Source organism: Rattus rattus, chromosome 7, assembly GCF_011064425.1.
Source record: "Rattus rattus isolate New Zealand chromosome 7, Rrattus_CSIRO_v1, whole genome shotgun sequence".
NCBI classification, from domain to species: domain Eukaryota; kingdom Metazoa; phylum Chordata; class Mammalia; order Rodentia; family Muridae; genus Rattus; species Rattus rattus.
The window spans coordinates 5,174,149-5,245,791 of NC_046160.1; the positions used below are offsets into that span (position 1 = coordinate 5,174,149).

At 49.8% G+C, this 71,643-nt stretch overlaps 1 protein-coding gene across 1 annotated transcript; it reads left to right on the forward strand.

Annotated features, from left to right (window-relative positions):
• The first annotated feature begins 12,542 nt into the window (after nt 1–12,542).
• Nucleotides 12,543–60,192, forward strand: Kcnk12 (potassium two pore domain channel subfamily K member 12). The gene is made up of 2 exons (XM_032908712.1): nt 12,543–13,864; nt 59,174–60,192. Exons 1-2 carry the CDS (start codon nt 13,474–13,476, stop codon nt 60,073–60,075), a joined length of 1,293 nt encoding a protein of 430 aa, XP_032764603.1. The 5' UTR covers nt 12,543–13,473; the 3' UTR covers nt 60,076–60,192.
• Nucleotides 60,193–71,643: the final 11,451 nt, after the last annotated feature.

The following is a 71,643-nucleotide window of genomic DNA, read 5'->3' on the forward strand; positions in this document are numbered from 1 at the left end:
GTTTAGTGTTTACAACAGTAAAAAAGATGTTCTCAAAATGATTTCCCCTCCTAGTTCAGCTGATACTTCCCCAGCAGACACTTCCTGCCCCACCTTCCTCCTGATCCCCAGTCCCAAGGCTCAGTTCTGGAGCACTGACAGGAGCCACGAGTGTCAGCGTCCCTCTTGGTTCTCAAAGTTCAACCTGGCCTTCTGTGCTTCAAGCTGGCCTCTGCCACAGGTTTTACAGCCACAGCCTCCCAAACAAGTGCTTCCGTTTCCCCTGCACACTCTCCTGTGTTCCTTCTTCTCCCTCTCCCTGGGGCCTCCCCTCCTTGTTAAGAGCTTCCCAGCTCTCACCTCAATCCCAGCACTCACAGGATGGAGGCGGCTGGTCTCTGTGACTCCAAAGCCCGCCTGTTCTCCATAGCAAGTTCCAGGTCAGCCGGAACCACATAGTTAGACCCTATCTAAAATAGAAACAAACTTCCCAGCTAAAACCATCACCCAGTCTCCCTGGAAAGGTCGATCTGATATTCTCAGACTTGCGACTGATCCAGACTTCAGTGGCAGTGGCAGTGTGTGACTCAGAGCTCCCCTCTCTCGGCTTTTGTTCTGGGCTACCGGCTTCTCATCTCCCCCTCCTGCAGGAACATGGAGGAGTGGGTGTTACTGGGGTGGGGCAGAGCACAGGCCAGTCTACCATGAGGAGAACACTGGGTGCAAGAAGAGGAAGAGGGAGAAGAGGAAAACCGAGCTGAGAAAGAAAGCCTGACGCACAGGAGGGCGCTGGGTCTGAATCTTCACCTTAGACTCAGTCGAACAGGATTGTGGACACTTGCTGCAGTTAGTGAAGGAGGTTTTGTGCAACTGTGGCCAGACGGGTTTTGATAATCTTGTTCCCGTACGCTATGGCTTTGATGAACAAAGTCTCTACCTTCGTGTGGCAGCTGGAGGCCCGGCCTTCATGCCCACATTCTAGGAAGCACCACTGAGAAAAAGAAATGGTGAAAAGCAAAATCTTCCCCGGCCAGTGGGATTTTACCAACGTTTCTGGAACTGCCCACAGTATTTTGCTAGAATTTAAAGTACGCTCTCCTCTAGGGGCTGACGGTGTAGCTCAGTGTTCGATCGTGAGCTTACCATGCACAAGGCCCTGCACTCAGTCTGCCACAATAAATAAACAGAGTCACAGCTAAGTATGAGGGAGACTGAAATACAGCATTTTTTTATTATTTGAAACAGGGTCTCCCTCGGTAGCCCTGGATGATCTGGAATGCTCTATGTAGACCACGTTAATCTGGAACCCATAGAGCTCTACTGCCTCCCGAGTGCTGGGATTGAAGGTGCACTGCTGTGCTCAGCAAAAATATGAAATTTTAGTTAGTGTGTGTGTGTGTGTGTGTGTGTGTGTGTGTGTGTCTGCATCTGTATCTGTGTGTGTGTGTCTGCATCTGTATCTGTGTGTGTGTGTGGTGTGTGTGTGTGTGTGTGTGTGTGTGTGAGTGAGTGTGGTTATATGAAGGCAGAGGTCAAAGGTCATCTTTTGGGAGTTAGTTCTATGCACTGTGGGGTTTGGTAATCAGACTAAAGTTATCAGGTGTGTGCAGCATGGGTTTTTATGGGCCAAGCCACTTCATTGGCTCCAAATAGGGCATTTTAACTGGGCCCATTGACCCTCTTACTGAGAAAGCATGAGTTCGAATGGCAATTAGCATCTAATTAAGGAGGGCATGGCAGGGGGCTCAGCCAGACAGGAACCTGACAACCTGAGTCAGCCTCCCCGTGTGGCCTGAGTGTGCTTGCATGGCATATACATACGACAGTAACTGTCATTTTTTAAAAAGACAAACCCAAATATTTACTTCTGTTTTAACAGAGAAGGAAAGAGGTGAAAGGGCAGAGGGAAGGGGAGAGCCAAGAATCTCACAGGATCCGCAAGGGGACTCAGCTGAAACGGCTGGAGGACACTGGGCACAGGAGTCACACAACTTCAGATAAACAGCCAGAACGTGAGAGAAAGAAGCCCACTGTGTAAGCCCGTGCCCACTGACCAGCTCCAGACATAGTGATCCATGCTCAACAATGAGTGGGAGTACTCAACAAATACATCGAAGTGTATTTTAACTGCCTATATTAGACAAAAATATATAAAATATATTTAAATATAAAATATTTAAAAATATATAAAATATGGATAAATTTTCTCAAATGAGATTCATGTGTATGCGGACAGACGTGAGTGATGGCTGAATTAGTCATTGTTCTTGTTGCTTTGACAAGACACAACCACACTACTTAAATAGGGGTAAGGTCTATTTTTAACCCATAGTTTCCAAGGCTTTGACCTCGTGCACACTTAGACAATGTGGTGCTGGGAACACATGGCCATGGGGGCTCTTCCGACTTCTTAAGAAGAGTAGTAGCAGCCAGGAGCCAAGTGTTAGGGTGTGAGTAAGCCTATGCGCACGTCTCATATTCTAGAATAACAATGATGAAAGACAGATGGCAGATAGACGACAGAGCAAGCCAGCAGAGACAAAGGAATAATTAATTAAGATGACAGAAAGCAGTCACTCTCTCCGAACAATCGCATAGAATCTGGAGTAATTTGTATTCTCCTGTTTTTGCTTTTCTGAGCTTTACAATTATTTAAAGTTAACGATTTATTAAAGGTATTACTAATATAATCTAAAAACGATAGGGTTTCACTCTGTGGTCCATGGTGGCCTGGAATTTATGATGGAGCCTAAACCTCCCTCAAACTCTTCTTGCTTCAGCCTCCATATTCTGTAATTAGAGGTTCGAGTGACTGTAGCTAGGTGATTATATTAGCTGTTCCTCCTCCTCCTCCTCCTCCTCCTCCTCCTCCTCCTCCTCCCCTCCTCCTCCTCCCTCCTCCTCCTCCTCCTCCTCCTCCTCCTCCTTCTTTCTTCTTCCTCCTTTAAACCCTGGGGATTAAATCCAGGGCCTTGTACATGTCAAGCAAGTGTCAAACAACTGAGCTATACATCCAACCTGTACAGTCTTAAAAGTAATGTCAAATCCATTTAAGACAAAGTCAATATATGGCTTATGTCCTTACTGACAAAACAAAACCATTGATGAGATTTTAAATAAGAAAGCATTGAAGCAAGCGTTAAAACATTTCTCAATGGAAATTGTGGGTCCTTTGGACTTGTCCAGATCTACAAGGATCCCTCAACTTTCTGGATTGAAGATTGAGATAAAGTAGTCCTTAGTGGCCTTTAAGGCTCTTCTCCACCCTAGAATTCTTGCCAGCAGGGAGTGTTTCCGGTCACATGCATTCGTCACACAGACAGATTTGGGACCCAAAGCTCTCAGCCAGGTTTTAGGGCCAGAGCCCCTGACTCTGCTCATCTGTCTTGCTCCCTGCAGATGTACCTGAAGCCTCACTCTGTGGCAATGCATGCAGAGACACTGGAAATCTGACCTAAATTAGCTTCATCAAGCCCAAGTCCACCAATATGAGGTGACTGATTCTCACGCTGGAAGAGAAAGAGAATCTCTCTGGATGTCACAGTGAGTCCCTGTGTGAACTAATGTCATCATGAGATCAGCCGATGAGGTCATCGCAGGGGCTCAGTCGCCGTGAGATCAGCCAATGAGGTCGCTACTGGGGCTCGTTATAAAAGGGACACTGTCCCTCAAGCACATCTGTCTTCTGCTCATTGATTTCCTCCTCCACACTCTGTGACATTGGCATGGAGAAGCATTTGCCAAATCACTGAAGAAAACAAACCCCCAGCTTCAAGACAAGGTAGGGAAGACAGTGGCTTCTCGTAAACAACAAGAAAGAAGCTCAGGCAGCCTTTCACGGGGTAGAGACCACCAACGTTTACCGGCTTTTAAAAACAAATTATATAATTTTAAAAAATGCCTTTCAAATAAAACATCACAAACCAAAACCAACCACAGTAAGTCTAGAAAACTTAGTGAACATAAATGTAGTTAACATCGGCCTCAAAACCAGAAGCTGCGAAACTTCTCATTAAATTTTACACTTCCACCACCAAATCAAAAACCTCCATGACAGGATTAGATCTAGAAAAACAGCCAGCCTTCTACCCTTCCCTAGGTGTGCCCTTCCTGCCACGGCAACTCCTCTAAACTTGTTCCACAAAATAGAAAATGGAGAAATGGATTCTATGGAGCCAGTATCATCTTAGTGCCAGACAACTACAAAACAAGTTGTTTGGTGAACATAGATACAATTAAAAAAAACCTAACGATGCATTTTTTAAAGATTTATTTCTTATGTATACCGCATCCTGTCTGTATGCATGCCTGCAGGCTGGAAGAGGACATCAGGTCCCATTACAGATGGTTCTGAGCCACCATGTGGTTGCTGGGAATTGAACTCAGGACCTCTGGAAGAGCAGTCAGTGCTCTTAACCACTGAGCCACCTCTCCAGCCCAGTACACAAATTTTTAACAAAATACTTACAGACCAAACTCATTAACACACTAAGTAAAGTATACATTATGGCCACGCGGGCTTCCCAGAAAGTCAAGGTTGGTTGACTTAAGTCAATAGGTGTAACACAGCAGATGGACAAACTCGAGGACGGAAACCTTGTAATTACTTCGGTTGACACTGAGAAAAGGATATGACAAAGTTCAACATGACTTTATGACAAAAGTCCTAGAGGTTTTTAGGAATGGGTGAAACATGGCTCAAAATAAGGAAGTCTCTATGCAACAAAACGACACCCAACAGTCTGGGTGTCAAGTGGGACAGACGGACAGCACTTCCTCCAGCACTTCCCTCTCTTACTCAGTTTAGTGCTCAAAATCTTAGCGACTGCAATTAGACAGAGAAAGCCGAAAGGAAGAGCAGAAAGGAATGGAGTCAAACTCACCTGCTTTCAGAAGCCAGGATTCTGTCCTTAAAAGACCCTGTGAGTCTACTAGAAAACTGGACCTAATAAACACAGGGAAGTTGTGGAAGAAAAGAAATCGATATTAAGGAGAAAAGGTAGCCTTCATTTATATTAATAGTTTACTCTCTGATAAAGAGATTAGAAATAATATTCCACCTAAAATAACTCCCCCAAAATGGAGTATTTAGGAATATATATAGCCAAAGAACTGGAAGGACTCTACAATGAAAAGATGTTAAAAAAGAAAACTACAGAAGATGTTAAAAGATGACAAATATTACCTGTTCCTGTATACACAGAATCAATACTGTGAAAGTGTGTATTAATTAATATGCAGAATTAGTACAATACTTGCCAAATCCTCAGGTCATAGTTTACAGGCCTGGGTGGGGGGGTGCTATTTACACAGAACCACAAATGACCACAAATGCTCAAAGCACTTCTAAGGAGCGAGAGCAAGGCAGGGGTTCCAATGCAGAGCCTGGATCACACTGTGGACGTGGAGACCCTCGGATCAGCATAGACACAGGAAGACTGATGTTAGAAAAGACTCAGAAGTACAACGGCAGACTATGTCTGGTTAATGTTTGACAAAGGAAGCAAAAGCATACTTAGGAAAAAGGTAGCTTTTTTCTTTGTTCAACAAATCATGCTGTCAAAGCTGCATTTCAATGCAGAACAATGGAATTAGGTTATTTTCCACCTTTCACAAAAATCAAATCAAAATGGAGCAAAACCTTAATTTAAAATCTGAAGCACAAAATTTTTAGACGAAAATACAGGGAATGCTCTTTATTTTATTTATTTACTTATTTTGGGTTTTTTTTGTTTTGTTTTGTTTTGTTTTGTTTTGTTTTTTGAGACAGGGTTTTACTGTGTAGCCCTGGGTGTCCTAGAACTTGTTCAGTAGACCAGGCTAGCCTTGAACTTAGAGTTCAGCCCCTCTGCCTCCTAAGTGCTGGGATTAAAGGTGTGCACCACCACTGCCTGGTTTAGGGAATGTCTTTTAAGATACTGAGTTAGGCAAGAACTCTGCAGTTGAACCCCAGTATTGACAGTCAGATACACAAATACAGCTGCAAAAGATGCAGCTGGTAGTTTACAGACAGTCCAACAGAACAGGAGAAGTCTTACCAGCTACACTTCAGAAGGCAAGGGGCTGGTGTCCAGAACTCACAAAGAACTGCAGAGGTTCACAAAGAGGATGAAGCTGCCAGTCAACAGACAGACACAGGAAGTGAAGAGACAGGGGTAGTGGGTTTGGTCTAATGCTGCTTGCATTATGTTAATGTGGTCCCCCAAATTGCATGAGAATCTGCAAGTTCACATGCAAGACACTGAGGGACTCTGCCCCTAGTTGGTTTTGATAGGTAAATAAAGTTACCAGCAGCCAATGGTTGGGCAGGGCAGACAAAGGCAAGACTTTTAGGATTCCCAGGCTTGGGCTGGAGAGATGGCTCAGCGGTTAAGAGCACTGACTGCTCTTCCAGAGGTCCTGAGTTCAATTCCCAGCAACCACATGGTGGCTCACAACCATCTGTAATGGGATCTGATGCACTCTTCTGGTGTGTCTGAGGACAGTTACAGTGTAATTATACATAAGAAATAAATCTTTATTTAAAAAAAAAAAAAGTATTCCCAGGCTAGGGACAGAAGGAGGAAGAAGGAGATCACCATGCTGGGAGAAGGTAGAGGAGAGGAGACACCATACCTTAAAAGGTGCAAAATGGAGAGCATAGCCACCACTTAGGAGCTAGGGAATAACTTGGGAATATCGGAGGGGGGTGGATCAGCCACACGGAGGTTAGGAAGTGGCTCAGCCATTGAGCTGTTTAAGGCATATCAAAATATAAAGGCTGTGTGTGTGTGTGTGTGTGTGTGTGTGTGTGTGTGTGTGTGAGAGAGAGAGAGAGAGAGAGAGAGAAAGAGAGAGAGAAAGAGAAAAAGAAAGAGAGAGGGTGTGTGTGTGTGTCTATATGGGTGAGTGTGTGAGTGTGTGTATGAGTGTGCATGTGAGTGTCTATGTGTGTGTCTGTATGTGTGAATGTGTATGTCTGTGTGTCTGTGTGTGTATCTGTGTGTCTGTGTGTGTATGAGTGTGTGAGTGTGTGTGTATAGTGTATGTGTGTGTGTGAGAGTGAGTGTGTGTGTCTGTGTGTGAGTATGTGTATGTGTGTGAGTGGTGTGTGTATGTGAGTATGTGTATGTGAGTGTGTGTGTCTGTGTATGTGTATGTATGTGTGTGTGTGTGTGTGTGTGTGTGTGTGTGTGTGTGTGTGTGTGTCTGTGTGTGTGTGTGTGTGTGAGTGTGTATGTCTGTGTGTGTCTGTGTGTGTCTGTGTGTGTCTGTGTGTCTGTGTGTGTATCTGTGTGTCTGTGTGTGTATGAGTGTGTGAGTGTGTGTGAGTGTAGTGTATGTCTCTGTGTGTCTGTGTGTGAGTGTGTGTCTGTGTATGTGAGTATGTGTATGTGAGTATGTGTATGTGTGTGAGTGTGTGTGCGTCTGTGTATGCCTGTGTCTGTGTGTATGTGTTTGTGTGTGAGTGTGTGTGCCTTTCATTTGGGAACCCAGAACATTGGGGCAGGTAGAGAGGAGCTCGCTGCCGCCACCAGGATCAATTTAACTATTTAACTGGGCACTGCTACAGACAGGAACACAACTGACCAATAATTATTCTAAAAGTGTTTGATATCACCAGCCACCAGGGAAATTCAAATTAAAACTGCTTTGAGATCCTGCCTGGCCCCAGTCAGAAGACTGGTGTCAGCAAGTGTGACGACAACATCGGAGAGGATCTGGAGATGAAGGAACCTTACTGCTGCTGGTGGAATAACTCAATATAGCCACATGGAAAACAGTTGGAGAGCTCTCAAAAAATAATGAACACACACACATATGCGTGCACACAAATTACTCAGTTCAAAGAAATAATGAAGTGAAAATTTTATAGGAAAATGGATGAATTTAGAATGTACACTAATAATTGAGATCACATAGTCTCGGAAAAACATAAACCACACGCTCTCTGCCATCTGTGGGGTCTAGCTAATAACGAATGCATGGGCGTAAACAGATGTACACGTGACTGTAGTATACTGTGAAGAGGGAGGAGGGTCTAAGAAAGGCTAGGCACAAAGGTGAGGACGAACTGAATGTAAGCAGTGGAGATGAGTTATGAAAAGGTCATAACCTCCAAATTTCACATTTAAAAAGCAGCTTGTGGGGCTGGGCATGGTGCTGCACATCTTTAATCCCAGCACTCAAGAAGCAGAGGCAGGTGAATCTTTGTGAGTTCCAGGCCAGCCTGTTCTACACAGGGGTTCCAGGCTAGCCACATCTGTACAGTGAGATGCTGTCTCAAAACTAAAAAGTGACTTGTATCTAAGCCACCGTGGTGCCCACCTGTAAGGACAGAGCTCAAAAAGTGGACACACAATGCTGAGCTCAAGGCCTGAGATCGATGGCAGTGCTTAGACACGCTAATTACTAATAACTAAAGCAGATAATAGTGTTTGCACAGTTCCAGGGAGAGCCAAGAGAGCTGGAGGCACCCAGCACATTTTAAATCTGCCATTTGGAGTGCAGGATTCTAATAAAACTTAACCAACACTAAAAGAAAGTATTTTCTAGAACAAATTACTTTCTTCAAACTAAATTTTATAATCATCTTTTTCTCCTTACCACAGTTAAACTGTCTCAAACTTCGCACTCTTTTGTTGTTTTTGAGAGAATGTTACTTGTAGTCCAAGCTGGCCATGAACTCACTGTGTATATTGAACATCTGGTCCTCCTGCCTCTACTCCCAAGTACTAGGCTTACAGACGTGAACTGTCAGGGTTTAATGCTGCTGTGGGTTGAACCCAGGATGTGCATGTCAGGCAAGCATCGACCAACTGAGCCACACCAGCCCCTCTACACTCTACTCTATTTTGTAATAAACTATGTGTCATCAGGCATGGGTGTGCACATCTTTAATTTCAGCACTCAGGAGGCAGAGACAGGCAGATCTTTGTGAGTCTCAGGCCATTTAAGGAAGGAAGGGAGGAAGGAAGGAAGGAAGGAAGGAAGGAAGGAAGGAAGGAAGGAAAGAAAGAAGGAGGAATTATTTCCCTCTGGGCAGGTATTTGTTGATGACATATTCTCACTATGCGGCCAACCTGGTCTGAAACTTGTTATGTAATCCAGGCATGTCTTAATCACGTCATCCTCCTGCGTCAACCTCCTCGGTGCTGTGATTACACCAGGCATAGAGCACCAGGTCTGGCTCTATTGCTAAGTAAAAACTTGCCAAATCAACTACACTTGTGCCTCTTAAACAGCTTTATGGAGTTTTAGCTCACATGCCACACAATTCCAGGACTTACAGAACACAACTGGATGCTTTTCAGTCACGTGAGAGAGTCATCCGATCATCATCATAATCAACTGCCCTGATAGGAAACTCACACGCATCCGCTGTCATTGTCATCCGCCCTTAACCCCTATGTGATCACTGAGCTGCAGTCTTTGTGGATTTACTCCTTACGGACCTTTCATAAAACTACAATTCACACTGTGTGGTCTCTGTGATCATTTTTCCTTTTTTGATTGTTATGTTATTGCCCAAGTCTGTACTCTGCTCCACTTACAGCTGAGCGTTTGTTTCATTGTACAGGGATACTGTGTTTTATTTTCTCACGTGTCAGCTGACCTAACTGCTGTTCCTGCTTGTTACTGCTATGGCCAGCAGTGTTTCTGTATGCTACAGACACACAATTCTGCATACATTAGCTGTAGTCCTAATGGAGATCCCAGGTGAGGTTAAATCTGAGCTTACCTACATTTCCTGGCTAACACACCAGCATTGCGCTTCCCTTCATAAAGAGAGAGAAAGGGAGGAAGAAAAGAGAAAGCAGAGGAAGGAGAGGGGGAAGGAAGAGAGGCTGTGTCTGCTTGTTTGTCCTGTCTGAAATTCCTGAGTGCATAAGACTTAAAATGCTGGTATCAAAGTCATCGCTTCAAGTTGTCCTACAAAGGAAGAGGTTTATGGAGAAAGAAAACTTGGGTGGCAAGGTGGCTCAGTGGGTAAGGAAGGGTATTCGGGGCCAAACCTGAGTTCACTCCTCAGAGCCTACATGATACAAGGAGAAAACCAACTCCCATAAGTTGTCTTCTGACCTGACACACATACAGTAGGGTATACTTGCACATGTGCACGAGTGTGCGTGTGCACACACACACACACACACACACACACACACACACGATCAAAGCAAAATTTAAGAAGATCTAAGTCGAGGGTGGGGATTTAGCTCAGTGGTAGAGGCCCTCGGTTCAGTCCCCAGCTCTGAAAAAAAAAGAGAAGAGGGAAAAAGAAGATCTAAGTCGACGCTGTGTTTGAAGAACTGAAGAAGAGAGACCCCCTGCATAAGCAGGGCCTGGTGACTGGGTTGGGGTATTTAAAGAGTTAAAGGTGGCAGGTAGAGCTACATGATACCCACAGACACCCCAACTCTGAGAATTGAATAATCAAAGGCATTGAACCCCAAACTCCAAGACTTAAACACCAATTTTGTATAGCATTGGGAAGCCTTTGTAAGTGAGGTTTAGAGGCATTGGTCACATGATGAGACTCTGAGCAGAGTGGCAGCAGTGACTGGCCGTTCGAATGCACCTATGTGAGGACATTTTGCCCCAGCAAGCCCTCTCCTTAGAAGGCTGTTGCGGCAATTCTGGGCCGAGGTAAAAGCACTGAGGATCGCCAGCTGGCACCGTGGCTAAGTGGGCAAAGGCCACATTCATCATGGGGCTGGTTCTCTAAAGGACCCACATCTAGGAGCGGGGAAGTCATCATTTCCCTATTACATAAATAGATTTGTCATTGGTGCTGAAAATGATGCCAAGGGTTTGCTGCTAATCAAGCTGGAATCACAAGTTGGAGGAGAGGGTGGGCCTTCTGCCAGCTGGGCCAAGAGCTGGACCCAGAGACACAGGACACCGAAGTCAAGCACCCCGTCCCTACTCTAGTGTTCCGGGCAAAACCCCCAAGAGGTCTGGCAGTGCCTTTCAGAGCCATCTCATGAAACCACACCTCTCAAGGTTTCTTTCAGAGCTGACCAACCAAGTGGAGCTCAGTCCCAGAGGTCCGTGGCTAGGCCATTCCCATTGCCTGCAGGGCTGACTGGACAAAACGGTCAGCTGGGTTGACACCTGCAGGCAGCTGAGTGCAGACAAAGGCCGGAGACACGGAACAGTTGACCATGACAGCGCTTTTCAGTGGTGATACTTGGCAATTAGATAAAGTCCCACTGTGTACCACACAGTGAATCAGAGCACTCAGGGCTCTCTCAGTGGACAAGCTATTTTCTTCCTTAAACCACAAGCAACCGCTTGCCACCCAAGCCGGGGGGGCCACGGAGGAATGGGTTTCATTCCATCTTCGCAAACCAAGAGGAGCACAGTCCCTTCCACCCATATCCTGGAGCAATGTCTCTAAGATGCGAACCTCCATTATTCTTGCCTAGTCAATATCTACATCCCAGTAGATATCTACAGCTTCCAGTGCCGGTCTGTGCCTCTCTACATGGGTGGGAGAATCGCCGGTTCAAAGCTGTGAAATGTTCAGTGCCTGGTCCACGGTGAGTACCACCACACTGCAAGCACCTCTCTGAGTAGGTCTTAGCTGAGCCTCTTCCTGCGGTGGAGGATAGCTTGGCCTTGGCCAGGGGAGGGAAGCAAGATGAGGCAGCTCTGCTTTTTGCCAGCGTGCTCTCAGCCACCTGGATTGTCGAAGAAACTGCTATCCTTGCCTGTCACCCCCCCCACACTCCGCCCCGTTATCATTAGCAGGATCCTCCTTGAGGCCAATAAAAGAGGGAAAGGGAAAACAAAAAGGAGGGGTGAGCTACTGGGAGATGGCAGGATTATCTGTTTATACCGAGGGTGTTCCTTACTACACAACTTTATGACCCCAGCCAAACTGGTTCCTTCCAGGCAGAGAAGGGCTGGGACTGCATGTATCATCCTCTGTCTTTCCTCTCCAGTAGGGTGGAGGACGCTCGCTTTCCTAGCATGTTCCAAAGCATGCTGTTCCTCCTACAAGCTTCTACCCTCCTCACTCTCCACCGCGCTCGGGGTGTATCCAGGCTGTATCCAGTCCCTAGGACTGGTGAGCTGGGGTAGCATAGAAGCCACAGCCCCCGGTGATCCTCCTGCTCTGGTGGCCCTGAGTCCCCCACCTGCGCGTGACTCCTCCTCCCGTCTCTATTCCGCAGCGTCCGCACCCTGGCGACACGCTGTTTTGGCGACCGCACCTGCGTCGGGGTGGGGTGGGGTGACACTCTGGAGGTAAAAAGGAAAGCGAGAAGGGTCTGAGAACACCGCGGTGCCCGGTAGGCAACCTCGCCCACGGTGCCCGGCCCCCGCAGCCTGGAGCCTCCCACCCTCAGGCTGCGGCACCGATGCGCTGTCCGCGGTGCTGACGCCGGCCGGTCGCTCGGTCGGGAGGGGGAGCAGACGCCCTGGTTCCCGCCGCGCCCGGAGCCCAGAGAGGCTGCCTGTTCTCGGTTCCCAAACCGTATCTCTTCCCCCAGATGATTCCGCCGGAGTCCTGGCGCTGCGGTTGGATCCAGGAACAAAAGGGTGAGCAAAGGGAACTTAAACTTCAGGCTAGAGCCCGAGAATCAAAAGTCGGGTTTGGCTCCCGATGCCCCCCAGCCCCTGAGACCTCAAAGCACCAAGTTGAACAAAGTTTCCCGGTGGCTTGAGAAAGGAAGACGTTCCGGAGACCAAGAGCAGGGAAGGGAGGACCGGTTTCCTAGCGAGCTGGCAGCCTGCACGGCAGTGGGACACCTGCTCCGGTGGGACGCACTGTTGCGGCCAGAACCACCCGGAGGCGTCGCAGCAGCCCAACTCTCCACCCATTCCTCCCTTCCTGATTCACCCCTCCCCAACACCCCGCCCCGGGCTCGGATGACTCCGCCTCTCCGTGCTGGGTAGCTCCTCAGCGGTAGCCGGGAAAGGAAGGGAGCCTTCCCCGGAGGACTCGGCTCGGCTCTGAGGCTCGGAAGCCGACGCCACCAGCTCATTTACAGGGGAGGAAGAGGACTGCCCGCGCTGCCCGAGCCTAGGCGCGACCGATCTCCAGCAGCCTCATGGGACGCCCCAGAGGACTCCCTCTGTGCCCTGCCACCGTGTTCCGATCCTAGGCGTCCGGACTCCACGGTTCACCCTGACCGCAGCCCGCGGCCTGTCCAGAGTGGAGTATGCGGCCCGGAGCCCCGTGGACTCCGGCCACCGGGCGGCGCTGGCCTAGCTTCGGAGCCCGGAGCCCGAGGGCAGCAAGTGAGGAGCCGCGAGAGGCAGTAAGGCGTCGGGGCGCGGAGAGAAGCGCTCCAGCCCGGGTGTCCACTGGGCCGGGTGACCGGTGCGTGGCCTGAACGCCGGGCAGGAGGCGGATCGCCCTGCCGTCCCGGTTCCGGGGAGACTGCAGAGGGGCTCCGCCGCAGCCCCTGTCCTCTGGCCACCATCCTCACGCTCCTGCTCCTGCGGCGGGGATGTCACGGCCCCGGCTCCGAGCGCCGTCCCAGCCCCGGGGCTGAGCTGCGGACCATGTCCTCCCGCAGCCCCCGGCCCCCGCCCCGCCGCTGCCGCCGCCGCCTGCCGCGCCCCTCCTGCTGCTGCTGCTGCTGCCGCCGCTCGCACCTCAACGAGGACACCGGACGCTTCGTGCTGCTGGCCGCGCTCATTGGCCTCTACCTGGTGGCGGGCGCCACCGTCTTCTCCGCGCTCGAGAGCCCGGGCGAGGCGGAGGCGCGGGCGCGCTGGGGCGCCACGCTGCGCAACTTCAGCGCTGCGCACGGCGTGGCGGAGCCGGAGCTGCGCGCCTTCCTCCGGCACTACGAGGCCGCGCTGGCCGCCGGGGTCCGCGCCGACGCGCTGCGCCCGCGCTGGGACTTCCCTGGAGCCTTCTACTTCGTGGGCACCGTGGTGTCGACCATAGGTGAGCGGCGCACCCGCGCGTCTTTCCTCTGAGCACCTGTCACTCGCTACCCTTTCCACGGATCGGAGACCCGGCCGGCGTCCCCGGGCTCCTCCACTTCTATTCTGATACCCTTTTCCTACTTTTGTCTCGCTCTCTGTCCTCTCTCATCCTCCTACTTTTCTTTCCTGCATTTGGAGCGCGGGGTGGACCGAACGGACCATGTCTCTTTCCTATCAGCTAACACTCGCCTGACTGTGTGTCAACCAGGAGCTGAGCACTTTGAAGGCTCCTTAGTATTGTCCTCTGTAAGAACGTGTGTGAGAATATATGTCAAGAGCTGCTATTTCCCACCCAACCCAGGCCTCACTGTCCTCAGGAATGATTACAAAAGCCATTTTTGCATCCGTTCCCCGCGTTTTAATTTCCTCCTCTCCTGTTGACACTGCCCCACCCCCTCAAAGAAAATCCGTTATTCAAAAGCCAGCCCTTCCGCTTAACTGTTTTACACCATTCGCCTTGGTTTTCCTCTTCACACGGCCCTAACTTCTCCAAATTCTTGACCTCTTGTCTTTGTTCCCCCTTTCCGACCAATAGTGGTGCCAAAGGACAGCCAGGACATAGTCGCCTTTACATTATACTTTGATATAAACAGTTCGCGTTTATAACATCCGGGGATAAATGTGCACACTCTTGAGAGACCCCCCCCCCATCTAGACTGGAGTGTCCTGGTGCTACTCCAGTCACCACTCTGTCCACCCACTCCTTTTCCCCGGAGTTTGGCATCGTGGAAGACAGTCACTTCTCCCCACTTATTGAGGCGTCCAGAGCGGAGAAGACATACCTTGACGAGACTTACCTGTGTCTCACCCACTCCTTTTCTGAGTCTCAGAATTGGAGAAGCACTTGCTGGTCACACTAGTCACCCCAAGAGATCCTCTTCTACCAATGCAAATTTGAAGAAAGGGACTGTACTTTCAGGGTTTCAAGGTGAGGAATTTTCTAAACACCATTTTCTTGTGCAAGTTCAGAGCGTGGGGCACAGACTACCCACCACCCACCTACTGCTGCCTGGAGGCTGGAGAGAGGCAGCAGGCTTGTTCCAGAAAGGCACAGAGGGAGATGTCCCGTGGCGCCTCTCTCTCTCTCTCTCTCTCTCTCTCTCTCTCTCTCTCTCTCTCTCTCTCTCTTTCTCTCTGTGTGTAGTGTGTGTGTGTAGTCTGTGTATGTATGGTCTGTGTATATATAGTCTGTGTATGTATGTATGCATGTATGTGTATGTATGTATGCATGTATGCATGTAAGTATGTATGTATGTATGTTCTGTTAAAGTGCCTCCTTGCTGCCAATCATTTTTCTACCATGTCATGTTTGATCTGATTGTTTTAAATAGAAAAGGCAAATATGGACTGAGTCTGAAGTCTATACAAATTAGATAAAAATACCCTTTAAAAATATATCATGTTGTTATGGTGATTGAAGATATAAAATGACCCCCTCAAAAATCCCCTTTTAAGAGCTGCATCGAGTTGCTATAGCAACTAGAGGGTTTTTTTTTTTTTAAGTGCTTTAAAAGTACTAAGGATGCTAAATCTTGGAGGATGACATCATGTGTTTATAGTTCAGTGTTAACATGCACTTTTTTTTGTAAACATCCCCTGTGGCCCTTCTACCGAGAGGTATACCTGTGAACATGCTTCATCACGGTGTCTCTCTCCCGGTGACATGGTCTAGCAGCTTCCTAATAGAACGGCAAGATAAGCAAAAGCTGTTGCCAGTGTTCTTTTCCCACACAGGCTGTGAATCCCACCCCCCCAAAGACCCTACTCTTGTGGCCTATGCTCACCTTGTGTCTCCTGTGAGCACTGTCCCTTCAGAAGCGGTGATTCTGAACCCAGGCTTCTCTCTCGCCTTCGTGGACAAAACCAAGTCAGCTTGTTTGAAAATCGTTCCATGTCTCAGTCAGGATTGGCTGTTCTCTAGTCAAGCGGAAATGAATTGTGTTCTCTCTTGATTTGTGGTTTTGGATGTATGTAGGAGGCAGTGTGGACAGGCTATACCAAGGCTCGTGGCTGTGGTATGAATGACCTAGCATGTGGCTTCCAAAATCTGCAGGGCGACATTAGTACCAGCCTGTGGATAGCTCGGGGCTGAGCTGGCCCTCTGCAGGGATATCAAAACGGCTATGTGAGTAGCCTCTGTCAACTGCTGTCCTGGTGCAATGCTTGGGGATAGTGGTTTAACCTGATCCTCTTACATCAGTCAAGTAAGTTCTGCTGAGTCGCCAACCACATGGTCATACTTCCCACCTTCTCGGTGGAAAGAGTATTTGGATAAGATCTCAGTGGAGACCTACGATGTCTGTTCCTTTTCTAGTTGTATATGTCCTTCTCTTTAAGTGTCCAGTTGCTATTGTTACTAACTCATTGATGCCTGCAACCATGCAGGAACCACAGCTCAGCCAGGGTTCGCTTGTCTGCTGTCTCATCCTCAGAAGAGAAAAACTATTATGCTCTGGGCTTTACTCGATCAGTGATCATCACAGGGTGTGTGTGTGGTTCGTGCATCAATGTGGAGTTCAGGGGTCTACTTCTGTATCCTGCCTAATGAAATAGAGAATTTCTCTTCTTGTCGTTTATCTGGTTTATAGTATAGACAACCCTTCATTCCACAGCTATGAAGTATTGTGTGTATCAAGCCCAGTGCTCTATTTTGAAAAATCAGTCTTTGTTCCACTTGCCAGGGGTTTTAAGCGTATTCCAACATAGGCAGTTGAGATGCAGCCATCTTCACTAAAGATGACCAGAACACAAAAGGAGACCTTTGGTCAAGTCTGTGTGGTGTAGTGTTAGGAGATCTACACAAGGTCATTCACCTCAATCCGGCGTTGGGCTTGTATGGTACATATTACACTAGTTTTACACATATAGCAGTGGGGAATAGTCTTGTGTGAAACTTAAATATTAATAATGTATATTTATCTATATGTGCTCTGCCCTGTTCCCACCCCTGTGTGTGTGTCTGTGTGTGTGTGTGTCTGTGTGTGTGTGTGCGTGTGCGTGCGCGTGTGCGAGTGTGCACGTATGGACGCATAAATCTGACACTAAGGCAGGGACTAGTTTGCTGGTCAGGCCAGCAACTGAGTAAGTTCAGAAAAACCTGAAGGATAACACCGATGTTACAGGCAGATGGGCTAGAAGCAGCTATGGGCCTGAAATGGCTGGATAAGCAAGAGCCGATACAAACTCAGAAAGTCAGAGACAAGAGGCAGCAATGTCCTGGTGAAGTCCGAAAGCTCTTGCTGTCAAGAGCAGGGATTCAGGGGAGGTAACAAAAACGACAGAATTGCCCTCCAATAGTAGGCACCACAGGAAGGTTCGATCTGTCCGTGTGTACTCAAGGTCAGATGGAACATCACAGTGAGAGGGAATGTTTGCCCTTGAAAGGGGCCCCATATCCTAAGCTGGGTGCTTTGCAACTGTGTAAACACACACGTGTTCGCGCAGCACAGACCCTATGGGGAAACGTGCCTACACTCGCTCAGCAGTAGCTGAGGCTGTATAAAAAAAAATCATCTATTTGAGTAGCTCAAGCAAGACATTTAAGAAGTCCACTTTGTGCTCTAAATTATCCACCCTGATTGCTCTCACAGATCTGAAGCCCTGGGTAATTGCTACTTCCCCCATGTACCCTCTGTGACATATTCCTTAGCGGGTTGGAATTGAGTGTATTTTAATGTGAACGTGCTTGTATCTGAATCCCGCCTTTCAACAAACACCCAAAGCAGCAGAACTCGTGGCAGACGCAAGCGTGGCCCTCGGGCATCGTTATCTGTGTCTTCTGGGATCGGCGTGCCGGCAATGAGGGTAGTGGCTCTCGCTCCCCGAGTGGCTGGTTTGCTGACTGTGTTCTTAACAGCAGCACTCTGGCTTGCAGAAATTCAGAACCATCCAAAGGGTATTAATCCATCACTTCACATCTTAAAGGATGCTTTATTGGTTTTCTTTGAAAAGATTAAAAGGAAGCTCTCCCCCAGGGCTTTAATTATGCATCTGCTGTCAGACTTACACATACAGAAGAACATATTTAAAAGTCTTTCTCAAATGGCAGCTTGATCGAAACAGAAATATTTTTGCTTCCTTCTATTAGGTTTCCTGGCAGAGCGTTTTAGCCGTGAAGCTAAAATCATGCCGGCAGAGATGGTATGGTGTAGGTACGGGGTTGTTGCTCTTGGCACTGCATAATTTAGCTTGCTGCTTGCAGAATTAGGCCCACTTAATTATTCGGCCACAAGATTAGTAACAAGTCCTAACTCCACCCTACCTCCCCCCCTTTAAAAAAAAAAAACCATGGGTTTTTAAAAATGGTTTTTGCTGCAGAGGCAACATTTTGGTCTCAAAATGTCACTACCATAATTCATTAGGGTTTCTTCTAACATGTATGTTATGTAGCTGGAGGTGGTTTTGACACCCGGAGTGACATACCTGTCCCAGAAGGGGAGTGTGGGGGAAAGCGCCTTCTCTCACTTCCTTCTCTCATTAAGTGGTTTTTGTTGGAAAGCGACGCCTTGACAGAGTTGAAGGATGTTGGGGAACGCATACGCATACGCTTGGATTTGAAGCTCAGTCCTACTCTCTCGTCTTCCCCCGTCCACACCCTATTGCTGACCCAGGTCACGGTGACTATTTAAGAGAGCCAGAGAACAGGTAACACTGCCCCCATGCTGCTCTTCTCACACCTGCAGGTCCTGACTGGTGTGGAATTGTATCATCAATGTCAAGTCCGAGTTTCCTCATGGCCTCACATGTGGCTTTGAAGAGGTGCATGCTGTTCTCTGTAGTCGATGCTTCCTTACTGCAGGCTAGCTGGGTGGTTCCCAGCCTGGGCTATTTTGAGCAATGCCACAATGAGCCTCTTTATGCGTGTGGCAGGCTCCTTCTGTAGAGCATCTCCTCAGGGAGTCTCCAGCAGGGAAATCGCTGAGTCAGCGGGTGCTACCGCTGCTGTCACAGCTCCTGGCCAGCCATCTTGGAGGGAGGAATCCTTGGCTCTTTCCCCCGAGGTGAGCTCGCTCCTGCTTCTACAAAGCCTCATGGCCATCCGCTAATTGCTCCATGGATGCTGGCCACCTATATACTGGGTTTCTCCAGGATCCTGCTGAACTAGGCATCTTCAGCCGCCATTGCTGCTTCCTGTGGGAAGCACGGGATGAGAATAGGACAAGGAGAAACAGATGGAGACAGCTGTTGCAGGTTGTCAAAGGCTAAGACAGGGGAACAGCTGGTTCTCCTCCTCCCTGTCTCTTAGGGAATGGTCTGTCATTGTTCCAAGTCTCAGCCGCTTGGGAGCCCAGTGTTGATGACTTTTCCCAAGGCCCAGTCTTGATGGCTCAGAGTTGCCCCGAATGGAGCAAAGCTATACCCTTCAGTTCTATAGCTGAAAGTACCATGAAGACATTCTAGAACGTTCCAGAACCATTTAGAAGAACATCCTGTCAAGGAAAGCCAGGCAGCAACCCATTATAGAAGAACAGACTGTGGCAGAGCCGTGCTGATTGGAGATCAAGGCAAGACCCCCCCAACCATGAGACCACCTCAGACGCCATCTGCTATCTGAACCCTCCCCCTCCTTAAGACACAGTCCTGCTATGAACTGTAGCCCAGGCTGGCTGCAACCTGTTATGTGGCCTTGGCGGCCTTAGAACTCATTTCCCAAGTGCTAGAATTGCAGGCATAAAATATCACACTTGACCCTTGAAGTCTCCGAGGAGCCCTAGAGCCCTTCCAAGACTGGTCTGGAAAGGACCAAATTAAATGTATTTCTCATCTCACACAAGGCCCAGTGGGGGCCACACATTGACTCCATAGCAAGTCCAAAGGGCATCGATAACTCAAGCTTTAGCAAAGCTTTGTCAGAATTGCTGAAGGTAGATGAATTTCCCACGCACAGAAAGGACAGGGATGGAGTGGGGGACAGTGTTCTTACACACTCTTGTACTCACTGCTCAAAGCAGGAAGTCAAAGACTGAATTAGGCTAAACTTCTTCCAAGTTGGAACCTAGGCTTCTAGAAGAATGAGCACTCGATTCTACGTGAGGGAGAAGGGGAAGAGGTTGTAAAACTTCCTCATCTGCAGGTGGTAGCCACAGACTTTAGTTTGGGCTTGGAGTCAAAGTCCCCACGTTCCCAGCTACAATAGGCCTAGCCTTGCTATGTAGGCTTCTCATATTAGGAGAAGCTAGGAGACGGCCAAAGACTATTGGTCTGTTCCTGGGGTTGTCCCAGCCCCAAGTCTTCCCTGAGTGCTTAGGCCCTCCCCTTACTTCGGTCCAGTACTGCTGACCCCATCAGTAGGAGGGCTATCAACCAACACAGCCAGATGTGTAAGGAGCCCCAGGAGTGCACCCTGGGAGGCTCAGCCTCAGAGCTCCACAGTAGCCAATCCCGCTGGGGCTGAGGTAGAAGGTGGAAGACCCTGAAGCTACAGCATCTCACTTTCTACAAAACTGAGAGAAGCTGAGCTGCAGTGCAGGGAGGCCCTTTAGAGGCAAAAAGGAGTGTGAAGGTCCTTGCCCCTCACCCGTGCTGGCACTTGGCTGCTTAGGGTTCTGATCCCGGGAAGTTCCTAACTGCTGCCATTCCATAGCCAACTACCAATTCTAGGCCACGGAAGCAGCTAGACCTCCTCTCATGGCAAGTGGCTGTATGAAGGAGGCTTCGGACCCTGTCTTGGCTGTCACTTCCTTGAGCTTGGACAAGCTATACTCCTGGCTCACCCATCAGCAAGTCACTAATGACTGAACGTACCTGTGCTTCCTGAGGAGGGGCTCTATTTGGTTCCCCTGGGTCTCAAAGGACCCATTCTGAGGTAACTGTGGTGGAAAACTCGGTGCCTTACTGTTTCAAGTTTTACACTCCCTTGTCTTCAGGATGACTACATAGACTAGAAAAACAAGGTCCCCATGTCTCTCGCACTGTACCATATGAAGGAATCTCCTAGTGAGTTCTTACCCTGCAGCCTCTATTTGTAGTCTAGGCTGGGACCTCAGGGTCTACATTTCACACAGTCCCTTTGCTATGTCTAGACCTCTGGGCTACAGACCACACTTTGGAGCCAGGGATCAGAGAGGCAGCACGATTAGGGGCAGTGGCTGTGCAGCTTTGGGCAGAGCACATCCCAGGAGTGGGGAGGTAGAGACAGGTGCTTGCTGGCCAGCCAGTGTAGCCTCCTTGGCAAGTTCCAGGTCTGCCAAAGATTTTCTTAAGGATTTTCGAAGATTATCTTAAGGAGAGGGGACAAGAGATTGGGACATAGAGACGACTCGGGAGTCAGGAACACTTGCCGCTCTTGCAGCAGAACACTTAGGTTTGGTGCCCAGCACCCACATGACAGCTCACTACATCCTACAACTTCAGTTCCAGAAGACCCAATGCCCTCTTCTAGCCTCTGCAGGTACCACACCCAAGTAGCACATGGGTATATACAGGCAAAACATTCATATGCACAATAAAAGTAAACAAACAAACATCTTTTTTTGAAATATATGTTGATGGCCTCAGGCCTCCATGAGCACGCACTTTACTATTGCTGTGCTAAAACACCATGACCTAGGCAAGTTGGCAAGTGCGGCTTGCTGGTTTGCTCCCATGGCTTGCTCAGCCTCCTTCCGTATAGAACTCAGGACCACCAGCCTAGGGCTGACACCACCCACAGTGGGCTGGGCCCTCCCCCATCGATCACTAGTTAAGGAAACACCCTGCAGCCTGATTTTATGATGGCTTTTCCTTCACCGAGGTTTCCTCCTCTGCCATGACTATCTTGTGTCACGTTGATATAGAACTAGGCAGCATGGCTGACCTTTTCTCAGCTTGACGCGCAAACACATCACTGTGAAGACAGAAATGTCTTTTCTGTTCATCCCCGACACCACACATTAGTAAAGATGTCACAATAGAAAGCATTTTCAAACTTACAGAGTCCTACAGCCTTTAAAAATTCAAACAATTAAAAATTAGGTCTCTTTAAGATGCTTCTTTTAAAAACCAAAGTCTTTAGAAATCTAATGTCTCTCAACTGCAGGCTCCTATAAAAATGAAAAATAAGCCAAATCCTTTCTTACTTTAAGGAGGGAAGAACCAGGCTCAGTCATGATCAAAGCAAAGCAAAACCAAGCTCCCACAGGGTGAATAACTCAGTGTCCAATGTCTGGGATCCTCGCCCATCTCCTAAGCTTCTCCAAAGGGCATGGGTCAAGTCTCTAGCTCTGTCCTCCATAGCACACAGACTGCTTTCTAGGCTCCAGTGGTAGCACTGCTACTGCTGTTTTTGGTGGTCACCCCATGGTACTGGCATCTCCAGAATGCTGGTGTCTTCTGTTGCAACTGGCTACACTTTCACCAATAGCCTCTCATAGGCTCTCTTCGTGATTCCAAGCCTCACTTTCTCTGCATGACCCTTTTTTTTTTTTTTTTTTTTTTTGGTTCTTTTTTCCGAGCTGGGGACCGAACCCAGGGCCTTGCGCTTCCCTAGGCAAGCACTCTACCACTGAGCTAAATCCCCAACCCTGCATGACCCTTTCAATATAGGGCCTTCAACTGCCACTGAGCCTGCACCCTCTCCTTCCCTGTTGCTGTAAAATTATAAAAACAAGCTGTCTTTTACCCCCACTAGGTCCGACACCGCAATGCCCCAAGATATCTGTTAGATATCTTAATTTCAGTCAGCAAAGTGTCTCACCTGCCTTTGCTCCATCTCCTATCACACTGCCGGTGGCTTCTCTCTGAGCCTGGAAACAATCTCTCCACCCATCTAGTTCCCAGACAGGCTGCCACCATGCCAGAAACACACATCCCAATTCTGTGGTGACCCAGTGTCTCTACCACCACATTCTCTCTTGAACTCAAATCGCCACATGAAAGAACACACAACACAATAACCTCTGATCCAATTGATAAGATATAATCGCACACCTAGACATACAAAGTCCAGTACACATCCATCCCTTAAGAACATTCATGACAACCTGTAAAGGTGTAGAGTGGAATCTTAACATCAGCCCCCATGTTCTCTCAGCAGCTTCTTCTCTTCCCATCAGTCACCTCCTCTTCCCGCCCATCCTTCCTTCTCCTCCAATGACAGGCCTCGTTCTATCTTGTGCCTGCCTTCACCCGTATGGCACCATCCTACACTTCCCCAGTGGCCTCTCCTGGCCTCTCAGTAGAAGACCTCAGCTGAGTGAGGAACAGCCTTGGACACCTCTGGAACAGCTTATGTGTGATGACTCTAAGGAAAACACTTCCCAGATTTCACCTCAGTGATGCTGGTCTCTTCTTAGTCATTGCTAATCTCTGGGCTCCAGCTGACCAATATCAATTATCCCAGTAACACAAAGGTTTTATATCAGTTGTTCTGGTCTCTTGTCAATTGTGGCTGACCCTTCAGGTCCAGTTGCCCAGAACTGAAGATTATTAATTCAAAGCATGCAATGACTCTGATAGAGTCTTTAAGGGACTCTCAAACTTCCCTCTGGAACTTCACAAGCCAGAGCTTTATCCTCCATTTCTCTTAACATTCTTACCTCCCATGATCAGACAGAGCAGCTCACCAAGGTTTGGTCTCTCAGTGGCTTTTCCAGTCCAAACTTTCCACAATCCTCCTCATGGTCAAACCTGTCACAGCAGTACCCTACTCCTGGTACCAATTTCTGTCTTAGGGCTACTATTGCTGTGATAGACCACCACGACAAAAGCAAGCTGGGAAGGAAAGGGTTTATTGGCCTCATACTTACACATCAAAGTACACGGTGGACGGAAGTCAAGACAAGAACTCAAGGGCAGCAGGAACCTAGAGGTGGGAGCTGATATAAAAGCCATGGAGGAGTAATGCTTATTGGCTGGCTCACCATGGCCTGCTCAGCCTGCTTTCCTATAGAGCCAGGATGGGTCCACCTACAATGTGCTGACCCTTCCGCCTCATTGGCTGGTTAGGAAATGCCCTACAGGCTTGTGTTGAGGTGTAAGTAATAATGTGCACTACCGGTTCCTGCAAGTTCCCACTCCGTGCAAGTCGTTGCGCTCCGTTTCTCTGTCAGCCACTTTCACACGCTGTCCCCTTGGTGGGTTGTTACCATGCCTGAGACTCAAAACATCTTGTTCACGGGCTGTGCTAGCGTGGCCCCACGCCACACTAGCCCCAAGCATTCTATAGCCTAGCACGGCTTCCTGTCACAGACTCTGCTCACAGTCCCAATAATCTAGTGAAAACATGACTCAACAGACTGTAACCCAACCAGGTGTATGTTAAATGCTCAGTGTACAACACATCCACACAATTAACTTGCAACCAATTGATAAGGATATAGACTGCCCACCTAGATAAGATAAATTTGCCTATAGAAATCCATCCCTTAAGAAATATTCACAACAACCTATATCTATGTAGAGATGCATGGCGAGGACCATTTACGTCTGCCTCCATGTTGCTTCTCTCCGAGCTCTCCTCCGAGCTCCAGTCTCCTCTCCTCTCTAAAACTTTTCTCCCACCCATCCTTCCTTCTCGTCCAATGGCAAGCCTCGTTCTATCCTGTACCTACCTTCACCTGCATAATGACATCAACCTGCAGGCTTGTCTGTAACATTTTTCTCAGTTGAGCCTCCCTCTACCCCAACACTCTAGTTTATGCCAAGTTGACACAAGACTAACTAGCCAACACACGTGCCAAAGACGAAACAAAGTAATTCTTGCTCCTGAGCTGCTGGAAAGGTTGAAGGGGCACATTCCGTGCTGTGTGCCTGATAAATCCAGTTGCAGCTTGCCAGCGTTGGCCTTGCTGAGCCTTGGGCTGCCTCACCACCCTGTGGGGGTCCCTCTGGGTCTCTGCCACATCTACACATCTGGTGCTTCTGTGTTAGCTTCCATGGCTGTGCTGAAGCAAAGGCTGCCTGCTCTCCACCCATCACCTAAAGGTAGACCCTGCCCCACTGTCGGGCAATGTAGAAACCAGTTGTCTGTTCTCCAGCCTTAACATCTGGCTGCCTTTCCTCGTTGTGCCTCCAACTCGTCCACCCACCCGCGCTTGCTCCAGACACTCAGCAATCTTCAGGACCATCGCTCATTCCCTTCCCTTCCCCTGGAAGACCTTCTCTTGCTCCCCATTTCCTACCCATTGAACTTACTCTTCAAGGTGCTTGGCATGAAACCCTCCTATAGCCATCAGCCTCGTGCTAATCACTGATGTCAGTGCCAGCCTCCCCAGCTCTAATATAAACTTGCATTGGGCAGACCAGAGTATGCCCAAAGCTGGCACATGGCCTAGCACATGTCTTGTTATTTGTCCATTCTTTTTCCAGGGTAGCAGCTTTCTCTAACTTGTGCTGGTCTCCACTACACTCAGTAAAGTGACCATGACCAGGTCAGCATCGACGTGTTCAGTGACCATGATGAAGGGGGTGCTTGGCACAAAGTACTCACCTAGCCAACCATGTTGAATGAATGGAATGAGTGAATGAGTGAATGAGTGAATGAGTGAGTGAGTGAGTGAATGATTGAATGGGTGAGTGAATGAATGAATGAGTGAATGAATGAGTGAATGAAAACTTTGAACCACTGGGAAACCTCAAGCTGTGCCCCTTATACCCACACTCCCAGATCCTCCTTCCTTAACCCCATCCCCGTGGCTGGTAGAACTGAACATGTTCCCGGTCCCTGTGCCTGGCCAGCGGCCTAATCTCACCGGAGCTGACAGGTGTGCTGCTGGAGAGCCAGCTCTGTCATCTGGGACTCCCCTGGCTGGCAGTGCAGTCTCTGGCTTTTGAGTCAGATGGATCCTGTCCTGGTCCTGATTAAGGACTTTTGGACGTAAAGGTGACTGGCCAAGCCAGAATTGCTGGAGTGAAAATAAACCAGGTAAAATGAACTCTTAGATCTGTCACACGCACGCACACAGTACTGTCCCCTCCCCCACTGGGCATGGTGGGAAAAGTTCGGTCCTGCATGAGATTCCCTGCTTGTGGCCCTGTTTCTCCCATTGCTTCAGAGCAGCCTTGCCCCAGTCTTAGCTGCGTCCCTTAGTCATGAGCGTCGCCTGGCCCCGGCATTGCCTGTGCCTTCACTAGCTCAGGACACCCCACACGGACAGACACTGGCTCACAAATTTGATGGAAGTTTTTATCCGTAAGAAAATATAATTCCACAAACCAAGAAAAGCCACACCCACCCACACAGCCCAGCACCTCCACGATGCCTCCAGAAATACCCAGGAAGCTTTTATTGGAATTGGGTGTCCCAGCTTTCTGGAAAGTTACAGTTGAGATCAACGCAAACCCTGATTCACAGCCCTCTCCCTTCTCCCTTCCAAATGGCCGAGATCTCCTTCCTTGCTGCCAAGTGCTCTGGATTCAGAGCACCTTCTGCAATCCTGATTGGCTGCTCACCCCAGACCCTGCTAGAAATTCCGCAGCAGGAAGCAGCACTCTGGAGGCCTGGGGAGTTTAGATCGCACGGTCGTCTTCTTCCTCAGAAAGCAGGGGTGATACGTTAGCCAGTCCTGGAACAGATGAAGCAGCCCCTACCCGTGCAGTGCAGATATAGACCGTCAAGCCCAGCCCAGCCAATATGCTCGGCACCCTCGCCGCACTTCCTGTTGGGTACGCACTCGCTCTGTGAGTAGCGGTATCTGTCTCCTTTTGGACAGGGTTCCTGGGAGGTGGAAACCCTATATCGCTGGCCCTTCTCCACCCCACCAAACATGGCCCATGGCTCTGCAACACTCTTGAAATGAAGGTAAATTAGAACAAATGGTTAACCTTTCCCAGTCTGCCTGTATTCTTGTTGAAGAAAAAGTAAAATGTGAGACCTCTACTCGCTAACCCAAGGACAAGCTGGACAGGAGAATCAGTTCAAGATCATCCTATGTGTCCCAATGAGTTATGGCTCACTCGAGCTACGCGAGAACCTCTGTCAGACAAAAACAAACAACCCTTAAAATAAGAGAGAGAGGGAAGGAAGATGTGGATGGTGGCAATGATGAGAAAACTCCAGGGTTTAAGAGACCCATGGTTATCCGAGCCACGTGTCCTAGCACGTTAAACGTGAACAGAGTTCGAAGCCGGCAGCTACGGAGTCCACTGATGCCTAGAGCAGCCTCCTCAGTCCTTCTGGTCAAATTCACAGGCAATAAATATTTAAGACTTGCTGGGCCATCGAGAAGCGTGGGTAACGGATTGGGCAGCTTGCAGGAGGCACTCAGGCCGTGGAGCTGTGCAGCAGAGACCGGACTGTGGGCCTGACAGGTAGAGCGGCTCTCACAAAACTCCTGGGTGAGCGCTGTGTGAATAACAGCGTCGCGTCTGTCATTAAAGATGAGCACTCCTGCGTCAGGAAACAGTCCACCCTGAGTCTATGCGCATATTGCTGGTGGGAGTGCTGAAGCCCCTGGGTGACCTAGCCATGACCTGGGCTCCTTGACATGTCCTCTAAAGCTTTCCTTCACTCCATTCCAACAAGTTCTACCCGCTCCCTTGCAATGACCGATAATTTGCACAGCAAGAAAAAAAAAGTGAGGTTTGTCAGGTGCACACCTGTAATCTCAGCACTTGGGGGATAGAGGCAGGAGGATTAGGAATTCAAGACCAGTTTGGTTGGCATAGCAAGTTCCAGGATAGCCAGGGCTGCAGCTAAGATTTGGTTTCAAAACAATAGCCATTCATTGTGGCTTTAGTTTTTAACCTTATTTTTAATGATGGTTCTTAAGCTCTTTAACCTCCCTTCTAGCCCACCACCCACCATAGTTATTGGGAAAGAAAGGATACAGGGCATGGAGGAGAGGGGTGGAAGGGACCTGTTTAGAAAGGTTTTTTGGAGTATCTCCTGTGTGTGTTGTTTGGAAATCTGACAGTTCAGTTCACAGGTTAGCAGCAGCAGCTCGATCCACTGGCAAACATTTCATGGATACCAGCAGTCTAGTTCACTAGAGTCAGTAAGCAAACACTAATCGGCAGCCGTGGTGCTACCTAGCAGAGACAGCCAAGCCTCAGCCTCTGCATGAGTCAGCAGGAGGGACCAGCAGGAATGTCAGGAGAAGTTCTAGGCTGTGCCTCTCTCAGGGAAGTGAAGATCGGCAAAGACATGAGACCCACAAATGTTGCACAGCTAGCTCTATAAGCAAGCCGAGCTCAGCCCTAATCACTGTCCATAAGAGTCCTTTCTATACTCCAAACATCGCGTGTCCTCCATGGGTCTTGCCTCAGCACATGAGTCTGACTTAGCAAAACTCTTCGTGAGTCTGACTCAACTGACATCACTCAGCCAGAGTCTGCGGAAACAAGAAACTGCAGCACACCACCAGAAGTTTATGGTGCGTTTTTCTTTATGGAGTCCCAACAAATGCAGCTCAACTAGTCAGTGTAAAGCAGACCAATACATACACGCTGTTAACAAAGAATCCTTCATCGCGTGTCCTTTCACATGCTCGCTTCAGTGAAACATTGCTTCCCAGGTCTGCCCTAGCCTTTCATCTGTGTCCACTTCAACTGTACCTTCCTTCTCATGTTCGCCCCAGCAAAACACCTTCCAACACAACTGACTTTCCAAAGAACCCAAAAGTTTCCACTTCAGTGCATGCTAGTGCACGCCTTTAATCCCAGCACTGAGGAGGTAGAGGCAGGTGGATCTCTATGAGTTTAAGGTCACCCTGGTCCACAGAGAGAGCTCCAGGACAGCCGGAGATGCACAGAGAAACCCTGTCTCAAAATAATAATAATAAAATAACAATAAAACCACAAGCCAGAATGATTCCTTCCTTAGCTCATCTTCTCTTAGTCTTCATCTCCATAAGTGTGACCAGTACCACAGAGCTGCCCCAATTCTCTCTTCATAACGTTCTATGTCCGATTTATTACCAAATCTTGCCAGCTCAACCTGCAAGGCTCACCATGGCCCTCCCTTCTGGTCTCCCTCACCATGGTTCTTAGTCCCCCAAACCCTCTGCATGGTCTCTCAGTGGAATGCTGCCAGGGTCCTAACCCATCTTACCTTCTTGCTTCCCCTCTGCTTCTTGAAAACCTGTTTAAAAAACAAAAAACAAAAAACAAAAAACAAAAAACAAAAAAAAACAAAACAAAACAAAGATTAACTTTAAAAGGGAGAGGAGAGGAGTCTCATGTAGTCCAGGCTAGCCTATAACTCAGCATGTAGTCAATGCTACCCTTGAACTCCCAATTCCTCTACTCACCTTGCCAAATCCTGTGATTACCTTTGTGAGCCACCATGCCCAACTTACCAAAGATTTTTAAAACCGTAGATCAGGTCAATGTGTGCTCTTGCCTGAAACCCACCAATGGATTCCCCTTTGCCCAAAATTATCTTCTTCCTTATAACCTGCAGGAACCTGGTGTTGCTTCCTCCTCTGCTCCTTTACTGAGACCATATTGAACATCTTCTTAGACCTCCTAAATAATTAGCAGTTACTTTCTTAATCTTGGCCTGACTGAGATGCATAACTTCTCAATGAGTCAGACCTTGTTGTCTAGGGCTAAAATGTCACCCCGACCCCTGAGGCCCCTCTCACTTGGTTCCTGCCTCCCCTAAGAGCATGCATTCTTTTCAGAAATCCTACTCATGTTTCCTGTCTGCTCCATGTACGAGAGCAGGGACCTCATCTCTCATATTCCCACTGCCTAGTGTTGGCAGAACAAATATGTAAACTCCCAAAGGTTTTGGGGGAGGTGGGCAATCGTTTGTTTCATATATGTATGCAATGTGTTTTAATCATCTCCTCTTACTCTCTTTATAGTCTTGGCCCTCTTCTCCCTCCCTCTGAGCCCCTCATCTTTACAAGTGAACCCCCCTCTGATTGCACATCTCTTTCCTTTTCTTTTGGGAGAAGGTCTCATGTATCCCAGATCAGCCTTGAACTCACTGAGTAACCGAAGATGACCTTGAATGTCTGACCCTCCCGCCTTCTCCTCCTGAGTGCTGGAATCAGAGCTGATGTTACTATGCCCGCTTCCTGTTTTAATATCTGTGAAATGGGAATGCCCACAGACCTTGTTTCTCATGGCGTGTGGGAGATAGTACGAGACGGTGAATGTTGGTGCTTTGGCCTTTGTGTTAATGATTCCTCTAAGATGAGCTATGCTCGTCTGAATATGTGGTCAGGCTGAGAACACAGTGAATGGTCACATCATGGCCAAGAAGCCGACCCCCAAGACTTTGTTTTTTCCACTATGTCTAACAGGGTAAGTAGGCTAAAGGACAGTGAGGACAGGGGCAGGACCAAGCTGCCTCAAGCATGTCAAATGACGACCTGCCATTGAGGGCCACACAGAATGTGTAGACTTAGAGCAGGAGCCATTGTACATTCCGGAGTGCTATAGAAATGTATCATTGCCACGCAGTCAGACAATCTAGTTAGCTTAAACCAGCAGCATCTAGATTGCCTAGAAACAGCCAAGTAATTGTGAAATCACTTGTCTTAGCTGTTTACCAACATTTCAGTCAGCCCACTGCCAGCTGTCCCCTCACTTGATCGAAAGCTCCGTGTCTCTAACAGTAGCGCCTACTTTGAGTGACATGGACTTGGTCTGTATATTTAGCTCTGGCCCACTGTGTGATCCCACACTCCTCCAACGGGATTGCCATTGTGAATTGTTTTCTAAGCTCTGAGTGGCTCGCTCATGGTGTTCTGTTCTGCAGCTTCAGTTTGGATGGACAGTTAGTGGAATTTGGCAGATGGGATGTAGACGCTGCACACAAGCCTTTCTCACAGTGACCTGTGACCTGTGAGGGCCTAACCAGGGTAAAGGGAGAGCCCGCAAACAATAGACTACGAGGATGCAATGTAGCAGTTTAGAGGAAGTTAGGTGGAGAGAACCAGGGTCAGGCGCGAGAGGCTGGTGGACCCTTTGGAAACTGGCCATAGAGGACTTCAATTCCCTGCACCTACTGAGCAGGTTACAGGCACCTGCAACTTGCAAACCTAGCTCCAAGGGATCCGATGCCCTCTTTCACCAGAGGCACCTGTACTTATGTGCACATACCCTCCATCAGATACAGAGAGAGAGAGAGAGAGAGAGAGAGAGAGAGAGAGAGAGAGAGGAAGAGAGAGAGAGAAAGAGAGAGAGACAGAGAGAGACAGAGAGAGACAGAGAGAGAGAGAGAGACAGGAGAATAAAATACATGTTGGGAGTCAAACAAGACCACATATGAAGATTGGGGACAAGGGGGTAGTAGGATCTGGAACTCTCTACAGTGTGCCTGGAGAAGCCTTTAGAGTAGGAAGCTCCGACCTCCAAAGTAGGCTCAGCAGAGCTGCCTCCCGTGTCCTTCAGAGAGAAAAGCACTGGGGCTATGTTGTAGCAGAAGCAGCATAGGCTGGTGACCTTAATTCATGGCGTCTTTGTCCTTACACTCTCCTTTACCCTCCTCTAAAGCCCCGCTTTCTTTCTTTTCTAATGTTTTCCCATAAAACCTCGCTACTTTTATGGCTGCTTATGGCTGAAGGGCACTCCAGATGCTTTCTCCAAGTTGGTACTCTGATGAATTCTATCCAGGGCTGAGGGGGAGGGGAGGGGACACAGGGCCTGCTGGAAGAGGCCCCCACTTCATTATCCCAGGAGTCAGTGCATCAGTGAAGCTCCAACTCCATTCCCTGCCATGTTTCCAAGTTTTCCCTGCTGGGCAGTATGTTGAGATGACGTCCAGAGCTGCTCTTCAGCCTTTGGCCCTAAGCACAGGGCAGCCTGGCACTACAGCTGTGCCTTAAACCGATAGACTCCACTCAAGCCGGCACCAAACCCTTTGAAGGGTTAAAGAGCCTAGAAGTAGAGAGTCCAGGAAATCCTGTGATACGGATTCAGGTTGGGAGTGTTACACCGATCACCATCTTGGTTTTCCAGAACGTTCATCAGACCTTGTGTTCCCATTCAGCATCCAGAAAACACAACTATTCATCTGTGTACTCAACAAGCGTCTGTTGGATGTCCGCTGTGTATACGGCCTTAAATCCCGGGGCACAGCAATGGACACAGAGAGAGTTCCCACTGTAACATCCTTGTTATGGGAGATAGGCAATCGGTGTGAGCGTTGGATGGTGACATGTGCTACAAGAAGAAAACCACAGGGGTAGCTTTGAGCATGTTTACTTAACACACATGAAAGCCCTGGGTTCAAACTCCAGACCACTTCTGATGTGTCAGACACTGCATGCATTTGACACACTTACATACATGCAGGAAAAACACCCACACACAATTAAAAAATAAACAAACAATGACAACAGCTTTGCTGTTTACAGAGGCAGGGAAGGCTGGACCAGGTGGAGGGCTAAAGACTGGAGAGTAGCTCTGTACGTCATCTCAATACACTGCCCGGCAGGGAAAACTTGGAAACATGGCAGGAAAACAGAGTTGAAGCCACAGATGCACTGACTCCTGGGATATGAACTTGAGCTCTGCCATTTTGATACGGTCTTAGACAGGGAAGTGGTAAAGGCAGGTGTTCAGAGGGTCAGGACACAGCTCAATGGCAGAGCATCTGCCCACGAAGACAGAGCCCTGAGAGGCTGGAAAGATTTCCCAGCACGAGGAGGGATTGTCACATGTATATTTCAAGAATCCATTCATTAATAGCAGACACATGCTGGCCTCAGGAGTCCCCTGAATTGATTCAGTTGCACTGTAAGCACATCCTTCCTGCTGCAAGTCCATTTGGAAACAAAGAGCACACGTGTACAGGAGAAATGTAAGAAATACAAGCACAGTGTTGAGTAAAATATACAACTACCAGGACCCAGGACCCATTCTAAACCACCAGGGCCCAAGAATCCATGCTAGCCACCAGGACCCAAGAATCCATGCTAGCCACCAGCACCCAGGACTCCATACTAGACTCTCCAGAAGAGCCTTTTGTTGTAACACAGCTGTCTCCGTACCTGTGTGACAGCGCTGGGTGTCTCCTCTCCAAGGGAGCCTCTACATGTTACCTGTTGGCCTCAGCCCTGAGCAAATTGTTTGCCCAAAGAAAACAAGAGCTTAATTGACGTTTAGTTGGGCATTTTCAATCTACGTTCTCTGTGCTCCGTTCTTGGCCTTTATCTTTGAGATTCTGGACCTGTTCTGCCCCTGTCAGCACAAATGGTCAGCATCAGAAGGTGTTTGCACAGCGTGAAGCAGCTGCACCCTCATCTCCATCCTGTGGCCGTGGGTACAATGTGTACCATTATCTGCAAACAAGGAAACTGAAAAAAAAAAAAAGATAGGTTGTGGGGGGTGGAGAGACGGCTCGGCTGTTAGAATTTGCTGTCCTGCGGGGGACCCAGGTTTGCTTCCCTCACCCCTGTGGCAGCTCACGACCGTCTGTAGCTCCAGCATCCAGTGGCCTCTTGCGGCCCCTGCAAGTACCAGGCACGCACATGGCACGCATGCACATAAGCAGGCAAAACATTAATGCTCATAAAATAAAGGACCTTCTGGGATCAAGGAGCCAGCTCGTAACAGAGCTAAGTGTCTAACCTGGGTGCGGCCGATACCATGCCTGGCCCGCCCCACCCCCACAGAGTCGGTACTCTCTGAATGACGATTTTAGAGGCATAAAGCTACTTATCAATGATTGAGGGAGGGAAAGACAAGAACCCGTGGTTCTGCCTCTTCTGATAGTGCCTTCCTGTTTGCTGCAGAGAAAGCTTTGCCTGTCCCCAGCCCTTCCAGATCTCAGGGTAGCCACTACGGTCCCTGCAGTCTCAGCTCTAGCTGAGGTTGGCAGACCTTGTATGTGGAACTCCGGTCTGTGTTCAGGGCGCTGCCTCTCCTCCACCTCTCCTTGCTTTTATATATGCACACGGCACCAGGGTCGCTGCTCTGCAGAGCGGTAGCCGTGTGGGCCTCCCTCACCCTCCTGTTTATTTGAATTCTGCTTGTGATTAGTTCAGCCTCACGGCCTTGCTCTCTTCTCACCCTTCTCACAAAGTTTTGACATTATTAAAAATAATAAGTCATGGCCGGGCACTGTGGTGCACGCCTTTAATCCCAGCTCTCAGGAGGCAGAGGCAGTGAGTTTGAGGCCAGTCAAGTCTACAGAGTGAGTTTCAGACCAGACAGGGTTACGGCATTAGACTCAGTCTCAAGAACCATACAAATAAACAAGCTAAAACCAAGAATGGGCTGGCGGGAGTGGGTAACTATCTAGCCTGAAGTTGATCCCCAGGCCCCACATGGTGGAAGAAGAGAATTCTCAAAAGTTACTCTGATCTCCGTTCATTACACACACACACACACACACACACACACACGTGCCCACAGACACCTACGTATAAGGAAATAAAAGGCAATAGCCTTTTTTTAAACCAAAAGCCTCTGTGTGTGTGTGTGTGTGTGTGTGTGTGTGCACGTGCGTGCGTGTGTGTGTACATATATATGAAAGAAAGGACAGAATATTGCCTATTTCCACCACTACAACAATTCTAGAGATTGACCTCTGAGTCTTCTACTCTTGATAAAACATTGGGTTATTGCTTTTCCTGTGTGCCTTTTAAGCATCCTTTTTAGTAGATACATAGTATTCCTTAAAGAGGATGTAGCCAGTTTGTCAGGAGTGTGTGTATCTCTCCAGAAGGCCCGTCTCACCGCCCCTCCCAGGAGGACCCTAGTGAGGAGAGTGAGTAATTGGGTAGTCTGGGGGTGGGAAAAGGGTGGGTTATGTTTGGTACATGGTATGTGTTAGCTCCAGGGGGGCCATTTAGAAGGCTGGAAAATTACAGAGTGCTCATACCCAGCCCACATCTGCCAACAAAGGTCACCTACAACAAATCCTGGGAAATTATCGCCTTTGTGGTCAGAGCTTCTCAGACAGAAGAAAAGGACACAGGACCCGTGTGTCTGAATAAGAACGCTGGGACGATGGTACAGCTATCCTCAGGCCTGGGGGGCGAGTGGGGTGGACCGAGGAGAAAGGTTTTCCCTGCCTCTCTCCTGCACACCATCTTGGCTGTTCAGAGCTCAGTGGCTGAGGTGCCAGGAGGCAAGTTCCTCCAGGTTGTCACCTCAGTGAGGGAGGGTGACCCAAGTCAAGATGATACGGACGTTGCTGAGGGGACCATTTCTTTGGTGCAACTCTGCCCCGAGACACCACACACACACACACACACACACACACACACACACACACACACACACACGGACACACACACACACGGACACACACACACAAAACACACACGCACACACACACACACGGACACACATAGACAAACATACACAAAAGAGGTGAAAATAGGGGTGCATTTCTAGAATGTTGCTGGCCTGGGGCTTCAGCACATTTGGGGATCCCTGCTCCTGTGTTGGTGAACTGGCTCCTTGGAAGGGCCTCCGCCCTCCTCCTGCCAATCACAGGAATTGCTATGACAACTGAAGCCAGGTTGCTGATGCTTCACTTTGAAAATACTAATTGCCCTTCCCCAGACCTCAGAATCAGACACAATCAGGGTAGAAGATGTCCCACCCCATGCCCAGCTCCCAGAGGACCAGACCACAACAGCTACAGGGTCCCATGTCCATGGTCCAACCTCTGTTTAACAAAGACCCAACAGAACACATGCCTGGGGGCCACACCCTGTCACCTTCTGGAGTGCCCAGCTCAGAGCTCCAGCAGCTCAGCAGAGCCCCCCTTACTTTCAGATCTGTGCTCTGAGATCCCCGGGTGATGTCGTCAGAGATCCCCAAGGTGACATTACCAGAGACCTAAAAGGAGGCTCAGGCACAGTGAGGTCCCTGAGGGAGTTCTGACCCCACTCTACCAACGCCTCACACAGTCACCTGAGCCTCAGACCGTACATCCAAAAACAGGGCGACAGTGTGGCCTGTCTAGGCACGTGTGAGGAATAAAACGTGTTAAAATCTAAATCCATGAAGGCCACTCAAGCTTCAGTGAGAAGAATGTCACAGGCTAATGACTCAGGTTTTTAAAAAGTCTAGCTGTCACCTGCTCTTGTGCCGATAGTGGTGGTCGGTGGCGGCCGTGGGGATAGGGTCGACATCTAGTGCCCTAGCAGCTGTGTAGGGCCTCGCGCGTACACAGATGCTCAAGGATTGCAGAGATGTCCAGCAGTTAGCAGCAGGAGACCCACGTTTACTTCCCAGCACCCATGCGGTGTCTAACAACCATCTACCACTTGTGTTCAGGAGGATCTGATGCTCTCTTCCGGCCTCTGGGGGCACTACACACACATAGTGCAGAGACATATACACAGGCAAAACACCCATACACGTAAGATAAAAATAATTAGTTTTTAAAAAACTCCTACCTCAATTTGTTCCTTTGTGAGTGGACTGAGTGGGTGTATTTTGTTGTCTTTTTTTGGGGAGCGAGTTCTGGCAGTCCAAGCGGACCCTGAACTAGCCAAGGAGGATCTCGACCTTCCGCTCTTTCTCCTCTAGCTCTCCAGTGCTGGCATGGTAGGCCTGTGCTACCATATCTGGTTTATGCAGTGCTGGGCAAACTCTCTAAGCCACGTACATTCCCTTCCTTATTCGTTTGGAAGTGAAAGCGCTTTTCCACTAGCTGGTGTGGAAGCCTTTTGCAGCCTGTTCTTCTTCATGGCTCCAACAAGCACTGGCCGTGCTGGAAGGCAGCGGCAGTCTGGGTACCCTCTCTCGGCATTGGTCCTCTCCCTCATGCCATCCGCGCTGGACTTGTACGGTCAGCATGTGCTGGTGCTTGCAACCCCATCCATGTCTGTCATCTCAGCCCCTAGGAGATGGAGGCAGGAACAAGGGTTCAAGGCCAGTCTGCAATACATGCGACACTGTCAGAACAAAAGAACTGAAGGTGGTAGCTTTCAGTTTATGGAGATATAAGTAGATTCGTTTGCTAGGTTTTATTGCATTTTCCTGTGTGGTTGTGTATGTGTGCACACACAGATATACTACATACAGCCCATGTGTAGAGGTCAGAGAACAACTTTCAGGAGTTCCTTCTCTCTTCTACTGTGTGGACGCTGGGAACTGAACTCAGGTCATCAGACTTGGCAGCAAGCACCTTTACCCTCTGAGCCATCTTGTTCGCCCTATGTATTATTTTAGATGGAGTTTCATTCTGTAGTCCAAACGGGCCTCAAATTTAAAGTGATCCTCCTGTCTCGGCCTCCTGGGTGTCGGGATTACAGGCATATGTTGCGATACCTTGCTAATTTTTAAATACTTTTATTGTACAAGTTTCTTTAAAAATTTTTTTTAATATTTTGCATGTGTCTGGCTGGGGGTAGAGACTTAAAAGACAGCGCTTGCACAGAAGTCAAAAGGTGACTTGCTTGGGGTTGGTTCTCTCCTTCCACTTTGTGGGTCCCAGGGATTGAATTCCAGTCATCAGGTTTGACAGCAAGCACCTGGGCCTACTAAGCCATTGGCTTTAGACTAATTATTTTTACATGTATTTAGTGTGTGTGTGTGTGTGTGTGTGTGTGTGTGTGTGTGTGTGTGTGTGTGTGCGTGTGTGTGTGTGTGGGCTGGTGGGGGGCGGGTGTGTGTCTGTTTGTGTGTGTCTGTGTATGTATATGTGTGTGTGTCTGTCTGTGTGTGTGTATGTCTCTGTGTGTGTGTATGTGGGTGTCTGTGTATCTGTGTGTGTGTGTGTGTGTGTGTATATGTGTGTGTGCTTGCTTGCTTGCTATAGAGGGCACATGGGGACCAGGGGACACTCTCAGAAGTCAGTTCTCTCTTCCCACCATATAGGTTCTGGGGACTCAGATTTGGAGGCAACCGCTTTTTCTGCTGTGTCATCTTGCCACCACCTAGACTCATTTTTTCCAAAGCAAAAATGTTGTTGTCCTGTTTACTGAGTACCTTCTGAGTCCTGATTTATAATGGACCAGAAAGACACTAAAACTGGAGTTGCTTGCAATGGCATTTGTCCTTGGGCTGAGCAGCCACCATCAACCTCCAGGAGGGTGATGGTCCCGTGATGTCAACCGAGAAGAGCCAGAGGCAGATGACCCGTCTCACAGGGGAGGCTTTCTTTGGGTATGAACACCCCCTGCAGTCAGTGGGATAAACAAAAGGAGCCTCCTGACCAAGGCTCCGGAGTGAAGCTTTGCATCCTGGACTCCCTGCTGCCTCTACTGTTGCTGGAAACAGTGGCCAGGGTTGTGCTCCTGCAGCCAGCCATGTGGAGCTGGTTTGGCTCTGTGACATCATGGGCAGGCATTTCTCCCAGAACACACGAACGTCGCAGTGCCACAGGCCAACACTGAGGTCATGAATTTGGCTTCTCTGTAAGCCTCCTGTGTCTCTCTGTGTCATCCTGTTGTTGACCCTCTGTGTGTCTCTAGGCCCTCATTGCTTCCTTTAATGGGGTCACATGAGGGTCTCTTTGCTGCCTGTATCTCAAAGGAGCTATCTACCAGTACAGCCACATTCAGAGTATGGGACCTGGACAAAAGATGTGGGCACAGTCATGCCTGACGTGGGCCTCAGAAGCCTGTGAGCACATCCTGGCTGTCCATCATCAGCTCCTGTAGACTTGAGGAAAAGAATTAGGCAGAAGGATGATGAAGGGAGCTCAGAAATGATGATGATGATGATGATGATGATGATGATGACGATGATGATGATGATGATGGTGGTGGTGGTGGTGGTGGTGGTGATGATGGTGATGATGATGATGATGATAAAGGTGAGAAGTTCAAGTCTGAAACCCAGCACTGCAGTAATCCTTCCAAGCTGCTCTGCCATGGTCCTGGGCAACAGGAAGTCCAGGATTCTGTAGTAATAATTTTTGGAATTTTGGTTTATTTTAAAAACACAAAAATATTATAAGAATACATTTCAACCCAGATGAAGGATACAGGGCTGCTTTGCAGCTATGACTTGCCTCACGCTCTGACAGACATGTGTTTTTGCCAGCTGCAGATAGTTTCTGCAATTGTGTGATGTTTGGAATTCTGGGAACTTTTCAGATGGTGTATGTGGTGGTGTGAGTATGTTGGCCCATGGGAAGTGGCACTATTAGGAGGTGTGGCCTTGTTGGAGGAAGTGTGTCACTGTGGGCTTTCAGGTCTCCTAGTGTTCAGGGTCCACCCAGTGTGAAAGAGACTCTCCTCCTGGCTGCTTGCAGAAGACAGTCTCCTCCTGGCTACCTTCAGTTCAAGATGTAGAACTCTCAGCTCCTTCTAGAGCACCATGCCTGCCTGGACACCGCCATGCTTCCCACCATGATAGCAATGGACTGAACCTCTGAACCTGTAAGCCAGCCCCAATCAAATGTCGTCCTTTATAAGAGTTGCCTTGGTCATGGTGTCTGTTCACACAGTAATGAAAACCTCACTAAGACAGTGTATAAATGCTAGGATCCCAAGAGGTGGAGTTGGTGGCTGTTGGTAGTTCTGAGGGTTGGTTGGTGGCTGTTGGTAGTTCTGGGAGTTGGTTGGTGGCTGTTGGTAGTTCTGGGAGTTGGTTGGTGGCTGTTGGTAGTTCTGGGGGTTGGTTGGTGGCTGTTGGTAGTTCTGGGGGTTGGTTGGTGGCTGTTGGTAGTTCTGGGGGTTGGTTGGTGGCTGTTGGTAGTTCTGGGGGTTGGTTGGTGGCTGTTGGTAGTTCTGGGGTTTGGTTGGTGGCTGTTGGTAGTTCTGGGGGTTGGTTGGTGGCTGTTGGTAGTTCTGGGGGTTGGTTGGTGGCTGTTGGTAGTTCTGGGGGTTGGTTGGTAGCTGTTGGTAGTTCTGGGGATTGGTTGGTAGCTGTTGGTAGTTCTGGGGTTGGTTGGTGGCTGTTGGTAGTTCTGGGGGTTGGTTGGTGGCTGTTGGTAGTTCTGGGGGTTGGTTGGTGGCTGTTGGTAGTTCTGGGGGTTGGTTTCTGGTGTTTGGTTGGTGGCTGTTGGTAGTTCTGGGGGTTGGTTGGTGGCTGTTGGTAGTTCTGGGGGTTGGTTGGTGGCTGTTGGTAGTTCTGGGGGTTGGTTGGTGGCTGTTGGTAGTTCTGGGGGTTGGTTGCAGTTTATTAGTAGTCATGCTCAAAGAAGAAACAAAAGAAAAGAAACTAGATTCAGTTCTCTCTCTCTCTCTCTCTCTCTCTCTCTCTCTCTCTCTCTCTCTCTTCTTTTTCTCCTATCTAGTGATAGGAAGAAAAACCAGGGGGGACAAAGGGTAGGAAAAAGAAGAATCCACAAATCAGCCAAGATCAGCTACAAGAAGGGACTACCATGGAGCATGAAAATTAAGGATAAAAATGGATATTTTGATTTCAAATGCTGTAGAGAAAACAGCAGGGGATGAAGGAACGAGTCCCCCCCTCAAAAACACCAGCAAATAAATAAATAAATAAATAAATAAATAAATAAATAAATAAATAAATGTATGTTGAAGCTGCTACTGCTGAGATATCCCACTTTGCTCCCAGAGTGAATTTCTGTTTTTTCTTTTTCTTTCTTTTTTTCCCCCTTCATATATATACTGTTTTTTAAAAGAAAGTTGGAAGAATGGCTGAGCGGTTGGGAGAATTGCAGGTTGAAATGAAGGGGCCTGAGAAACAAACAAACAAAATAAACAAACAAACAAAAAACCAAAATGGCTGAAATGAGAAACAAAGGGAGGCCTCTATCCTCTCTTTTCTGAAAGGATTGCAGAGTTGTCAATGCAACTGGAGAAGTTGTGGGTGAAGGAGAAGCTCTTGGGGAGCGAGGAGCATTAGAAAAGAGAGAACAAAAAAAGCTCAGTCCCAGTGACTGAGCAAGACAGCAGGCGTTTCCTGCAGGTTTCCCAGGAGTCATATAGTATATGCCTGCCTGCTAATACTATAGAGCAAGGTTATGACGAGATAGGATGGCGTCCTGTAGAAATGATGGTTCGAAAGCATTTTTAAAAGGCCACGATCTCATATGGGATGCGCTTGCTTTATGTGAAACAAATTCTAAATAACTGGGCAACTCAAAACAGAATTATTCTCCAAGACTGGAAGGGATTGTAACAGCTGTACTAAAAGCTGGTCCACAGTTGCAGTGGTTAACATGGTGGAGGGAAGAAATTGAATATTGAACAGTGAAATAGAGCGAGGGGAGTGAATATAGTAAAAGACCCAGTTGCTGAGTGAAGGACGGTGCTCTGATACACAAGAACAGATTCAATTTGATGGCGTCACTGTAGAACAATGTTGTTTAACAGCCTTCAGAGCTTTGGACAAAGTCAAGGAGCCCAGGAGAAACTCTGCTTCATTTACAAAGACTATACAAGGCTCTGGAAAAGGCTTCAACAGACTTTTTACAGAGAGTAGTCTCAGCTGTGAACAAAGCCATATCTGACTCTGACACAAGACAGGTGTTGATAGAGAACTTGGTGTTAGAAAATACAAATACCAAATGTAAAAGTAATTAGATTATTAAGGGGGGCAGCACCTGTGGATGAATGAATAAGGGATATAATTGATATTGGTTCTAACATGTATCATGCTAACACCTAGAGGTCCCCAATATCAAAATGTCTGGTACCTCGATTGCAGGAAATACGGTCATTTGCTAAGAGTTATGACAAAGCCACTAAAGGTGTCAGATCTCAAAGTGCCCTGTGCTTTCATTTTGGGAACTTTGGTCATTTGCAACAAAATTATGAACAAAGCATCTTTAAGGGAAATGTTTTTTCCTAATTATAAACCAGAAAGAAGGCCTCGGCTTCCACGGGTGTGTAGGCAATGTGGCAAGGGCTGCCAATGGACCGACGAGTGTAGGTTCAAGGGAGATATTCAAGGTCATTTCTTACCATCAGACAGCCTTTGGGGCCTGACTCAGCCCTCCCACATGCACAGCAAAAACTACTAGCCATTTCGACCAAGTAGCATGCAGACTGGACAAGCTTCGCTCACTTAGAGATTTAACACATACTTCTGCAGGAATGCAGCTCTAGACTTGGCCACAGAAAAACTTATCTTACTCTCGCCCCCAAATCAATGTTGTAAAAATAGCTATTGGAGTTTATGGTCCTCTGCCATCATCAGGACTGTCGGGATGGTCTTGGGAAGGAGTGGACTGACTTCCTGAGGATTCATTGTGCATTCAGGAATTACAGATGAAGATCTCAGAGGAGAAATTAAAATTATGGCCTACATAAGAAGAAAGATGCAATTTAACACAGGTGATGGGATTGCTTAGCTGCCGTTTCCCTACATCAAAGGAAAAGTTGTTTCAGTGGAAAGAAGAGGTCTCCCAAAAACCCACTAACCTGAAACATGTTCATCTTATTGCAAACGTCTCTGTTTATAATTTCCTGGTACACACAGCACAATTAACGGCTTGAAGCAGGAAGGTGGAAATGTAGCGACAATTTTGGAATTTTGGGCTCTTTAAAAAAAAACACAGAAATATTATAAGAATGTGCTTTTATTTTAATCCCAAATGTAGGATGTGGGCTGACAGTCGGAAGGAGATGACTATGATTTGCCTCATGCTCTGGCAGAGGTGTGGTTTTGTAGCTACAGATAGTTTCTGCAATTGTGTTGGAATTCTGGGAACTTTTTAGAGTATACATTGCTAAAGCCCCCAAGAGGCAGGGTTGGGGGTTGGTGGTCATTCAGGGGGCTTGGTTGTGGTTTGATAATAGTTGTGCTCAAAGAAGAAACAAAAAAAAAAAAAAATTAGATTTGGGGATTCTCTCTCTCTCTCTCTCTCTCTCTCTCTCTCTCTCTCTCTCTCTTTCTCTCTTGATAGGGGTAAGATGGGGAAGGATAAAGGATGGGGAAAAAGAGCCCACAAAGTAGCAAGTTCAGCCACAGGGCTCCTTAAAGGATGAAAACACCATAGGAACCAATGCTTCAGGCACTGAGGAAGGAATTTTGCAGACACTTAAATGTGGGTCACGGACAGCAGTCTTCTTCCTCTGGTTTTGCAAAAGACAGAAATGGCTTCAAAATGGGTGTCTCTACGATCCCTACTAGCCATAGAGAAGTCATTTCCGTGGTCTACACTCTATTTTCTAATATATTTTCTACCCACCTGCATTAGCTTTATGTGATAAAATACCCTAACAATAGCAACTTTGAGAAAGGGTTTGTTTTGGCCTACAATCCCAGGTTACAGTTCATCGTAGGAGAGTTAAGGCAAAAACTTGAAGCAGCTGGAGAGAGAAACCAGTGCCTAAATGCTTATTTGTGCTTAACCCCTCTCAACAGCCCAGGGTCCTGGATCTAGGGAATAAATCTCCAACAGTGGGATGTGCATCCCCACATGAATTAAAACAGACAAGATACAGGCATGGCCTCAGGTCAACCTAGTTTGGTCCATCCTTCACTGAGACTCTTTTTCCAGAAATCTACATTGTGTCAAGCTGTCAGTCAACATTAACCCTCCACACCATACGGCCATAGAGATGGTGTTCACAGTGGCTGGAGAGATGGCTCAGCAGTTAGAAGTGGGTACTGCTCTTGCAGAGGACTTGAGTTCGGTTCCCAGCGCCTGCCTTAAGCTCTAGGGGATCTGATGCCCACTCCTGGTCTCCAGGCACCTGCACTTGCACACATACCACACAGAGGCACACAAACATGTAATCTATGAATAATGAAAATGAATGTCTTCTAAAGAGATGTCATTTGGAATTCTCACCAGAGGGACTCTTTGACTATCATTAGACTCCTGGAGAGTCAAAGTTGGGAGCTAGTGTTCCTCTCATCCCAGCCAGACACTAGGCCTCACCTCATGGCCATCTCTTTATAACATTGTAAATACTAGTAATAGTTGAGTGCATAGTCGAGTCAGAAAAAAATGGCACCCTTGCCTGTTGTATCTTGGGCAAGCTAGAGGCCTGCCCCGTGTGACCTGGCCCTCCCTACTTTCCCTTGTGCAGGAACCCAAGCTCAATAATAAACCAATAAATCGTACTTATTGTCTACTCTCCACTAAGCACTCTGCTAGGTACATAGGCTGTTTGTCTGTCCCTCCCAACCTGTCTCCATCTGATGGACAAGGAAACGGAAATGTAGCATGTGGCTTGCCGAAGGTCCCAGTGAGGTGTGGTAACTGGGTGGACCCAAGTCCATGACTGCAGGCCTGTGGATTGGTCATCGCATCCCGACACATGTGTGGCTTGCTCTGTCTCTCTGAGGCAAAGTGGCACCCCTGTGTGCGGGTGCCCTCAGATCCCCAGTGCTCCATACCTCCCCTCCACCCTTCTCTCATGCCCAGAGCAGGCCACTTCTCAGCTGCCAATCCTCAGAGAGCTGAGGTTTCCCTCTTAACTCTGGTTGTTTGGCTTTATTTTAGCTGTTAGTTTCATTTGGATAATTCTGATTTGGTTTTCTATCATGTAACACAGGATGGCTTTGAACTTCCAGTTCCCAAGAGCTGGGGCCACACCGTGTCAGCTTGTTTCTCTGTCTTTAACCTCCTACATCCTTCAGAATCCAAGTTTGTTCTCTCCTGTTGGTCCCTTTAGCTCCTCTGACTATTGCCCTGTCTGGGTCTCCTCTTTTCAATGCATACGTATGTCCATACACATGTGCGTGCACACATATAAGCACACTTGCACGCACACACACACACACACACAACTCACACAAGCATGTGTACACTCATATTCACACATGCATGCACATACATACACTCACACATGCACACTTACACACACACACACACACACACACACACACACACAGAGATGGCTATTCTTGCAATTCCCTTTTAAAATTGAATGAAATTCTGGAAGATAAAAATGTCACCAACCATGTTCATCACCTCCACTGCTGTTGAAATCTCCTGGATGGTCTTCTCGTTCTGTAAAGTCATTGGTGGATTTGGTTCTCTCTTACTCCAACCAACGAGAGGGACAGGCCTTCCCATCTTAGGTATCTGTGTCACTTGGGAGTATGTCAGAGATTCATGGGTGATCTCTTTGGCCCCCTTTCTCCCTCTGAGGTCTCCTGCCTCAGTGCCTCTGTGCAAGCTGCTGGTGGCCCCAGGACACTCTCATCCAGATGCTGCTGTCTCCTGAGACCTCTGACCCACCCCACTCACCACCGAACCTGCCTTCTCTTCCCTTCCCTTGGCACCCCACTCCCTCCGCCTGCTGTTTATTCTATAGCACTCAGTCCATCACACCGTAACACACCGCATATTGTTTGTGGTTTCCATCTTCCATACTTGGCCATAAGTGCCATGGAGCAGTGAACCATTTGGCTCACTGATGACTCTCAAGGTCCTGGCACAGTGCCTGGCAAACTCTAGGGCCTCAGGAAGTGTTTGGTAAATGGGCACCGGTTCCTCATGTGCTCCTAGGAGGCCTTACCTACAGCATCCCTGAATCCTTGGTGCCCTCTCTGCTGACTGGGCATCTACTCAGACCCAAAGACGCCTCCTTCAAGAAGCCCTCCCCCCTTCTCCCAGAGCTTCCTGGCTTCCTGTAGCATCTCCTTTGCAGTCATTTCCATAGGTAACGCCTTCACTGTCACTGTAGTACTGGGTCCCCTCTACTAGAGACGAAGATATAGCTAAGTGGTAGAGCACTTGCCTAGCACATGCAAGATGGTAAGTTCAATCCCCAACACTGCAAAAGGACAAAAGCAAGAACAACCCCCACTTATACCCAGAAATGCGAAATATTTATAAAATCATACAGAAGAAACTTAAAATGAAAATCATATCTTCAGCACTCAGAGATATGCTCCCCACAGGAAGAGTGCTTCTGCGCACACAGCTGCACATACGCCAAAGAAAGTAGACACTGGCATGCACATTCTCCTACATAGTGAATGGCAGCCAACGGGTGCTCCCTTGGGACAGTGAGGACAGAGCTGTTTGGTGATGGGCGAAGACAACTCCTCAAAGCCAGAAGCTAGCCTGGGGCCCACAGAAGGGCTCTGCTGCCTTGTGACTGGACAGAATTTCCACTAATGACCAGAAAGGAGAGAGCTAAGAACAAAGCCCTACAACCAAGTCCTAACATAGACCACAAAATGAACATCCACCAGACCAAGCAACCAAGCGAGTGAGAGTGCTCTGTGGTTCCCATCTGCCTGCTAAGAGTGATCAAGGCTTGCTCCACTCCGTGGCAACGTTCAATCCAGAGCAAAGCCTGCTTGCTGCCTTCAGTCTTCCCCCATCCTCAAAGTCAAGCCCAGATCACAGAATCAGCCCTTTCAGGTGCCTCCTCACAGACTCGCCCCCATGGTGTGCAGGGAGCTCACAGTGTGCCTGCAAAGCCAATTTGTTCAGCAGGTGCTTTCCTGGTATCTTTGGTGGTTTGCCAATGTTACTGATCACAGTCGTCCTCCTTCCCTACTTCATGTATCAAAAACACCGTACATATAGAAGCAGTTTCAGCCCAAAGACCAAGAAAGGCTTTAGAGACTCGTTAAAGGAATGCAACTCCATCCAGCACAGAAGCCGTGATCCTGGAACAATAACTGCTGGTGACTGACAGAGTCAGTTCCAGGAAGGAAGTCAAAACTACTCCCTCGTGGTGGGAAGAAGCCTGGAAAATTGTGTATCCTCGGTAGCCCGACAGAATGGAAAAACACAAAGGGCTAAATAAGACTTCAGGACAATCAACCACAGAGCAGCCACAGACACCATGACACTTCAGGACTAGACGCCTGAAGAGAAGAAGGTACTGTTTGGAGGGCCAGCGAGATGGCTCAGAGGATAAAGGCATTGCTGCCAAATCTTAGGATCTGAGTTCAATCCCCAGGACCCACACATTAGAAGGAGAGAATTCACTCATACGATCTGTCTTCTGACCTCCGCACCCAGGCCTAAGTATGCTATACCCCACCCAATAAATAAATTGAAAAATAATGTAATGAAAATTTCAAAATGTGCCACATGGTGATAGGTCCATTCACAAGGCGAAGAGTGCAGGAAACGCATCACTGCTGGTCAGGGAAAACAGTCAGAGCTCAGACAGACAGGACAGAGGTGACACTGTCGGGCTGTGCTTCCAGAAAACCCACGAGGTGAGGCAGTGTGCAGGAGGCACAGTGTTCCAAGGGGTGACCTCTGCTCACTGGGACAGGGGAGGCTGCTCAGTGAAAGAGGAGGAACAAGATTTTGGAGGGCCCTGTCCAGTGCATTATTCTGTGACCTTCACCAAGGTCCCTGAGAGCTCCAAGTCTTGGCCCCTGTCTATTCAATGTCCTGTTGCTATGACGAGACACCATGATCACAGCAACTCTCACAAAGAAAACATTTCATTGGGGCTGGCTTACAGTTCAGAGATTCAGTCCATTATCAAAATGGTGGGAACCATGATGGCATGCAGGCAGACGTGGTGCTGTAGTTTTTACATTTCAGCAGATAGCAGGAAGAGAGAGTGACACTAGGCCAGGCTTGAATATTGAAACATCAAAGACTACGCTGAGGGACACACTTCCTTCAGTGAAGCCACACCTACTCTGACAAAGCCACACCTCCAAATAGCACCATTTCCCTACTGACCAAGGATTCAAATCTATGAGCCTATGGGGGCCATTCCTATTCAAACCACCACAGCCCCCATGTCCTTCCACACCGAAGACAGCAAGCCAGGGTAGCATCCTGACCACAGCAAACCACTGCATGATGTAATCAGGTATGTGCTCTGAAGCAAGATCACAGCTTCAACCTTTTACCTGGCGGATGGGGCAGGGTAGAGTTCAAGAAGACAGTGGAAAGACTTTGGGTGTCACAAACTATGCCCTGTGTTCTGTGTTTCTTCTTTCATATGCATTCCTTTCCCAAGCCTGTGTAATGACGCTGGATTGCACCTCCAAAAGCACTAATGGGGTGCTAGGCCTGGGGTTCCAAAGGTTTCATTCACTCCAAGGTTCCACCTACTTCCTGTACAACGACTGGTCATTGGCTCTCCTGCTACAGCCACTGAGAGCAGAATTCGCACTTAGAACCAGCCCCGTCTAGGTCCTCAGCTTAGCCACAACAGTTCCACCCCTGCTCACCTGCCAGGCTCTAAGCTGACACACTCTGAGGTGTTATGGTAGTTCTTTGATGGACCTGTCTGCCAGCCTCTGGATGGGGCATGTCAGCAGGTTGGCAGGGCAGACAGGGATTCCTTGTGAACCCTCCTGGGTATTTCTCTGGATGCTGCTTTAAAGCCGTGAGTCTGTTTTCCTGTGACTTCTTGTCTTCATGTCTACTATGAACAGCCAACAGGCCACCGTCTGTGGGAGTTGCTGACAGATGTAGAACACCATAGTCAAAAAAAGATCAAGGCTGTACATCTCTGTAGGTCACTGAGGCATCCCGGCAGCTAGCTTTTAGGGGCTCTGTCCTCTTTCTCCCTAAGCACTGAAAGAATAAAGATTTTAAACTAGCCCCCACTGACCCTGCTGTGAGGACAAGTGTACCTTACAGCAAAAAATAACATAACAGGTTTTGGGGATGTAGCCTGGTTATAGCCACCACAAACCATCTGGCCTCGATAAGGCCTGACTGAACAGTCCTGAGAAAAACAAGAACTAGGGTCAGCTTGCCCCAAAAGCAGGGTGGCCTAGAGTTGAACTGAGCCCAAGTTAGATCATGTGTGCCAATGTGAACAAACCAATGAAATTGCTTTGTGTGACTGTTGCCAACTGCCTATGTAATTTTCCCTATAAATCCCTTCCCCTAATTGGGCTCGGGGTCGAATCCTCTGTCTCTTGTGTGTCCCCAGAGTTCTGGTTCCTCAAATACACCTCTTGTTTATTACATCAAGACGGGTTTCTCGGGGTTGGGGATTTAGCTCAGCAGTAGAGAGCTTGCCTAGCAAGTGCGAGGGCCTGGGTTTGGTCCCCAGCTCCGAAAAAAAAAAAAAAAGACCGGTTTCTCGTGAGTTCTTCGGGGGTTGCTTCATCTCGAGATTTGAGTTGGGTCTTCCCTACCCCGGTGGTCTTTCAGCACCATGCCTCTCCAGCCTAGGCACAGAAGCCCTCAAGGCAGCCCAAACCTACACAAGCTGTCTCCTCGTATGGAAAGACCTGGCTGAGTGGAGTTGAACCTTCCACGACTTCTTTCCCTTCTAGAACCATTGTGTTTAGAGGGGCTGCTTTCTCCCATCCCTTCTCTGTTTATCTGAGGGGAAGCTGGAATCTTTCTGGTCATCCCTGGAGCACCATCAGAGTATTCTAAAATGGGAAGATCAAGGAGCAGGGCTTAGCAGGCAGTAGGACAATTTTGCAGCCAGCTGCTCCTAACTCTGGGCTCTTATTGGCCACACTTCTGCCTCAGCCAAGAACTTGCCTGGTTTTAGGTTCTGTCTCTGCCCAAAGTCTTGGGACTGAGGCTGGGGTTCTGCTCTCTTGGTGGGGGTGCAGGAGGGGCGGTGATCTCATCCTTGAAGGGGATTAGTCATCAGAGAGACAGGGACAGAGCTGGGGGGCGGGGGGGGGGGGCAGGATAGAGCCTGACTCTATGTAAATGAGTCATCTTCCCTGCTGCTCCACAGGGCCTGCATTTGACAGCGGCTCCCCAGGAGAGGTTGTGAAGCAGGAGCTACCCGGAGGCAGGAGTAGTTAACCGGCTTTTAATAACTCATTTTGTTGAATGATTTCTGGTGAGGAGAGAAGAGTTTAATCCCAGAGACAGGCACAAAGTGGGGGTGGAGCACAGCCCCAGCAGGAAATCTATGCCAGGGCACAGAGCTCCAGGGAACTGCTTTTTGCTCACAGTTTACTAAAACCTTTCTCAGGTTGGAAAGTGCTGGCCTAGCTAGAGGCTGGGCTGAAGCGCAGAGGTAAGGAGCCACTGCGCGTGTGTGCATGTACAAGGCCTCAGATTACATCTTGGTCACCAAGGAAGAGAAAACACAGGCCTGCACATCAGTCCCACTTCCCAGCCCTCAGGCTCCTGACATTAAACAAAGAAAGTCATCTCCCAGGTCCCAAGGCAAGCAAGTCGACCTAGGATGATGGGAAGCAGTGCTTTTGTCCTGTGACTGACTGGCTCCTGCCTCTGTATCCAGTCACCAAACACTGGAGTGAGACAGACACGCACCCCTGTATCCACAAGGAGAGGCCTAAGCCAGACACTCCTGCTCTTCAAATTGGCCCAAGCACAAGCAGCAACTAAGATGGACCAGAAGGCCTCAGTCTCAGCTTTCCTACCAACATCTCTCATCTATCTACCTATTATCTATCATATATCATCTATCTACCTGTGTATCCTATATCATCTATTATCTGTGTATCCTATATCGTCTATCTACCTGTGTATCCTATATCATCTATCTACCTGTGTATCCTATATCATCTATCTACCTGTGTATCCTATATCATCTATCTACCTGTGTATCCTATATCATCTATCTACGTATCATCTATTCTATATCATCTATCTACCTGTGTATCCTATATCATCTATCTACCTGTGTATCCTATATCATCTATCTACCTGTGTATCCTATATCATCTATCTACCTGTGTATCCTATACCATCTATCTACGTATCATCTATTCTATATCATCTATCTACGTATCATCTATCCATTTATCTAACTATCATCTGTCCATTTATCTATCTGTTATCTATCTTATCTCTCTTTTGGGATTGACCACGCTGGTACTTACCTCCCCATGGACCTCCCACCCAGCAGAGAGGTCAAAGCTGGAGGGGAGCCCAGAGATGAAGCTGAGACTCACTGAAGGGAAAGACAGGTCCATGATGAAGTCAGACTGAGTTTGTTTCCAGTGCCCAGATTCCTAGGTGATGTTTTAAAGTGCACTTTCCTCACACATCTGCCCTGAAGCACATTAGCTATGACATAGGGCCCACGTCTGGCCCAAGGTGTTTCCCACAAGACCATTCTACCACTCCCTAGCCCCCATGGAAACTACATCCTCCTTCTGTGCTCATAACCACAGTGAAAGATTGTGGAAAGGGAAACGCAGAGGATACAGGGAAGTGTTTTTTGTCCATGCAACCTCACTCGTAGAGGGAGCACAATGCCAGTCCCCACAGCTCCTGCCCTCAGCAGTCCATGAAAGGTGCCCACGTCTTGGGAATGGAGACTTCCTGACTTTCTCTGAGACATCTAGAATTTTTCATTCCTAGAAAGCAGAACCGCATATCATTGTTCATGCAAGCTGTGAGGTGAATAGAAGCTTCTCCCAGCATTCTCCTTTTCTTTTCCCCACAGATTCACAAATTCCAGCAGCCGCTGTGTGCAGGCACCCAAAGGCTGACCAGTCCATGCACCCCAGACCCTGTGTACAACTCCTAGGCCTTTCTCAGTCCCGGAGTCTGGCTACGATGCTCTTGAAATTCCAGTCTTCAAAACTGAGCATGATCATTCCCTCCACCCACTGGGCTTTCCCTGTCACTCCCGCTCGCCCGGGGGCGGGGGACTTCCTTCAGGAGGCGCTGCTGTGGATGCACCTGGAGGCTGGGACTGTCTGTAGCGTGTCCAGGTGATGCCGCTGTGTCCCTAGAGCTAAGCACCGCTGCACGGGGCACAGCCTTCTTGTCTTCCAAACTCTCGCATGTACCACTCTCTTCCCTTGCCTTAGCCCAAGTTCTTCCAGCTACGAACGTTATCGCTTATGATAATGGGCGGGCATGTTACTAACTTCAGCATCCTCATCCGTTGGGTGGATCCCTCTTATGAGTCTCACGAACGGGAATGATGGTAATTCCCACCACAGCTCATCCGATCAAAGGCACCACACCATTCAGCGTGGCTACTCTCAACTGTGTATGTCATCACACATACACTCTGTCATTGCTTGTAAGATGCATGACAATTTGAGACATGTTAAAATGTAGAAGGCAGGGAAAGCTGTGAGCTAAAAATCAAGGAGACCTGTTATGGCGAGAATTAAATGGATGGCTAAGCGTGTAGCGCTTGGCATAGTGCCTGGAGTCGTGTGGGCTCAGCTGAAGCCTGGGGTCCTTTGCCTTCCTGGGGTGCAGCCTCTGTGGGCTCTTCTGTCAGTAACCTTTCCTAGCCCTCCTTGGCTCTCTCAAACGCGTCAGGCTTATCAGGATAGGTGGTTGTCCACCCAGGAGAGTGACAGAGCAGGCTGACAGGTTGCTGTCCTGAAATGCCAGGTCTGCGGCTTGTGCCTGGGAAGTCTCTGATCCTGTCTTTCTCAACTGACAAGACTGCATCCACAGAGCACTGCCTAGAACCTCTTTCCTCTCTCCTTTTTCTTTATTTTTATTTCATGGTGTTGGTGTTCTGCCTGCATGTGTCTGTATCCATGTGTATCGTGTATCTAACTCTAGATCCCTGGGAACTGGATTTCAGACAGCTGTGAGTGGCATGCGTTTTGTTGGGAATACAACCCAGGCCCTCTGGAAGAGCAGCCAGCGCTCTTGGGCACTGAACCATCTCTCCGGCCCCCACCCCTCTTTTCTTCTCTTACAGAGTCAGGCTGTGTTCCATCCACAGTGCAGCCCTCTCACTTCACAGCTCGCCCCACATCTCCTTCTCTTCTACTTCCAGACAAAGAGCCTGAGCCGAGCCCATCCTCACATCAGCCTTGGAATTCTTGAGTATTGAATTAAATTTGAATTTAGCCAAGCCAATTTAATTGCATGCCTGTAATTCCAGTACTTGTAATCCCGGCCCTGAAACGGGAAATGCAGAAAGTTTGAGGCAAGCCTAGGTCACAGAGCAAGACCGCCTCAAACTGTCAAATGGGACAGTGCCGTTAGACTTCCTAGGGAAGTGTCATCCAAACAGGTGGGACCAGCAAATCAAAACGTAGGCCCCACAGTCCCAGTCCTAATTCACACAGGAAACTGTCTTCTAGTGAAAACATTCCTGCAGTGGAAATTTTAATTAACTACCTACAGCTGGACAGAGTCCAGTCAAGAAAGCCTACTGACATATTTAACTTAAATTTAGCGTCGTAATGACTTCAGCTGTTGTATAGCAGATTCATTTGGAGATATTAGTTAAAATGCAAGTTACCAAGTTGCCCCTGGAGTGGGTCATTGCTGGAATCTGCACTATAGCCATACAGCCAGCTGCTGGAGCACCCCGATGGTTAAATCATCCTGGAGAAACTCTTGTGGCACTTTTAGTCTCAAGGGAATGCCAGACTGAACTATCAATTCTGCCCCTTTCCCCAGAGTCAACAGTGCAGCACCTCCTGGCAGAAGGTCCTGGGGGGTAGGGGGTGGGGGTGAAGGGACAAATCTCCCACTGCCTAATGGCAAAGGTGTCACAGGTCCTGGGGCGGCACAGCCTCTGACAAGTGGGTCCAGCAAGCACCCCTACTTCCACATTAACTTCCTTGCCTGTGTTTCAGGCAGGGTCGTGGAGTGGTCACACCTCTTCACGGAGTGGCTGGATAGGAAGAGAGGGTCAGTGTCCCGTGTGTCACACAGAGACTGTCACCCAGGGGTACATGATGCCCATTAGCACTGTCTGCCCTGTCTCGGTCCCAGGCTCCTCAAGCCTTGAAGGCCTTGTCAGCAGGGCCCCATTTGTGAGGGCAGCAGCCTCACAGCCCTGTCACCGTGATATGCTAGAGGCCTGTTGTCACCTAGGAACAGAGAGTCCACAGCCCCCCAGTACCATTGCCCTCCCAAGTACTTGTGCTGAGTATAAACCAAGAGAAAGCCACAAGAAGACTCCAGCACAGGTTCTGGCCCTACGGTGTGCAGGGACAATAGGGACAGGCTGTGCACAGATAACGCTGGCATTAAAGGCCACCTATCTGGTCTTGGTCATCTTGCTGGGGCCCTTGGGAGTTTTGCTGTCCAAAAAGAAGCCAGATCCACACCCTAAATCCAAGCGCTAAAGGAAGGCCTCAGTGGAGGCCAGTGAGCCAGACGTGGGGTAGGTTGTGGGGGTTAGGTATCTGCCCCCCCCCACTGGAGGGTGGAAGAGAGACAGTCTCAGCCATACGGAGCAGGGTTGGCCTGTGGGGATCCCAAGGGAGAGATGAGAACCCTGCCTGTGGTTATCCAGGAGCAACAGACACCTCGTATGCTGTGCCCAAGCGCTGGGTCAGCTCATATCTAAACGACCAGCTTGTGTCATCCATGCAACTGAGGAAGAGCGGTGGTGCCTCTCATGTCCAGTTGAAGGTGGTGGCCATGGTGCAGGAGAAACACAAAGACAGAGTCATGACACTTAGGGCTAACGTTGTTCTCTACGCCTCCCCTCTCCCCAGCCGTGGGACCCCAGCAACTGTGGTTTCCTCTGAGGAGTGGGGCCTGCTTCATTACAGGTTACAGGGACACTGTGGGCGGATACACACTGCGCCAGCACAGAGGAACGGGTTTGTTAACTGGACCGACACAGAGAGCAGCTCCGTTTCCTTCTACTGTCTTTAAGAACTTCCTTCTGCTTCCTAAGCAGCATCTTCCACAGACACCAGAGCTCCGGGTAGCCTTCTCTTGGTTTGCCTCTGAGCACCATTTTTGAGACTGAGAGTCATCCTCAGGTACCAAATCCAACCCAGTTAACTTCCTGCCAAACCTTAGCCACAGTAATGCTGGGATCTTGTCTTATGTCAGCCAACACTTGCTGGTGGGACTGAACTGCCCGCTCTAAAAGCAGGTGTGTCCTTTCTTAGAGGCCTGGGTTCAATTCCTAAAACCAACCAACCAGCCCAATACTCATGGCCAAAGAACAAAAGAGAGAAAGGGTTCCTAATGCCCTCACAAGGACATGGCCACCCTGGCCTAAAGGCTCATCCAAAGGTTCCATGACCTCCTAGTGCCCAGGGATCGGGTCTTTGACTGCTGGGAGTTTGGGGATATTCAGGATCTAAACTAGCCAGGCACCATGGTGAATGCATATAAGCCCATCACTTTGGCTGTCGAAGCAGCAGAATTAGGAGTTCAAGGTTGTTCTTAGTTGCATAGCAAACTTGAGGCTAACTGTGCTAAAAGGTAAACTGCTCCCCACCTGGAAAATATCCAAGCAGGCACATTGGCATGCACCACCCACAGGGAAGTCGAGGCAGGAGGAAGCCTTGGATGGGCAAGCCAATCTATAGCACCTTTAAGATAAAGGTTGCTCTCATCACTGCCCTTGTCCTTCCCTGGCTGGGCTGCTTCCCCTGAGTTTCCCACCCAGATGACTGCCAACACAGCCTGAGACCCTGGGGACACTGTCTGGGTGTCCGGGAGTTCTCCCTACAATGGACTCCAACATCCACGGGAGTTCTGCAGCCCCAGCCCACATCCAGCCAAGAGGAGAGTGGCCTCTTTGTCATCTGCAGTCCAAGGTTCTCTTGACAGCTCCTCATAACCATGAGTGTCCTAGGGGTGGGGTAGGAGCCTGCACACGATGAGTCTAGGACCTCAAATCCGTCTCCTGCCAATGTCCAGGATAATGGAGTGAGGGTGTCCCAGTTGTTAAACCTGGTTTCCCTATATAATCAGCCCAGCATGGATATGTCTGGCTGACCTGGAGTCACGCACCTATGAACCCAGCAGAGACAGAGTAAGGGATCCAGAACCCAAGGTTCCCCTAGGTTACACAGTAAACCAAAAGCCATCCTAGACTATGAGACCCTCTTACAAAGAACCATACCACCACCACTACCACCTCCACCATCTCCACCTCCAACACCTCTACCACCACCACCACCACCTCCTCCACCTCCACCACCACCACCTCCACCACCACCACCACCACCACCTCCACCTCCACCACCACCTCCACCTCCACCACCACCTCCTCTTCCACCACCACCACCTCCAACACCTCCACCTCCACCACCATCTCCACCACCACCTCCACCACCTCCACCACCACCTCCAACACCTCTACCACTGCCACCACCACCTCCACCACCTCCACCACCTCCTCCTCCACCACCACCACCTCCACCACCTCCACCACCACCCCCACCACCACCACCACCCCCACCACCACCACCACCACCACCACCACCACCTCCACACCCCCACCCCCGCCACCACCACCACCACCACCTCCACCTCCACCTCCACCACCACCACCACCACCACCACCACCACCACCACCACCACCTCCACCACCACCACCACCACCACCACCACCACCACCTCCACCACCACCACCTCCACCTTCACCACCTCCACCACCAACAACAACAACACCAACACCAACACCCACAGCAGCAGCAGCAGCCGCCGCCCTCCAAAAGAGAAAGAAGAATGAGGAATTACTTCTCAGTTTTAAGACTTTAACTGAAAGACAGAAGAAACAGGAAAATCCAGTTCAGCATTCTCTTAACAAGACTAAGCTCCAATTTTCCAAGCTTAAGATTTTTCCGTTTCTTTAGGAATTTAACAAAAGAATTCCTCTGCCAGAGGTTTTGTTTCCCTGCTTGGGCAGAAGAGTAGGTGACAAGTGGAGGGGGCAGTCTGCTTCTCAACAAGCTACAGCCAGGCTCTCATTGCCCATACTTGCTCACCCACACAGTGAGGGACAGGTCAGAATTCAGGTCTCCCAGGTGGACATGGAGCTCAGTGGAAGCACTGGCCAGCCTTGTCCCACCGGCTGTAATCTCCAGCTGTGACGAAATAAAACATCTCATTGTTTTTCTACCAAACGCTAATAGAACAATCCTCAAACTGAAGTAGTGAGTTATAACAAAGGGAGATTAAAGTCATCCACTTGTAACACTCTAAAAATCAAGACTTCTAACTTTCACAGGAGTGTGAGAAAACACAGAAAATACAGTTTAACACATTGGACACAGCATTTGGGTGACATTTTGAGGACCCCTACATGTAAATTCCTATCTCCTGCATCCTCTATTTCTTGCTCCCCAAGAAAGCCCCCAACTATTATAATTTGATCATCGAACTAGGCATCCCTAAAAAAAATTGTATTATATTACTGAAGTGGGTTATTTGTTTTTGTGTACAGCTTTTGTTCAATGTTCTTTTTTGTGGTGTTCATAAGATTATAAATATCTGTGGCTTGTGCTTTTTCCTTCAGTGTGTGGGGTTCCCTTGTAATGAGCTGACCATGGTGTAGGCACGCTGCTGGACGCTACTTATCAGTTTAGGACTTTAAGCAATATTGTGAGGGGTAGTTGAGTGCAGGCGCCCAGAGCTTTGAATGCCAGAGGTTTTAAATCCTCCTGGAGCCAGAGTTACGGGTGGTCGTAAGCCACCTGATGTGGGTGCTGTCAGTATTTCTGCTCAGACGGAAGTATCCGGGGACTCAGAAGCCCAAGAGCCATATAGCTCTGAGGTGGGACAGTGTCCCGATAGAAGGGCATCCTGAGACAGGAGAGCCCAGGAAGCACGCTGCTCTGAGAAGCCTGCTCAGCCTTACAGTTCTGAGGGAGGAGGCTCTCAGGAGCCTCAGCCCTGCTCCACGGCTTCCCTTCTCTTCAGGGCTTCTTGCCTTCTTCCGATGAGCGATGAGCGAGTCACACGAGGCAGCAAATCCCATAAAAGAGATTTATTGAAGGGTTCAGGGTGCAGAGGGACAAATCCAGGGATGGCTGCCCTCTGCTCCCCAGAAAGGACAGTGGGGAATGGACCAAGGGCAGAGTTTATGTAGGATTTCTCAGGGGGTGGGGCTTTTCAGAGCCGAGATTTCCACATTGAGGATTGGTGGGATTTCAAGTCCTTGGCTTGGGGGAGCTCAATGATTGGTGGGTTCTCCTACTCAGGGGTTGGTAGTTTTGGTTTTGTTTTTATGGGAAGCTCAGTGATTGGTGGCTCTTCTCCCCCACCACCACCACCTTCTTTTTCCCTGCATTGGGCCCATTGATTCGCGTGGGAAGTTCTTCCGGATGCAGCAGGCTTTGGCTGAGGCGCCTGCCTCTGTGGAGCTCCTGCGGCGGGTACTTCACGAAGGTCCTAGGCTGATCCAGGAAAGGAGCATGGACAGCTAAAAAGGTGTTGCCGTGCCGCCATTTTTACAGAAGCCCCGTTTTAACAGGTGCCACGATCTCAGCAGCTCTTGCTGGGGCAGCTTACGGTAGCCATGGGCTGCATCTGGAAAGAGGGGCCTTTGCACCACTTTAGGGAAGGGACTATTTAAGATTAAATTCAGATAGGAATTAAGGTCTGCTGCAAGCGCAGTGTGTGCTCCTCCCGCCGCCAACCTAGGACTTTCTAAATTTACTTTTTTGTTTCTTGAGACAGGGTCTTCTATATCCTAGGCTGGCTTCCAACTTACTATGTAGCCAAAGATGATTTTGAGCTCCTAATCCTCCTGCCTCTTCCTCCTAAATGCTGGGCTTAAGTGTCTCCGCCATGCCTGCTCTCTAACCCCCCCCCCCATACACCAATCCACATGCAGTGTCGATTTGTGAACCCAGGAACTTGAGTTTGGCTCTCAAGTGTCGTAAAACCCTCCTTTCAAATTCCTGGGCAAACCACTAACATTCTGTTTGCTATGTTACCGTTACTTGCTTTTTCAAAATTCTTTCGTGGCCGAGTTTGGAATGCAAAGAATAAACCATCTCTCTCGATGAGCAATATCATAGGATTTTCCCTGAACTTCAGTCAGTCGGCATAAGATGAACAGGCAACTCGGGCATTTCCTCCAGGGAACCAAGAGGGGGTTAGCATCCAAGCTTAAGGAATTTGCTCTGCAAGTGGTAGGTGTCTGTTCTCTGGCACGTTTAAGGAGACAATAAGTCAAGTGGGACCAAGTACCCTTGCTTCTTCCTAGAGCTGGACCTACTGCGCAGAAGCGCACGGGCTGTCCTGTTCTGCTGCGTGCGACGGGAGATGTGGTCCTCTGAAGGTCTGCGCCCATGGATGTGGAGATGTCTGATGATGCTCAGACAGTTCAGACTCCAAGCACCAAGAAAATCAAGAGAGCTTTCTCCCCACCCGCACCCCCTGGCAGTCAGACTCTCTGTGGGAATCCACTAACAAACCCTCTTAGATACAAGGGTTTGATGCACTGGCGCAGCTAGACCAAACGAACCATTTCCCCTGGCCACGGTGTCAGCAAGTGACTGATGGTGGTCCTGGAGAGGGGCCTAAAGCCCAGAGGCAGATGTCCAGATCTGCACTCTGAAGTGGGAGGGGAACAGGTCCCCAAATGATCCTTGTGTGGGCTTCATAAGTGAACCAGAGCCATCAGGCCATTCTCTCTCACTGCTCCCAAAGAAAGCAATCCTGAACAAGATGGAAGCCTAGCCCAACAAGCCTGTCTGCCCCCACAGTCCACAGAAAATTCAGTCAGGGGAAAAGGTGTCATTCTTTGGCTTTGTGGGCAGCTCAGTGGTTTGCATCTCTGCACCAGGTGCTGCTCAGTGCGTCCTACTGGGCCGGTCCTAGTGCATATCTGCCCTACCTGTGTTGTTTAAATAACCCCAGGCCAAAGGGCAGGACTTCATCTTGTTGGGGTTTGCCAGGACCAGGAGCCACAAAAAGAGGGAACTGTCTAAGTACGCTCCCGCCCCCACCTAACTTAAGTCGGTCAGCAAAGGCGTTAACTCTGCATGTGCCACCGGCCCTCGCTGACTCTGGCTGTTATCCCCGCAGGTTTCGGCATGACCACCCCAGCCACAGTGGGCGGGAAGGCCTTCCTCATCGCCTACGGACTGTTCGGCTGCGCGGGGACCATCCTGTTCTTCAACCTCTTTCTGGAGCGCATCATCTCGCTGCTGGCCTTCATCATGCGCGCCTGCCGGGAGCGTCAGCTGCGCCGCAGTGGCCTGCTGCCCGCCACCTTCCGCCGCGGCTCGGCGCTGTCGGAGGCCGACAGCCTGGCGGGCTGGAAGCCCTCGGTGTACCACGTGCTGCTCATCCTGGGCCTGTTCGCCGTGCTGCTGGCCTGCTGCGCCTCGGCCATGTACACCAGCGTGGAGGGCTGGGACTACGTGGACTCGCTCTACTTCTGCTTCGTCACCTTCAGCACCATCGGCTTCGGGGACCTGGTGAGCAGCCAGCACGCCGCCTACCGGAACCAGGGGCTCTACCGCCTGGGCAACTTCCTCTTCATCCTGCTCGGCGTGTGCTGCATCTACTCGCTCTTCAACGTCATCTCCATCCTCATCAAGCAGGTGCTCAACTGGATGCTGCGCAAGCTGAGCTGTCGCTGCTGCACGCGCTGCTGCCCGGCTCCCGGCGCGCCCCTGTCCCGGCGCAATGCCATCACCCCGGGCTCCCGGCTGCGCCGTCGCCTGGCCGCGCTGGGTACCGACCCCGCGGCTCGGGACAGCGACGCCGAGGGCCGCCGCCTGTCGGGAGAGCTCATCTCAATGCGCGACCTCACGGCGTCCAACAAGGTGTCGCTGGCACTGCTGCAGAAGCAGCTTTCCGAGACGGCCAACGGCTACCCGCGCAGCGTGTGCGTCAACACGCGCCAGAACGGCTTCTCGGGCGGCGTGGGCGCGCTGGGCATCATGAACAACCGGCTGGCAGAGACCAGCGCCTCCAGGTAGAGCGGCCGCCCGCCCCCAGCGCCGCGGACCTGGCCGGGGCTGCGCGCCGCCGGGCGGGTTTGCTTCACTTCTCTCCGAGATGGCGCTTTCTTAATCTTTATCCAATAAAAACGAAACCAAAAACCACCACCAAAACAAACATGTTTTCTAAAGAAATACTATTGGGCCAGGCCTGACGTTTTCAAGGGCAAGTTTTAGATGAGACTGTGATTTTTTTTTTCGAGTCCCCTCTTGGAGAGTCGTGGCCCCCAACAAATTTCCCCTCCAGAAAGAGAAAAAGTGGCACCCCAAATCCCCTACTCCACTCCAGTGCATACTGCAGCAAAGAGAATGAGTGCATCCCTGGCCTTCGCAGACTAAACCCTTCCCCATGCACATAAGCAGCTGGCAAACCTAAGGCATATGGTGCCGCCTTTCATGGCTCTGAATTACCTCCTCAGCCTTTAGAATCCTGGCCCAGCCTAGCAGCTTCCTTCTGGTCGTCAGAAGTGATATAGTCACAGTTTTGACAGGTGGGGGTAGGGTGAGCCATATGTTGCCTCCCCGTGTATATATATAGAACAGCCACTACACACGGGGAATGGCGTAGTATTATGCAATTAGAGGAAACACAGCACCCACCCGCGGTCGGCAGCATCCCCCCTCCTTCGAAATTACAAATGGTGAAGGGCTTAGCTGGCCTTTCTCAGCCCACGGCTAGTCCACTTAGTAAGTTCTACTTGCGGAAGCCTAGGGGGCCCTAAAGGGAGGAGCTCTCTGACCGAGAGTCTTACTCAGCTCCAGCATGCTCTCTGATATGAGCCCCCAACCTTCTTTTCATTCACAAGCTTCGTGCGCACACAGGGCGGCTTTCTGTAATAGCGAAGACTGGCTGCCTCCTCTTGGAAAAGGTTTTGTTATTGTCGTCTTCTTAACTACCGTTGACCAGCTCAATTCTTCCCCTTTTTAAAGAGCCTAGAGGTGCAGAGCACCCCCCCCCATCCACCTCTTCTCTGATTGGGGACTCTACCTTCTACTCCCAAGGGGCCTGTGGCACCAGAAATCCAAAGCAGCCATATTACAAATGTCAGGCCATTCAGCTCCCATGCCCACCACATAGTGTTTAGAGATCAACACAGTGAGATCTCGTTCTAAGTCCTGTGTGCTCCTCGAATAACCAGGTGGGGTTGCTTTCTCTCTGCATTGTATTCTACATCTGAGGAGGAGGAGGCAGGAGGGACAGAGTTGCCAGAACCCAGAGGAATAGTAGAATTAAATGTTCTGAATGGTCCTCAGGCTAAGGGACAGAATCTCCCAGACTCATCCTCTATAGAGGGACGTCCAGCTGCCCAAGGCTTCGTTGAAATGGTAGAGTTTGAAGCTGTGAAGGAACACACTTTAGTCTCATCTAAAGAAATGTGAACATGTAAGAAAAGTAGCGTCGGTGTGTATAAGCACACGGTGTGACCCTCTGTACACCACTTCTGACGGGGATTTCTGCAAAAGTGTCTCCTCGGTAACATCCTTCTCCCTGGCAATGCGCCCAGAGTGTGTGTGTGTGTGCGCACACACACACACACACACACCATTAAGAGCCATGCTTGAATGTCAAACGCCCGTTTCCCGTTCTAGCTCAGATAGGAAGGAGAAAAAAACCTAACCCAAGCCACAGGGACTCAGTTTGAATAATGTCTAAGCTGCTTTGCGGGGTCTTTAAACACATGCTCTAATCTGGTGTGACACCAATGAAGTAGGGCTGGCAGGAGAAAGACAGTTTTGATAAATCCTCACAGAGTAGACCAGAAGCCATGCTCCAGGATCCTCTGTGACTGTCCATCAGGGCCAGCTCATGAACTTGATCCGAATGAAGGCTTTGTCCCAGGAAAGGACTATTTATCCAGTATAGGCCTCCTGACAGGACCTGGAAGTAAAGCATAGGGCTTGCTTATCCCTTTAAAAGAGGAACAGATTAAAAAAACATCCAATTAGAGATGTCACCTAGGCAACGGGAAATAACTTGGGGAGCTGAGCCATCCAGAGAGGGAAGTAGAGATCCCCATGGCAGAGGCATCTGGACCAGGCAAAATAGCAGTTTGCCCACGGGGAGGGAGTTCTGCCATCAGCACAGTAGGGCTAAGGCTCGGTCACCAAGTCACCACAGCTAGATGGACGGAATAAGACATCCAGGCCACCATACTGATGAATGAATAGTTCTGCATGGAATCCTGCCTCCTCCTTGGGAGCAGGGAAAACAACCTCCAGGATCCTCCCCCAGGGAAGAATGCCAGCACCCCTTGGCCTCCTGGGCCACCATGCTTCTTAGGCTCTCCTCAGCCGCTTGCAGTTCCCTTCCTATGCTTTGGCTTTGGAAGGAGGCTATTGGTTGCAGTTAGAGCCTCTACAGGAAGCATTCATGTGGTTTGAGGGGGCAGGGAAAGGAAGCCCCTTTACTCCTTCCTTCTTATGACTTCCCAGAGAAATCTCTGTCCTCCATGTACAATACACAGATCTCAGGATGCAGTGACACATGAACATCGTTGTCCCTGTCCTTCTGGTCCCCATCACATAGCACCAGTCTCAGTCCTACTATGTGGTACGACACACCATCATTCTCCCCTGCCCAGACCAAAGGATTCTGTGCCCTGGGTGCCTGAAGGCTGCTGAGTTCTTGAAAAGCTGGATCTCCCAGGTCGGGGGATGTAGACCAATAGAGTTGTACGGTGTGGCTTCCTGTTTAAGGGAAATCTAAGAAGCAAGAAAAGGCTCTCCTATCACTTTGGGAACAGTGATGTCGATCAGGACCTTCCTCTCCCCCTTTTTTTAAGAAGAACACCACGTCCTTAGACAGCAAGACCTCTTCCATGATCTCGTCTGATCCATGGCTGGCAGCTCACCAAAGTTCTCAACTCCCTCAGGCTGCAGCTCACCTGCCTAACCTCAGGTACACACACACACACACACACACACACACACACAGACACACACAGAGACACACACACACAGACACACACACACACACACACACATACACACACACACAGAGACACACACACACAGACACACACACACAGACACACACACACGCAGACACACACACACACACACACACACACACACACACACACACACACACACACACACACACACACACACACACACAGACACACACACACACACAGACACACACACATACACACACACACAGACACACACACACACACACATACACACACACACACACACACACACACACACACACACACACACACGCACAGACACACACACACACAGTGTCCTACTGAACTGTGAGCTCCTACAGTGTGACTCCCATAATCCTTCATCTTCTGGTTGTGGCCACACAGAGTACAGAAGCCAGGGTCCAGGCATCCAGCCTTCTTAATCAGGGTAATCAGGTCAGTAAAGAAGCCATTGCCCACTAAAACCATACAGTCAGCCCCTGCATCTTCCAAATAAAGCCCAAGGTCCTGACGAGATGGTCTAAGTGGTCAGACAATCTCAGGCCTTCAACCCTTGAACAGTGACAGGGAGCCCCAGCCTTTGCATGCACACATACGGCAGCCTTACAAACAGCTACAGCCCTTTCCTCAAGGGACTCCAGGGGAAGACACTTTGAGAAGAGTTGGGGTTTTTGTTTGGTTGGTTTTTTTCTGTTTAGTTCTCTCGAGATCTCCCAGGCTTTGTTCCTCTGCGTGGAGGAGTTCTGTGTGCAGTGTGCATGTGTTTATGTGTTACACAGAAGCCAGCATCCAGTCTCAAGCCTACCCTAAGAAATAGAGGGTCACCAAGACCCCCAGCAGGCACCTCTTCCTACGGGTTCTGGGATGAGGGTACCTGAGCCCTTATCAATAGAAGAGACACTTCTGGGGAGACAGCCAAAAGCACCCCACCGAGTCAAGTCAGCCATCACTGGGCCTATGGGCCACCTGGGTCTATCTTAATGTAACCTTTTATACACATGGGGGAGGGGGGCAAAATAAGCACAATATTCTATCAGTGTCTGGGAGGCCCTGCCAGCCAGGGGCTTTGTCTGTCTGTCTCTAGGATTGCTGAATAACATCAGGTGACTCTGAAGGATCCTCCTGCAGAGTGGGAAGGGGGAAGGACCTGTTGAAGCCATTTCTGGCCCCACATGGTCTCAGCAACACAGGCATGGGGCCTGGACTCTCATGACCCTGGAGAAGCCTCAGCGCCTGTAGGCATCCTGACCTGTGACGTCACTGAATGCAGAGCAAAGCCAGCCTCATGATGTACTGAGGTGAAGCGACAGCCTTTCTGCACCAACTCCTCCTGAGACCCTACTCCTAGCCCCAAGGAAGCTGGCCCTGGCTTTACTACTCATTTGATGCTGTGTTATCTGGGGAGTAGTCCAAGCATGCAGGCAAGCCCACAGCACTTGAAAACAACACTTTTCTCCTTCCGCAGCAAACAGTGCTTTGCTGTGAGAGGGGACGAAGGGTGTTAAAATTAACGATGAATAAAAAGCGGCCTGCCACCCTTTGAGCTGTTTTTGCTTTCTGTCTGGTGCTCCTCCTCCTGATGTCCTGCTCACACTGCCTCTCCAAGATCTAGCAGACTTATGACTACAAATCCACAGAGCTACCCCTGAGCCAGGCTGGGCTGAGGTTGGTAGAGTCAAGGCCTGCACTGAACCATGACCATGTTCTTAAGCTTAGCTGTCCACTTGACACTCCAAAGTGATCTTGAAAAGACGCCGAGGCCGGGCCCCTCCCAGGAAGGACACTGGGCAGGCACTAGGATTAGCATTGTTGTAAGCGGTGCAGATGATTCCTGCTCCCACACTACGGACACGGAGCAATTACCTTACGGAGATTTCCCACTCCGAGCGGAGCTCTGGATGCTAGGTCTAGATCTGCAGTCACAGTACTGACTCTACTCCTTGCTTTCCTCGTCTCTCAAATGGGATCATGACTCCACATCCTAGTTCCCCAAACTATTAGGATAAGCAGCAGCTGGGAACTCATGAGAAGTGCAAAGTGCTCAGAGATGCAAGGTGTCCCCACTCTGAGAGGCATGGCGAGGACATGGGAGCCCCTCTTGCTTCTCCGGGAGACGGGCTCCTTCTAGTGCTTTGCTTTGACAAAGGTCTCCTTTATGGAGCATCAGAGAGCCACTGAGACTTCCTTCCTCCTCCACACGCCCTTAGTGGGGCAGGATTATGGAGGAGTCTTTGGGGACAACGGAGCCTTTCTCAGGATCTAGGGCCCCCAGAGACTCAATAGTCACCAAAGCCACCCGAGGTACCAGGTACTTGTTTGGAAAATTTGAAGAGTGGAATTCACAGAGGGCATTAGAGAGACATTTATTATAAACTAATAGGCAAACACTTCCAAGGGGAAAAGAAAGAGAACAGAGGTCCTCTGTAGCAGGAAGGGTCCCAGGAAATAGGCTACCACTGAGCATGGCTGCCTTGGAATTAATAAAGCAGAAACGCTAATAAGTTGGAGAAAGGGAAAGGGAGAGGGCAAGGTAGTCAGCCCAGTTCTCACAGCAAGTGTCTAGAACTCTCAGCTACACCGGCATTATTATTTCCAGGAGATGGGAATTCTTTCAGAGAAACCGAGATAAGGAACGCGCGCGCGTGCACACGCACGCACGCACGCACGCTCCACCCTCCCATCGCCCAACCTCTGACCATATCAGAACCAGAGACATTTGAGCTTAAACACTTCGGGGAACCCTGAACTCTAGCCAGGATGAAGCTGTCAACAGGCCTAAGGACATTTCCTGCTTTTAGCCAAGAAATAAACGGGTCACTTTTCTTTTGGGTTTTTTACCCTAACCGTCCTAACCAGTTTCTACCTCCTTTACCATCAGCATCAGCCCATTTCTGCCATACACCCTAATTCACGGGCGGCCGCGCCCACCCTGGCTCCACCTACTTCTCCTGGCCCCTCCCACCAAAGTCTACAAACACTCCCGCATCCTAAACTCTCCCCGTGCTGACCACAACCAACCAAAGGCACCAGCCTCTCCCCTCTCATGTCTACACCAGGGACTTCGTGACATTACGTGATAAAATGGAATGTGGCATTTAACAGGAATGGAGACGTGGCTCAGAGGCTAAGAAAACTTGCGGAGGACCAAGGTTGGCTCCCAGCTCCTTGAACTCCCAGTTGCTTACAATCGGCTGTAACTCCAGTTCCAGGGGACCAAGGCCCTCTTCCGGCCTCCGTGGGCACTGCATACACAACGATAAAAATGCATGCAGGCAAAAACACGCATACACATAAAATAAAAAATAAAAGGAGTTTCATCAAACCACTGCCTCCACACCAGTTTGCCTTTTGTTTTAGTGCTGGGGAAAGCTGCTCAGCGGGTTCGTGATCCGTGGAGTCACCCTGCCGATTAAAGCACTCTAACCGCAGCATTGCTGGAGAGTGGGCCTCCAACGCCACTGACTCCAATGAAGACCATGAGCTGGGCTAAAACACTGGGCACCCCTGGGCTTCAGTCGCCCACCAGCTCTGCCTTTGACGAGGTCTCCAGCTGTGGCCCAGCTATGTGGAACACACGTCTTCATTGAAATGATCTAGGTGACCCTTCACTGCTTTTCAGGTTCCAAGGCCTATGATTGCGGGGGACCATTTTAGGGGTCCAATGGACAATAGAACCGCTCGCCAGTTTCCTCTACGGTCAGTCAGCTTTCTATGAAGATACCTAGTAAGTACAAAAGAAAAGGGAACTTAACATGCAGGAGACCGGGCTGTTGGACTTGTATATTTATCACAATCATGGGGGGAAAATGGCGCCCCAACCCCACCCTCATTTGTCCTGGGCTACAGAAGTTAAGGAGCTTCTCTAGTTTAGGGCTATTGAATCAGAAGACATTTAGTACTGTAGGCCCTGGACTCCAGGTTCACGGTGACCAATAACTGGCTGGCATTTCAGCACAGCGTGGAGGGTCTGAAGTCACCTCTTGGATGCTGGGACGGCTGAACACATGTGGTCACTCCGATGCTGCAGAGAAAGCTTTCACACTGAGCCCACGGGGAGAGGGGGCTGCTGGGAGCCTACTGATGACTCACAGGAAGAGGGAAGGAGCAGCAAGAGAGAAGAGCAGAACCACGCGCCTTCCAGAAAGGAGTGCTTAGTTCCTCAGGTCTGCCGTGACAGAAGAAGAATCAGTTTGAACTCATCCTGAGGACACTGGAGAGCCAGCAGAGGGACGCTAAGGAAGCGTGGAGTGTAGAATGACTGGGGAAGAAAAATCTGCGAGCGGGGGAGGGGCCTGAAGGGCTTGGCCAATAGAAGCCATGGCTGCACCTGCTTGTGGACAGAAGTCTGAGAGAAAGACCAGTGAGGCAGGAAGTTGACACATCTGCTGACAAGCCTGAAGATCCAAGTTCAATCCGACAGGGGAGACAGAAAGAATCGGGTCCTACAAAAGCTGCCCTCCGACCTCCACAAATGTGTCACAGCACACACACACACACACACACACACACACACACACACACACACACACACACCAAATAAACACATCTCAGGTGGCTGGACGCAGGACCACATTGAAACTGAGAACCCTGGAAGACAAGCAGGCTTAGACAGGAAACACAATGAACGTCCATGAGGGAGATGCTGGGGGGGTTGTTTGGTGTTTTTTTTTCTTTTTCTTTTTTCTTTTTTTCAGAGCTGGGGACCGAACCCAGGGCCTTGCTTGTCCTAGGTAAGTGCTCTACCACTGAGCTAAATCCCCAGCCCCTTCTTTTGTCTTTTTGAGACAAGGTCTTTATTTGTAGTCCTGGCTGTCCTGGAACTCACTATGTAAATCAGGCTGGCCTTGAACTCACGGAGTTCAAACTCATCTGCCCGCCCCTGCCTCCAACCACTGAGAGTAAAGGTGAATGCCACCACACCAGGCAGGAAGCTAGGTTTAAGGAGTCTGGAAGTGGCCCAGGAAGAGGTTCCCACTTAGGGACAGCTAGCCTTGTGGTCTAATCTGTGGGTTCTCAGCCTCAGGAGTGAATGGAATTGGCTACCCAGTTGTCCTATTCCTATTGCTACGATCCTTCAGTCCAGTTCCCCAAGTCCTGCTGACCCCAACCATAAAATTATTTTCATTGCTACTTCATAACTGTGACTTTGCTGAGGTTATGAAGTATGTAAAATATCTGGTGTACAAGAAATCTAACACGTGACCCCTGTGAAAGGGTTGTCCGGGCCCCTAAAGGTCACGCCCCATAAGTTGAGAACTGTCGAGAGCTTCTGATGGCTGCTGAGTGCCCAACAGTGAGCAAAGAGGAGAATCAGCTCCCAACAACTGGGGAGCCAGAGGCAAAGGGTGAACGGCGAGTGCCTCAGCTAGCGATGGGTGCCCGTGAGCGCCTAGAAACGCGGCTGCCATGTCTAAGTTTCACGGGCCACATGTTAGAGAGCAAATTGGGGTATGCTAACAGAAATCCGAAATAATACTGGCTAGCAACAGGTAAGTTGTTTATTTTTTCCCAGGGAGGGACCCAGCATAGAACGCCCCCAGCATGTTTGTCCCTGCCACATCTACCTATTTCTCCACCATCCCCCACAGAACGGCCCATGATTGGCCCATGATTGACTTACATTCGAGGAAAGGCAAAGGTCTAGAAGTACGTCTCCCTTCAAAGGTGTGCTCCTAGGCAACACATCGCTTTCATTCTCTTCCTGTCAGCCCAAACTTCGTCTTATGGCCTAACATGGCTACAAGAGGATCTGGAAACTACCTTTCTTCAGGTTCCCCATGGGCTTGGTGAGAGTGGCTCCTGTTTAGGCTACTGAGGGGATGGACGCTCTGCAGCTTCAGTGGGACCTCTAGGGGTTCACAGTAAGGCTAGGCTTGTAGCTGTTTTTATTGGTAGTGTGATTCAGACCCAATGTCTGTCTTGTCATCACCTCATCCCTCAGCAACTGTGCCCCATCGACAAACCTTTCTGGAAGGAAACTGGCAAGGGATTCTGGGAAATGTAGTTTTCAGCCTTCCAGCCTTGGCAAAGCAAAAATAGTTTAGAAGTAGAAAGTATAAAATGGCACACCAAGCACCGCGTTGGGAAATTCAAAACTCTGGTAACTTGGATCCATGGGATCCAACGCCCTCTTCTGGCCTCTATGGGTACCTGCACACACGTACAAACAGTACATAGAAAGATACGCACATAAGCAAAAATAAAACCAGTCCTTAAAAATAAGATAAAAGGGTATACCGCTCCAGTAGGGCACCTCAGCCATTGTGAAGCAGAGACATTACATTCTAGCCCTTTATTTGGTCTGCAGTTTGTTCTGGAGTGAAGGTTGCTCTGTGTTACCCAGGTTGATGTAGCTTGGACTCAGGGTAACTCAGCCTCCAGAGGAGGTCCAGCACAACCTTTCCTCTTGTGCCCCACTCTAGTCCACTCTGGAGAGCACACTACTTCCTTCCGAGGGACACGTTCACAGAGGGCTGTCTGTAGCACCACTAGAAAACGCTTACCCAGACGGCAACAGACAATCCGAGGCTCTGGCCTGCCTCTTCCTCTGTGCGGTTGCAGCCAGGTCCCTCTTATCAGACGGCTCCGTTTTCTGTCACCCAAATGATGAGCTGGCCTATGGTCTCCTCCACCCTGCAGTTCTGATGGCCAAGGGACCCACAGATCAAGAAGCACGCGCAGGGTCTACCAAGTGTCTGCCTAGCTTGAACAACTCGTCCCACTTCGGTCGCCATGGACTGGGGACAGCAGGACCAGCAACCTGGATACATGATGGGGGGAATGTCCCTGCTAGGATGAAACAGCTTCCTGCTGAGGGGGAGGTTTCAGCACCTGACAGCCCAGAGGGTAGGAGCAGGCTCCTCACCTCTCCAGGGCCCAGGCTCCTCTCCTCTCCAGGGCCCAGGCTCCTCACCTCTCCAGGGCCCAGGCTCCTCTCCCCTCCAGGGCCCAGGCTCCTCTCCCCTCCAGGGCCCAGGCTCCTCTCCCCTCCAGGGCCCAGGCTCCTCTCCCCTCCAGGGCCCAGGCTCCTCTCCCTCCAGGGCCCAGGGCCTCACCTCCAGGGCCCAGGCTCCCTCACCCTCCAGGGCCCAGGCTCCTCACCTCCAGGGCCCAGGCTCCTCTCCCCTCCAGGGCCCAGGCTCCAGGGCCCGGGCTCCTCTCCCCTCCAGGGCCCAGGCTCCTCTCCCCTCCAGGGCCCGGGCTCCTCTCCTCTCCAGGGCCCGGGCTCCTCTCCCCTCCAGGGCCCAGGCTCCTCTCCCCTCCAGGGCCCGGGCTCCTCTCCCCTCCAGGGCCCGGGCTCCTCTCCCCTCCAGGGCCCGGGCTCCTCTCCCCTCCAGGGCCCAGGCTCCTCTCCCCTCCAGGGCCCAGGCTCCTCCCCTCTCCAGGGCCCAGGCTCCTCTCCCCTCCAGGGCCCAGGCTCCTCTCCCCTCCAGGGCCCAGGCTCCTCTCCCCTCCAGGGCCCAGGCTCCTCTCCCCTCCAGGGCCCAGGCTCCTCTCCCCTCCAGGGCCCAGGCTCCTCACCCCTCCAGGGCCCAGGCTCCTCACCCCTCCAGGGCCCAGGCTCCTCTCCCCTCCAGGGCCCAGGCTCCTCTCCCCTCCAGGGCCCAGGCTCCTCTCCCCTCCAGGGCCCAGGCTCCTCTCCCCTCCAGGGCCCAGGCTCCTCTCCTCTCCAGGGCCCAGGCTCCTCTCCTCTCCAGGGCCCAGGCTCCTCACCTCTCCAGGGCCCAGGCTCCTCACCTCTCCAGGGCCCAGGCTCCTCACCCCTCCAGGGCCCAGGCTCCTCACCCCTCCAGGGCCCAGGCTCCTCTCCCCTCCAGGGCCCAGGCTCCTCTCCCCTCCAGGGCCCAGGCTCCTCTCCCCTCCAGGGCCCAGGCTCCTCTCCCCTCCAGGGCCCAGGCTCCTCTCCCCTCCAGGGCCCAGGCTCCTCTCCCCTCCAGGGCCCAGGCTCCTCTCCCCTCCAGGGCCCAGGCTCCTCTCCCCTCCAGGGCCCAGGCTCCTCACCTCTCCAGGGCCCAGGCTCCTCACCTCTCCAGGGCCCAGGCTCCTCTCCCCTCCAGGGCCCGGGCTCCTCTCCCCTCCAGGGCCCAGGCTCCTCTCCCCTCCAGGGCCCAGGCTCCTCTCCCCTCCAGGGCCCAGGCTCCTCTCCCCTCCAGGGCCCAGGCTCCTCTCCTCTCCAGGGCCTAAGCTCCTGGGGCCATGTAAGTTGCCTGCCGTCCTCTAACATGCTGCTAGCTACACAGAGACTCTTAGGTTTACATGGATTTATTTAAATTAAATTTCCAATCTTGGGCTGGTGAGATGCCCGGCAGGTTAAGGGACTTGTCACCAACCTGATGGCTTGAGTGTGATTCCTGCAGAGAACTGACTCCTGTAAGTCATCCTCTGACCTCTGCAGGACACACACACACACACACACACACACACACACACACACACACACACACTAAACATAATAAATTTTCTTAGAATGTCCAATCTTCAGTCGCTCTAGACTCGTGCTCTGAAGCTACATATCACTAATAACCACCGTCTGATGGCTGATCCTCACTGTCCATTTGAGATCTGAAATTATCTGGAAGACACACCTTTGTGCGTGTCTGTAGAAGCGGTC

Excerpts from the sequence above, each read along its gene's own strand:
- Kcnk12 (XM_032908712.1), top strand. The coding sequence starts at position 13,474 with ATGTCCTCCCGCAGCCCCCGGCCCCCGCCCCGCCGCTGCCGCCGCCGC. Across the intron at positions 13,865-59,173 it reads CACCGTGGTGTCGACCATAG|GTTTCGGCATGACCACCCCA; the intron begins GTGAGCGGCGCA and ends TTATCCCCGCAG.